This window comes from Dipodomys merriami, unplaced genomic scaffold (genome assembly GCF_024711535.1).
Source record: "Dipodomys merriami isolate MVZ:Mamm:240054 unplaced genomic scaffold, mDipMer1.0.p SCAF_28, whole genome shotgun sequence".
Lineage (NCBI taxonomy): Eukaryota > Metazoa > Chordata > Mammalia > Rodentia > Heteromyidae > Dipodomys > Dipodomys merriami.
Genome location: NW_027204270.1, coordinates 8,857,964 through 8,918,355, shown reverse-complemented (window position 1 = coordinate 8,918,355; position 60,392 = coordinate 8,857,964). Strand labels below are relative to the sequence as shown.

Genomic DNA, 60,392 nt, shown 5'->3' with positions numbered 1-60,392 from the left:
GCTGAGGGACAGCGCCCATGCCCAGAATTCAAGCTCCATGACCAACCAAAAAAAAAAAAAAAAAAAAAAGTTATGGATATTCCTGCCTGAGCTGGCTTTGAACCACAATCCTCAGATCTCAGCTTCCTGAGTAGCTAGGATTACAGGTGTGAGCCACTGGTGCCTGGCAAATGTGTAGTTTAAAAGACATTGATTGTCCTAGGAAAAATAACACAGCTCACAGCCCAGGCAGTCTCCCAGACAGTGATTGTCAACTAGGACAATCACCGGTAGTAACTAGGACAATTGATAATAATAATAATAATTAATGCTATGTCATAGTGAAACTGACCTCAGAAATGTCTCTTTAAGAAAGGTAGAGGGGCTGGGAAGTTGGCTCAGTGGTAGAGCACTTGCCTTGCATGCCTGAGGTCCTGGGTTCGATTCCTCAGCCCCACATAAGCAAAAAGCCGGAAGTGGCGCTGTGGCTCAAGTGGTAGAGTGCTAGCCTTGAGCTGAAGAGCTGAGGGACAGCGCTCAGGCCCAGAGTTCAGGCCCCACGACAGGACCCAAAAAAAAGAAAAAAAAAGAAAGGTAGAGATGCCAGGCAGGTGGCAAATACCTGTAATCCTAGCGAGTCAGGAAGTGGAGATCTGAGGATGGCAGTTCAAAGCTAGCCCAGGCAGGAAAGTCTGTGAGACTCTAATGTCTAATTAACCACCAGAAAACCAAAAGTAGAGCTGTGACCCAAATGGTAGAGTGCTAGCCTTGAGCACAAAAAGCTCAGGACAGGCCCTATATTCAAGCCCCAGGACTGCCCACCTCTCCCCGCCCCCAACAAAGGATTTGTGTTCCAAGGACATGGGTTCAGTGGGAAGATCCTGGCCTTTAAATTGTGACATCGTTTTGGGACCATGGGCTATGTACCTGCTTTCCTGCTTTGCAAAGTTGCTCCTCAAGTACCAGAATTTAAGAAATAGCAACAATAAAACCCAGCTCCTGAACGCAAGGGTACCCAGACCCGACTGAGGGTCAGCTTCCTCAGTTCTGTGTTTGTTGCTGTCCTTTGTTAGCTTGGCTTTCAGGAGTAGAAGTGACATCAACTTAAATACCTTGATTGTTTTTTATTTTCAACCATCTAGCCACAGGTGTCCTGACAGCCATTTTAACTTGATGGTCTCCATTGGGAGCCTTCTCTTCCTGCGAAGGCAGCCCTGTACAGGTGGGGGGAAAGAGCCCCCTTGTGGCCATCTTGGAGAGTTGCACCTAATTTTTGTTAACAGGCTTAAAAAGAAAAGTGTGAAATCACTGTGATGTGTTAGGAGACAGTTAGGAAATTAGATGTGAAGGTCACCTTCAAGATGTTAAGGTCTTTTAAGGTCTGAAGGGTTTTCTGAAATCCCAGACCTTTAGTGCTAAAATCTGGTCCAATGATCCCGAGTTGTCCCCTCTGTTTTCATTCCGTTTTGTGCTGAGGCCTCTCTGAGTGAGATGCGGGGCTGGTGGTTTCTGTGAGATGGATGGAAGACCTTTGCAAGGTGGGCAGGGTGACTCATGCCTGTAATACAGGAGACTGAGATCTGGAGGACTGAGGTTCAAGGCCAGCCCTGGAAAAAAGTTAGGTAGATTCCCATCTCAAGCAATAAGCTGAGAATGGCGGTGTACTTTTGTAATCCTGGCTACAAGGGAAGGTGTAGATTAGGAAGGTGGACATCCAAGAGTTTTTGCTGCAAGCCCTAGTGAAAAGATGAGACCCTATTAGCAAGATAACAAAAATTTTTAAAAGGCATGTAGCTTAAGTGATAGAATCTCTGCCTAGCAGAGATTTGCTATCACCAAAAGGGGGAAAAAAGGATATTTTAAGACAGCTACAAGGTGATTTCTCCATTAAGGATTTGGAAAGCACGCCGCTGTCTCCGGGCAGAGCTGAGCTCAAATCGAGGTTTCTAGGTGCACTGCCGACTTCCACTCTCCAAGCAAATCACAGATCTCAACATTTCCCAGTTCATTCCTAGACGAGACTAATGATGGTTTGGTCAGCATGGAGGCCGGAGAGAGGTGAGGACGGAGGCTTGCACTCACCTGAGCTGGAGGCCAGCCAGGACCACAGTGGCTATTCTTGCCTTTGTCTGTAGGTGTCTTGGTGCCTGTGAAGCCCACCACTTTCCAGCCTGTTTCTCAGTTTCCCCAGTGCCTTTGCCAGGTCCAGCCCGGTGAATTGAAGCCAACAGAAGATGCTCTGGCTCTCCGCCCCACTCTGCCCATGAAGTTTCTCAGGTCATTTCCAGGAGGGGCGGTATCAGCCAGGGGAGAGTCCACACCCCCTGCCCCGCTCCTCTCAGGGATATTTGGCCACGTCTGGGACATTCTGGTTGGCACAAACTTGGTGCGTACTGTGGGCCTCTGATGGCTGAGGGACAGGACGCTGCCCGTGTGGGTTGCTTTTGTGCCACCTTCACCAAATACTGCACATACAATAAAACCCTAAGGAGGGGGGTTTGTTCCACTCATGGTTGCAGAGGTGTGCCCCGTGGTTGCTTGGCCTAGGCACCTGGGCAGAACCTCAAGGTGGCAGGCGCATGTGGTGAGGGAGTCTCTTCGCCTCATGGTGGACAGGAAGTAGGGAGAGTCTGGGGGCCTAGCTCAGGCAGCACACTCGCCAGCATGTGAGATGTGTCAGGGCTTGGGTTCATCTCCAGTACTGCTAGATCAAGAATAGTAAGTACGTATGTCTATGTATGTATATGTGGTTTTCTCCTCCTTCTCTTCCTCCTCTTCCTCCCTCCTCCTTCTCCTCCACATCCTTCCTCCTCCTCCTTCTGCTCCTTCTTTTCCTCCTCCTCCTTCTCCTCCTCCTCCTTCTCATCCTCCTTCTTCCTCTCTTCCTCCTCCTCTTTCTCCTTCTCCTCTTCTTCTTCTTCCTCCTCCTTCTCCTCTCCCTCTTCCTCCCTCTTCCTTCTCCACATTCTCCTCCTCCTTCCCTTTCTCCTTCTCCTCCTCCTTGTCCTTTTCTACCTACTCCTACTATTCTTCTCCTCTTCTTCCTTCTCCTCCCCTCCTCTTCCTCTCCTCCCCTCCTCTTCCTCTCCTCTTTGTCCTTCTCGTCCTCCTCCTCCGCCTTCTCCTCTTCCTCCTCCACCTTCTCTTCTTCCTCCTTCCTCCTCCTCCTCCTCCTCCTCCTCCTCCTCCTCCTCCTCCTCCTCCTCCTCCTCCTCCTCCTCCTCCTCTTCTTCTTCTTCTTCTTCTTCTTCTTCTTCTTCTTCTTCTTCTTCTTCTTCTTCTTCTTCTTCTTCTTCTTCTTCTTCCTCTTCCTCTTCCTCTTCTTCCTCCTCCTTTCTTTCTCTTCTTCTTCCCCTCCCTTTCTTTTCTTTCACCTTCTCCTCTTCCCCTTCTTTATCTTATTCCTCATTCTTGTCTTCATTCTCATTCCCCTCCTCCACCCCTTTTTTCTCCTTCCTCTATACTAGGGATTAAACCAAGGGCTTCCAATAGACTAACAAGCTTAATAACTGGGTGTCAGAAACCCAGCCCTTTTGTTTTGTGGATTTTTTTTTTTTTTGAGATAAGGTCTTACTAACCAGCCTCAGACTCTTGATCTTCCTGCTTCTGCTTCCTAGCAGCTGGGTTCTAAATAACAACAAGTTACACTGTCTTTTTCTGTATCCCTTTTCGAAATATATATATATATATATATATATATATATATATAGATAGATAGATAGATAGATAGATAGATAGATATAGATATAGATATAGATATATAGATATATATCTCCCTAAGAAAGCTATGCAATAAAATAGTCTTCAAGTAAAGGTTTTAGTCTTTGATAATGATCCTTTGAATTTTAACTTTTGTCTTTTCTTTTCTTTTCTTTTTTTTTTTGGTACTGGGGGTCGAACCCAGGACGTTGCACTTGATAGGCAAGTGCTTTGCCACTGAGCTATATCCCAGCCCTTGAATTTTAACTTTTAACTGCAACAAGAAAATTCATATTCCTGACATCCCGGTCTTAAAGGGCGTAACATAGTGGATTTCCTAATTCTTTGCTCGGAGTCATGAATGACAGCCCCTGCTGCTGCTTTGATCCTGCCTGGTGCTCCTGGGGAATGTGTGCTCCGTGGAACTGCGTGGGCTCCTTAGCGTTTCCCAGTGTGAGCCGGGCACGGAGGCGCAGGCCCATCATCCCAGCATTCTGGAGGCTGAGGCAGGGAGATCGCAGGCCCAGGGAGATGCCCAGAAGTGGCTCTGTGCACAGAGCTCCTGGATAGCAGCCCAGGCGGGAGAGGGGGCCGTATGGAGCACAGCTTTGGTCCCTTTCTGTGCCCTCCCCTCCCTCCCCCCAGCCCTGACTCCCAAGGCCTGGATCCCCGCATCACCAGTGGGCTCATTGCATGCAGCCGTCGGCATTTTAAATCACGAGGCCTGATTAATCCAGAGGGTCAAAATTAATGTGTCACTGAAGGCGCCTAAAAATCAACTGGGAAAGTGAGATGTAGGATTCTCTTTTGAAGTTATTTATTTTTTCTGGCAAAAGCTGTCTTTGTTCATTCTTGCCACCAGCTGGCGCTCGAATTCCACGTGGCGAAGGCCTGCTGTGACCTGGAGGAGACTGTCCAAATAAAAATGCTTCCCTTAAATCTGTGCTGATGCACTCCTCCCTAGCAACTGTGCAAGCCAGCCAGGCAGAGCCTTCACCTGACTGGCTACATGCTTTCATTTACAGCATTGTCATATTCATTGCCTGGAGTGTGTTAGTCTTGGGGCTTGAACTCAAGGTTTAGGTGTTTTCTCTGAGCTTTTTCTTTTTTTGTCAGTCATGGGGCTTGAACTCTGGGCCTGGGTGCTGTCCCTCAGCTCTTCAGCACAAGGCGAATGCTCTACCACTTGAGCCATAACACCACTTCCAGTTTTCTGAGTGGTTCATTGGAGGTAAGAGTCTCATGGGCTTTCCTACCTGGGCTGGCTTCGAACTGTGATCTCATATCTCAGCCTCCTGAGTAGCTAGGATTACAGATGCGACGTACTGGCACCCAGCCCTTCTTCTCTAACTACAGAGGTTTGTCAGCATTAAACTTAATTTTAAAAGAGATGTCTTAGAACTGGAGGTGTGGCTCAAGTGGTAGAACACCAGCTTGAACAACAACAACAAAAACCCAAAAAACAAGTGAAGCGAGTGCTGGTGGCTTTTGCCTGTAATCCCAGCTACTCAGGAGGCTGAGACCTGAGGATCACAGTTTGAAGCCAGCCCCGGCAGAGAAGTCCAGGAGATTCTTTTTGGGGGTTGGTCGTGGGGTGCTGTCCCTCAGCTCTTCAGCTCAAGGCGAGCACTCTGCCACTTGAGCCACAGCACCACTTCTGGTTTTCTGAGTGGTTTATTGGAGATAAGAGTCTCATGGACTTTCCTGCCCGAGCTGGCTTTGAACCATGTTCCTCAGATCTCAGCCTCCTGAGTAGCTAGGATGACAGGCGTGAGCCACCAGCACCTGGGTCCAGGAGATTCTTACCTACATTTAACCAGCTTAAAAAAAAAAGCCAGGGGGCTGGGAAGGTGGCTCAGCGGTAGAGCACTTGCCTTGCATGCCTGAGGCCCTGGGTTCGATTCCTCAGCACCACATAAGCAAAAAGAAAAAAGCCGGAAGTGGCGCTGTGGCTCAAGTGGTACAGTGCTAGCCTTGAGCTGAAGAGCTGAGGGACAGCGCCCAGGCCCAGAGTTCAGGCCCCACGACCGGACCCCAAAAAAAAAAAAAAAAGCCAGAAGTAGAGCATGGCTCAAGTGGTAGAGTGCTTGTCTTGAGTGGAAAAGCTCAAGGACAATACAAGTCCTGAGTTCAAGCTCCAGGATGGACGCAAACACAGCAGAACACGTGCAGATAATTCCATTTCTGTTTGAATTTGATGCCTGAGAAGATGTCTGAGAAATCTTCACAAGTCAAGTTTCACTTTATTCCACTATTGTCATTAGAAATCCTTCTTTAAAAAAAACTATTAGACTATACTATTTGCAATGCATTGAATTAATTTATCTGAAGCGTTAGCTATGACATGTCATGTTTGGTGTGTGTGTGTGTGTGTGTGTGTGTGTGTGTGTGTGTGTGTGTGTGTGTGTGTGTGTGTGTGTGTGTGTGTGTGTGCTGGCCTTGGGGCTTAAACTCTGGGCCTGGGCACTGTCACTTAAGGCTAGCACTCCACCACTTGAACCACAGCTCCACTGCTGGCTTTTTGAGGTTAATTAGAGTTAAGTCTCACAGCTTTCCCGCCTGGGCCGGCTTTGAACCATCATTGTCAGAGCTCAGCTTCCTGAATAGCTGGGATTACAGGTTTGAGACGCCTGTGCCTGGCTGACATTTCAGAAGTAACTTAGAAGGGTTTCCCTGGTGGGGCCTAGCACGGAGTGGAGTGTGACCCCCAGGCTCTGTGATACGGGTGAGCAACCGTGTTTCTCAGCAGCAAATGGTGGGCTGTCTTATGCCCCACCATCCTGAGATGGAAGATTGGAGGGCTGGGCATAGTGGTGCATGCCTGTAATCCCAGCTGCTTGCAACAAGGAAACAGGAGGATTGTGGTTCAAAGTAAGCTCAGGCAAAATTAGCAGGAGACCCTGCCCACAAAACAAACTAGGAAGCAAAAGGAGAGGGGCATGCTGGCCTGAGCTGGTCATTCCGGCAGTCAGGACCCTGTGCGCTTGGCTGTCTGATGGCCGTGGGAGGCTGCCATCGCTCTTGGAGAATGCTCAGAGACCCCCAAAAGTGTCTCCAGCCATGGCTCACACCTGTAATCTTCCTACTCAGGAAGCTGATTGGAGAATCACAGGTCAAAGCCAGCCCAGGGCAGGAAAGTCTGTGACACTCTATCTCCAATTAACCAGCATAAAATGCGGAATGCGAGGAGGCGTGGCTCATGTGGTAGAGCACCAGCTGTGAGCAAAACAAAAAAGCCCAGCAAGAATGTGTGGCCCTGAAGTTCAACATCCAGAAGTTTCCCCTTTAGCCAAAGGCCCCAAGGATTGTTTGTTTGTTTGTTTGTTTTAATCAGCAGGCTTTATTAACATCGTGGCCCCTTGTCGCTAGAGGATTTCTCTTATCTGAAGAGGGCTCACTGAGTGGACGTGGGGTTTGATTTTCCTTGTTGCTGAACAAGGAGGGGTTTGGGGGGTTAGTCACCCTGGCAGGTGGTAGAATGGCCCAGTCTGGCCTCCCATTCGATTCCGGTCAACGTTGACCCTGGCTATTTTTCTAGGCCATCTTTCTTTCACCACAGATTCCTCCGACTTGGTGACACATTGGAATGACAGTGGGGAAAGGCCCTGGGAACATCTGTCTGTCACACAGGAAGTGTGATGGCTGCCAATCCATTGTTTGGAAGGATGCAGGGAACGGCTCAAGGTTAGAGGTCGGAGCTGCTTTCCATCTGGCCTGGGCTGGGTGGCAGCGGGCAGCCATCCTGGAATGGTTCAAAGGGTGAATTCGCGGTGACAAATGACAACCAGTTGGGTAGCATCACATGAGGGAAATGTGTTCTTTTACAGCTCTAAAGGCCACAAGGCTTGGAATCCAGGCCCGGACAGGGGCTGGCTCCCTCCAAAGGAGTGAGGGGAGTCTCTGAGCCTCTTCCAGCTCTGGGCTTCCCAGCTGGCCTTGGCTTGTGGCTCCACCCCTCTTCCCTCTACCTGCCTCTGTCATCTCTGTGTTTCTTCTTGTCGGTCTTCTCAACTTCTTGTCTTTGTGTGAGGACACTGCCCTTGGATATAGGATGTTCCTAGCTCACTGATCTCATCTTGAGAAACTCAAGTTACATCACAGAAAGACCTGGACATATTTTTGGGGGCCACTGTTCAGCCCCCTCTTGGTAGTTTGGCTTGTGCTGCTTTCTGACAGTGAGGTGAAAGTGTGAAGAAAGACTCCATTAACAAGTTTATTCCTTTGTTCAAAGAGAAGAAATGCTGAAGGTTTTTTTAATTTTTGATCGGTCGTGGGGCTTGAACTCTGCGCCTGGGCGCTGTCCCTGGGCTCTTTAGCTCAAGGCGAGCGCTTTATTGCTTGAGCCACGTGCCATTTCCGGTTTTCGAGTGGTTTTTTGGAGATGAGAGTCTCACAAACTTTCCTACTTGGGCTGGCTTTGGACCACGATCCTCAGATCTCAGCCTCCTGAGTAGCTAGGATTACAAGCATGAGCCACCAGCGCCTGGCTAAATGCTGAAGTTTTTATGCCTAGGATTTCTTTCTCACTTTGGAGACGTTGTCTATTATGTGCTCTTCCTGGTTTTGACATCACCCCACACATCTGGTCACTCCCATAAGCCAATTTCACATCTTGAAGTGTTTCCTCGACACATTAAGAAAATCTCAAGCTAAGCATGACTTGTTAACCAGTACAGAAGCACATGCTTGTAATCCCAGCATTTGGGAAGCTGAGACTAGATCTTTTCAAGTGTGAGACAGGCCTGGGCTACACAGCGGGACTCGATCTTAAACACAAACAGACAAAACCACAACAAAAACAAGGAAAAGAAAACCTCCTCTATCCTTCGTTAGATAAATCATCTAGAACTTATAATAAATGGTAACCTTAAGTATAAATGGTGACACTTAAAAATAAATGATGACTTTTATTAGAAATAATGAACTAGCTCCAAATGTATCTTTGTGGATGTGTAGATGACACATCTCTATCATTTTGAAGGGAAATAATAAACCTGTGTCATACAAATGTTTTCTTATAGAAAAAAAGAGTCAGGTCAGGTGTTCCCCTGAAGGAAAATAGATAGGAACAAAGGACATGTGTGTGTGTGTGTATGTGTGTGTGTGTGTGTGTGTGTGTGTGTGTGTGTGTGTGTGTGTGAAGCTATTTATAAAAATAACTATTTGAATTAAAATCTAGACCTTCTATGGCCTCAAGCTTATGAAGAAAAAAAGGCTGGAGGTGTGACTTACGTGGTAGAATACTTGCCCCTCAAACCCCCAAAAGGAATTCAGAATTCAAAAATAAAGAGAAGCCAGGTTCTGGTGGCTCACGCCTGTAATCCCAGCGACGCAGGGGGCTGAGATCTGAGGATCATGGTTTGAAGCCAGTCACCGAAGGGAAGTCCCTGTGAGATGCTTATCTCCAATTAACCACTCAAAAGCTGGAAGTGGTGCTGTGGCTGAAGTGGTAGAGAGCTAGCCTTGAGACAGAGAGGCTCAGGGACAGCGCCCAGGCCTTGAGTTCAAGCCCCACAATCCACAAAAAGAATAAAGAGGAAAGTGAAAGGGAGATGAGAGAGAGAGAGAGAGGGAAGGAGGAAAGGAGGGGAGGGAAGGAAGAGAGAGACGAAGGAAGGAAAGAAGGAAGAAAAGAAGAGAGGAGGGAGGAAGGGAGGGAGGAGGCATGTGGTCAGGATGGTGTATTCTCTGGCTGGAGCCCTGGGGCACGGAACTAGAGCTCAGCCACTAAGATGACGGAACCTTTGGTAGCCCTTGGCCTGTGCCAGCCTCTCCATTGTCACCTGGGCCACGGACCACAAATCACACCGTCTTCATCCCAGTGGGGGCCCCCATGCCACCCCAAGATTTCGGGTGGGTTCTGTGCAGTTGTCCAGCAACCCCAGTCCCCCATGGGCACCGCGTGGAATTACAACGCCGCGTCTTCTAAGCGACTGCAAGCGTGAGTGAGGTCAGCACGGGCGGCAGTTGCTCAGCATCCAAGCCCTGCACAGGGACAGGCTCCAGAGCTGAGTCCCGCTGCGTGGTAACGCCCTGCTACACCCCTCTCCACGGGCAAAACACTCCCCAAACTTTTCATCTCCAGCTCTCCATCAGCCCCCATCGGAGCATTTCTCACAAGCACCCGAACACACCCTGACTACCAAATAAATGAGAGCGAAGGAAAGATGGAGCCACAGGAAGATGAATCGCCTATGTGTTCTCATGTGTAGAAAAACTGGGCATGAATGTAAGAGAGCGATTACAGGGTGCGGGGTCGGCGGGGGCGGGGCGGGACAGTGGACAGTGTGAGGGGAGAAGAGAGGACTAGAAGAGAGAATATTCATGCGTACAAGTGTGAAAAGAGCATAAAATCCACTTACAAAACACAGTGTTAGTGGCTCACGCTTGTAATCCTAGCTAATCAGGAGGCTGAGATCTGAGGATCATGGTTCAAAGCCAGCCTGGGCAGGAAAGTCTGTGAGACTCTTCAATTAGCCAGAAAAAAGCTAGAAGTGGAATTGTTGCTCAAGTGGTAAAGTGCTCACCTTGCGTAGCACATACATACATATACACATTCAGGAGACATAAGAAGGGCGAGGGTCAGAGAAGGAGGTATAATAGTGCATTACAATGTATGGAAACATCACTGCAGGACCCTTTCCTACACTGAACAATGAACATACAATAATAAAAAGTGGGAACAATCATAGAGTCAGTGGGTTACGTTCCTCATCCATTTTCTCTTTGTTAGAGCTGGTTCTTAGAAGAGGTGCATGAAATAGGATTAGCCTTCATTTCCACATGGTTCTCTCTGGTTAAAAGAAAAACAAATAGAGGCAAAAAAAACAAGCCTTTATTTTAACTATTAGTATTATTATTTTGTGTGCTGGTACTAGGGCTTGAATTCAGGGCCTTACACTCTCTCTTGGCTTTTTCCAGTCAAGGCTGGCACTCTACTACTCAATCCACACTTCCACTTACGGTCTTTTTGGTTAATTGGAAAGAAGAATCTCATAGGCTTTCCTGCCACAGCTAGATTTGAACCTTGATCCTCAGCTCTCAGTCTCCTAGTTAGCTAAGAAACTAGATATAATCTATATTTTTAGAAAGTTTTTCATTCAAAATTTTCTTTTAGAAGTGGAGCTTTCAAGGAATAGAACATCAGCCTTGGGCAAAAAAAAGCTAAAGGACAACACCCAGCATACACATATGCATGCTCTCTCTGTCTGTCTGTCTGTCTCTCTCTCTCTCACTCTGTCTGTCTGTCTCTCTCTCACACACACACACAGATTCCAATCAGAGGTCTGACTCAGGCTTTGTACATGATCATGTTTTATTGGAAAATGTGTCTGCACTGCTCAGGTGAGACTGCGAATCCACAGCCTGTGCCAGCAGGCTCCAGGTCCAGTGTAGGAGGTGGAAGAGGAAAGAAAGGCTGGGACAGAAGAAACAGATCAATACTCTTCCTAACTCTGGCTCAGGAATCTGGATGACGTCAACGGACCCCCGTCTAGCCCCCGCCCTGGCTGTGAGGACCCACGGATATGGATGCGTTGTTTAGAATAACATCCAGGCACAGCCACGCCAGGCGGGAGGAGGGCCGGGCTTCTGCCAAGTGGGTTATTTTTTCCTGTGTGAGGCCCTTGGTCTAGTTCAGAGGATATCGGGGTATGCAATCGCGGTCGTGACACGGCGTCTGGGCGGTGCAAAAGTTTGACATGGGAAGAACAAACCCAAACCATACCAAACTCCACAGAGGAAGAGTGGCCCGAGCGGGAAGGGACAGAGGCAGACATTTTACTTTGATCTTTTCAACGGGGCCTTATAGGGTAAGGACTGGGAATAGCTTTTATTTTGAAAAGCAGGTCTTCTGTAAATCAGATTGCTTTAAAGGTATTAGTATTGTATAAGATTATTTTAAAACTCTCCCCGTCTGTCCTCCAGAGAGAGCAAGCATTAAAAACACAAAACAAAAGCCAGGAGCTGGTGGCTCACTCCTGTAATCCTAGCTACTGAGATCTGAGGATCATGGTTCAAAGCCAGCCCCGGCAAGAAAGTCCATGAGACTCTTCTTTCCAATAAACCACCAGAAAACCAGAAATGGCACTGTGGCTCAAGGGGCAGAATGCTTGCTTTGAGCTGAAGAGCTGAGGGACAGCGCCTGGGCCCAGAGTTCAAGATGCACGACCGTCAAAAAAACAAAAAAGAAAAACAAAACAAAATAAAACAAAACACAAGTCCCCCCTCACCCCCACCATGTCAGGCGAATTTTAGGGCCTCTTGCTGTGTGGTGCTTGGTTCTAGAACAGTCAAGTCTCTGGCATCATGGGAACACCCATTGGCTTTCGTGTCTGGGACTGAGAGCTTCGCAGGACAAAGCAGCCAATCATTGCCATAAGAGAGAGTGCTTCTGGTCGTCTAGAGCGAGCAGGTGACACCAGCCTTGGTCATCACTGGCCTCATGACTGCTAGGTGATCTTGTGAGGAACAAAGTACCTTCACCCAAGTACCGGCTTGTGGCTGGGAAACCAGATGGATGATTCTGAAGGGATCCATCTGGACCCCCCTCAAAGAAGTTGCTCATCACATAATTGTCCAAGTGCACGTTTTCTCCTTGATTATCTACATCCTATCGGTTTTCCCCAAACGGACCCCACGGGGCTGGAATGTGTAGATCTCAACAGCAACTGGAAACGGTGCCTGAGCTGTCTTCTGACGTCACACCGGCGCCCCAGGACTCCATGAACATAAACAGCTTCAGATTCCTGCACATGTCAACCATAACACAGAATAGCCAAAGGGAAGTGAGACTCTGGTCTCTCTACCATCAGCAGAACCATATTTTCTTAGTTCTAAATCAGTTGACGTAGTTGGGTTTTTATTGATTTATTTTTGGTTGCTGTTGGTTTTCTTTGCTGTTGTTGTTATTTGTTTTGGTGTCAGTACAGGGGCTTGAAGTCTGGGCCTCTAAGGCTTGAGCCTCACCTCCACTACTAGCATTTTGCTGGTCTGTTAGGAATATGAAACTCATGGACTGGACTATTCTGCCTGGTCTGGCTTTGACCTGTGGGCCTCAGATCTCAGCCTCCTGACATAGTTTTGCTCCATTTTCTATGCATCTGGTTGTTTAAGTCAGCTACTACAAAATTTGTTTACATTAAATATAAATATATATATATATATTTTTTTTCCCCCAAAAATCAACTGTTTCGAGGAGCCGAGTCTGGTGAGTTCTCTCCCCTCTGGCTTCTTTTGGCAAAGGCTGGGAGGGAGGCTGGCCAGCAGCCCAGGGTCATCTTCTCTCGCAAGCTGGGGGGTGGGGAGCGGAAGGAGTCAGAAACTGTTCAGATGGGCTCGTCCTTCAGGGCCTGTGGAACCAAGAAGGGAGACGGTGAATAGCTTTGCTGCACAGTGAACCACACAAATCAGTGCTCCTAGGGTCCTCTCCTCTCTGACTTCCAGCTCTGGAACCTGGCGCCCCCCTGCTCTGACTGGCCCGTGTCTCCTCATCAGCCAGGTCAGATGTGCAAACATCTCCAAACCCAGTACCTCGCAGCTGTGTCATGATCCCTGTCCCGGTCCCCAGCCATCTTCTGTCACCTGCCCTTCCCCCTCCACTTCTAGCACAATCCATCTCCCCTAAAGATGAAACAAAGTTTTTTTCCTTGGGTCATGAATTTGAATGCTCTGCTTCTTTTGCTTTTTTTTTTTTTTTTTTTTTTTTTGGCAGTACTGGAGTTTAATTTGGGGACCTTTTACTCCCTAAGCCATGCCTCCAGCCCTCTTTGCTTTAGTTTAATTTTTATATAGGGTCTCCACCCAGCCTGGCCTTGAACTACAATGTTCTAGATGTCCACTTTTCAAAATCCTTCCTTCCTTCCTTCCTTCCTTCCTTCCTTCCTTCCTTCCTTCCTTTCTTTCTTTCCGCCGGTTGTGCAGCTTGAACTCTGGTGTTGGGCACTGTCCCTGCACTCTTCAGCTTGAGGTGAGGGCTCTACCGCTTGAGCCACAGGTTTTCTAGTGGTTTATTGGAGATAAGAGTCTCCTGGACTTTTCTTTCTTTCTTTCTTTCTTTCTTTCTTTCTTTCTTTCTTTCTTTCTTTCTTTCTTTCTTTCCTTTCTTTTTTTTGGGTCCAGTCGTGGGGCCTGAACTCTGGGCCTGGGTGCTGTCCCTCAGCTCTTCAGCTCAAGGCTAGTGCTCTACCACTTGAGCTACAGTGCCATTCTGGTTTTCTAGTGGTTTATTGGAGATAAGAGTCTCATGGACTTTCCTTCCTGGGGTGGCTTTGAAGCATGATCCTCAGATCTCAGCCTCCTGAGTAGCTAGGATTACAGGCATGAGCCACCAGCACCCAGTGAAATTATTTATTTTTTAAAAAAATACTAATTTAAAGCCAGGTACTTTTGGCTCACACCAATAACCCCTAGCTACTCAGGAGGCTGAGATCTGAGGATCATGGTTTGAAGCCAACCCGGGCAGGAAAGTTTGTGAGACTTTACATCTCAACTCCAATAAACCACTAAAAAACAGATTGAAGTTCTATGGCACAAGTGGTAGAGTGCTAACCTTGAGCAAAAGAAACTCAGGGGCAGGGGCTGGGAAGGTAGCTCAGTGGTAGAGTGCTTGCCTTACATGCTTGAGGCCCTGGGTTTGATTCCTCAGTACCACATAAGCAGAAAAAGCCGGAAGTGGCGCTGTGGCTCAAGTGGTAGAGCGCTAACCTTGAGCTGAAGAGCTGAAGGACAGCTCCTAGACCAATAGTTCAGGCCCCAGAACAAAAAACAACAACAACAAAAGCAGCTCAGGGACAGTGCCCAGGTCCTGAATTCAAGCCCCAGGACCAGCAAAACAAATTGCTTATTTATTATATATATATATATATATATTATATAATATTATATAATATATATAATATTATTATGTTTAGTTGCACAAAAGGGTTTCAATTTAACATGTCAGCTTGTGTGTACAATGCATCTTGATCAGTGTCACCTCTTTCGTCATTCTCTATCTCTCCCACACATCCCCTCAATTTTCCTAGTTCCATTTTCACAAGTGTACATTGAATATTACAGTTGCACTCACCCACCCTTCCTCTCTCCATCTGTCTACCCCCCTCCCTTGATCTCACCCCCACACAATACAAATCCCAGCTTCCTGGTTTTCATTTTGTTAAAACTTGTTCAAAATCCCCTACGTATACCATATTTCAGTTTATATGTTTGTGTACAGAGATGAATATAACCATCTATGATTATATATTTACATATTTCTAATTTAGAGCTAAACTTCCACATCTGAGAGAAAACATCAGATATCCATTTCTTAAGTAGCTGAGATTAAAAAAGTGAGCCACCAAACTAGACTGAACACTGAATTCTTAAAGGAAGTTAATAAAGAGAAAGAAGGTCTTCCTATCATCAGTAGTCAATGCTAACAGGACTGGGAAGGTGGCTCAGTGGTAGAGCGCTTGCCTTGCATGCATGAGGCCCTGGGTTCGATTTCTCAGGACCACATAAACAGAAAAAAAAAGCCGGAAGGGGCGCTGTGGCTCAAGTGGTAGAGCGCTAGCCTTGAGCTGAAGAGCTGAGGGACAGCACCCAGGCCCAGAGTTCAGGCCCCGTGACTGACCAAAAAGAAAAAAAAAGTCAATGCTAGGAAGCTAGAAGGACCCAAGGGTAGGGTTTTTTGTTTTTTTGTGGTTTTTTTTTATGAGGGGCAGACATGGAAGTATCTAGATTATAAAGCCCCTCCCATCATTACCTCTGCTCTTGTCAGAATGGGAGCACAGCCTGGTGACAAGCTGTCTTCCAGAAACTTCCCTCCAATAGTGGGAAGCTGGGCAGGTCATGTGGGCGAGATGAGTCGCAAGTTAAAACTTGGTTTGGGTTTTCTTTTGTATTCAGTTAGTTAGAAAATGAAGACAAGAGACTGGATTGGGTCAGATCTCAACTACAGAGGTCACCTTGAGACCCCTCCCAGGCTCTGGCTTTCTGGTTTTAGACATCTAAGCGCACATCTATTCTGGGGGATCCTTGGGTGCAGTTCTTGTGGGTTTCAAGCCTCGCCTTCAAATAGAGATTTCTAATAGGGGAAAGGCTAGCCACCATGCAGGACTGCCTGTGATTTACTTACAGGAATCATTTTCAGGGAGTTTACTTACGAGAACCTTCCAGAAACTTTCCTCATAACCACTACGATGATGCCTCCAATAAAGCCAATGGCTAATAAGACCCCAACAATGATGCCGACCAGGGTCACTGTGTCCAGACCACCTGAAAGGAGCGGAGAAGAGGACGTGAAGACCAGATGAGAGACGGCCCTGCACTGCAGAGAAGGTCAGAGGTCAACAAGGGCACCGTGTCACTGCACACAGCAAATGAAGTTCCACGTCGCCTCCCCCAGACCCAGGCAGAAGGTCGAGCTCCTCTTCCCATGCTGTACATCAACCCCAGGGCCGGAGCCTGCAAGGGAAACGCTCCCTCCAGTAGCTTATCCCCAGCCCCAAGCAAATCCCATTTTATGAATCCATTCATGTGATGAATGCACAGCTCTCAACCACATAGAATACCCCGGCCTCTGTCAATGGGCGTCATCCTGCTGGTCTACTCCACAGGCCTCTCCATTCAGTCCCAGCAACAGCCAACCAATGCCCTGCTCCACAATGGTCATCCATCTATTTGCAATGCTGGGATCCCGTGCTAGGAAAGTGCTTTACCACTGAGCTATGTCCCCAGCTCTGCGTGTGTGTGTGTGTGTGTGTGTGTGTGTGTGTGTGTGTATGTGTATACTAGGGCTTGAACTCAGGGTCTCACACTCTCACTTGACTTTTTTGTCCAAGGATGGTGCTTTACCACTTGAGCCATGCCTTCACTTCCCCCTTTTTTGTTGCTTAATTGAAAGTAAGAGTCACATGGACTTTCCTGCCTAGGTTGGCTTTGAACTTTGATACTTAATTTTCAGCCTCCTGAGGGGCTAGGACTTTATATAGCGAGCCACTGATGCCTAGCTCTGCTTTATTTTATTTTATTTTATTTATTTATTTTTGTCAGTTGTGAATGCTTGAACTCAGTAGTGCGCTACCACTTTGAGCCACAGTGCTACTTTCAGTTTTCTGCTGGTTATTTGGAGATAAGAGTCTCATAGCTGGGTGCCTGTGACTCACACCTGTAATCCTAGCTACTCAGGAGGCTGAGATCTGAGCATCATAGTTCAAAGCCAGCCAGGCAGGAAAGTCTACGAGACTCTTATCTACAAAAAACCACCAGAAAACTGCAAGTGGTGCTGTAGCTCACGTGGTAGAGTGCTCACCTTGAGTTGAAGAGCTGAGGGACAGTGCCTAGGACCAGAGTTCAAGCCCCACAACCAACACCACCACCACCAATAACAAAAGAGTCTCACAGACTTTCTTGCCCAGGCTAGCTTCAAATTGTGATCCTCAAATCTCAGACTCCTGGGGCTGGGAATGTTGCTTAGTGGTAGAGTACTTGCCTAGCATGCATGAAACGCTGGGTTCGATTCCTCAGTATCACATAAATGGTAAAGGCTGGAAGTGGTGTTGTGGCTCAAATGGTAGAGCGCTAGCCTTGAGCAAAAGGAGTTCAGGGACAGTGCCCAGGCCCTGAGTTCAAGCCCCAGGACTGGCAAAAAACAAACAAACACGCGCGCGCGCGCACACGCGCCCACACACACACACACACACACACACACACACACACACACACACACACACACACACACACACTCCTGAGTTGCTAGGATTACAGGTGTTGGCCACTGGTGCCTGGCTTTTTTCTTCTTCTTCAAATATAGGGATTCCCCTTTCTCTCTGAATAAAAAAATTTAAAAAGAAAGAAGCATGAAATCTGTTTTGAGAAGGAATCTTATTCTGTTCCTATTGGCTATAATCCAGAAAAGAATGCAATCTATCTCCCAGATTAAATTCTAAGAAATTGTCCTTTCAATTCCCATAGGACTAGTTAGATAATAAAAAATCTTATTTACCATTCTTGTCTGTTGTCTGTGTCTCTTCAGCCACCTTCTCTGCAAAGAGAAAAATGATGATAAGGAATTAGTAAGATTTAATACCTATATTTGAGCAGCTGGCAAATATATGCAGAAGACAACTTCTTTTTTTTTTTTTTTTTTTTTTGTCGGTCGTGGGGCTTGAACTCTGGGCCTGGGCACTGTCCCTCAGCTCTTCAGCTCAAGGCGAGCGCTCTACCACTTGAGCTACAGCGCCACTTCCGGTTTTCTGGTGATTTATTGGAGATAGGAGTCTCACGGTCTCTCCTGCCCGGGCTGGCTTTGAACCGCGATCCTCAGATCTCAGCCTCCTGAGTAGCTAGGATTACAGGCGTGAGCCACCAGCGCCCGGCTAAGACAACTTCTTAAAGAAACTTCACAGGGGAGTTTTAAGCAAGCTATGACATGACACTACCTTTGTAACTATTATTAGCAAAGGTATAATACTTCATCATGCCTTTGGGTTCATTATATTTATATATCCCCCATTCCAATTTACAAAGCAGAGATGTGGCTGGCCTCTGATGGTACCTGCCTGTAATCCTAGCTACTCATGCGGCTGAGATTTGATGATCACGGTCTGAAGCCATCCTGGGAAGAAAGGTCTATGAGACATTTATCTCCAACTAACAATCAAAAAGTCAGAAATGGTACTGTGGATCAAGTTGTAGAGTGCTAGCCTTGAGTGAAAAAGCAAAGCTAAGGGACAACATCTAGGCCGTGGGTTCAAGCCCTAGAGTCAATGCTCTCTCTCTCTTTCTCTCTCTCTCACTCACACACACACACACACACACACACACACACACACACACACACACACACACACAGAAGAAGAGATGTGACGTATGGTAGTAGAGTACTTAGCTCAAGTGTGACGCCCTGACTTCAAATACCAGTACTTAAAAAAAAAGAAATCAGAGTCAAGTACACTGAAGCACAACTGTGAAATAAATGGTCAAAATGCTTTCATAGATTACAGTAGCAAAAGAACCAGAGCCGTGGATACCCAGCCCACTGTGAATACCATGGAGCACCTACAGCCTGTGGCGAGGTCTGACATGTGCTTGGAGAGTTGTGGGTTGGTTTGGGAATATCAGGGCTGAGTTATCTCCAGTTATCTATTACCTGCTTTGACAGGAAGCTTTCCCCTAATAAAACATTCTCTCTAAGAACTGTTGTTAAGCCAGGCACTGGTGGCTCATGCCTGTAATCTTACCTACTACAGAAGCTGAGATCTGAGGATCACAGTTCAAAGCCAGCCTGGGAATGATCCATGAGACCCTTATCTCCAATAAACCACCAGAAAACCAGAAGTAGCGCTGTGGCTCAAATGGTAGAGCGCTTGCCTTGAGCTGAAGAGGGCAGGGACAGCACCCAGGCCCAGAGTTCAAGCCCCATGACTGACCCCCCCCAAAAAAAAATTGTGGTTAAAATACACATAGCAGGAAATGTATTTAATGAACCATTTTAAGGGTTCAATTCAATGGTGTTAAATATATACATTCACAGTGCTTTCTCTCTCTCTGTTTTTCCAGTGCTAATTATTAAACCCAGGGCCTCATGCATGCTAGGCAAGCACTCTACCACAGAGCTATGTCCCTAAACCACACAATTCTTTCCAGCTGGCAAAATTGAAATGCCATACCCACTGAGCCATAACTCATAACTCATTTGTCCCTTCCCTCAGCCCTTAGTCACTACCAACTTTATCCACTTTCCAACTCTATGATTTTTCGCTGCTTTAGATACCACATAGGAGTGGAATCCTATTGTAAGTGGTAACTTCAAAGGTGAGTTGGCGGGGCCAATCAATTAACTAAAAGCAGGAGAAAAGCCCTCCCCCAATTGGCATCCTTGCTCTCTGATAGGAGCCATTCTCTCCGAAGTCACCTTGGGCTCCAAGAAGGGTAGGATTTACCAGTGATGGCCTCTTGTGGCAGAAGGCAAGCTGCCCCTCCGATGGGCAATGCTAGCTACTCGCTCACATCTTGTCCAAAAGAGAGCGCAGGACAGACCTGCAGCCAGCCAATACTGATGGGCTGCTTCTGTTTCCCATCAGTGGTGAGGTCCTCCAGAGACATCAACCAGGCCACGCCCACCACTACAACTGTTAAAACCAAGCACACCTTTCCCATCTCCTGCCCCCAGTTCTTGTCTTACTTACAGCTATGGCAAATGTCTGTACAGTATTTTTAAAGATGGCTGAAGGTGGCCCCATGGCTGCCATGTAATAAATCTCTTTCTGCCCTGCACCATGATGTCTCTTTATTTAGTATATAAAAGCAACTGGCTAGACCTGACAAGTAAGACTCCTGGAATTTGGGCCTGGAGGGGGTGGGGGAGTTGTCTAAAAATCCAATTTCAGGGCTGGGAAGGTGGCTCAGTGGTAGAGAGCTTGCCTTGCATGCATGAGGCCCTGGGTTCGATTCCTCAGCACCACATAAGCAGAAAAAGTTGAAAGTGGCGCTGTGGCTCAAGTGGTAGAGTGCTAGCCTTGAGCTGAAGAGCTGAGGGACAGGGCCTCAGAGTTCAGGCCCCATAACCAGCGAAAATAAAAATAAATAAAAAATAAAAATCCAGTTTCAATATTGTTCCTTTATGCATACCCTGTGTCACTTTTTGTTGTTTTTATTTTTTTTGCCAGTGTCATGATTTGAGCGTGGAGTCTCACACTCGCTCTACCTGCTGAGCGCTGGTGCTCTACACTTGAGCCACGTCTCCAGCCTGACTAAAGTTTTTCTACCACACTGCAGCAGGGCCCTGCGAAATCACGAACTCCACCCCAAATCCTGGTAAGTCTGGATTAGCTCTGATCCTTGGCCAGCATAATGGAAATGGAAAACAGTGTTGCTGAATCTCTTAAGATGTACATAGACAGGCTGGGCTTCATGCTTTTTAGTGTCAGCAAAGCAACAGAAGGAGCTAATTCATTTACCCTCTCTTTATGAGGACATCATCACTATGATTCCAGACGTTGTTTAGAGACAGAAGGATGTTTCCAGCAGCTCAATAAATTGAATTTGATATAGCTACCTACAAATCAAATTCTGCGCCTATCACACAAAAGCTTGGCTCTGGATTCACTCCTTATATTGTCTTATAGTCAAACCAATATATTGTCTTCTATTAGAACCAGTATGTCCCCTATTGGTTATAATATTATACTTAGAATGCCCACGTTCCACAAAGGTTGACCCACCTCTGTTGGGGTGACCGGTCTTCTTATCTACAGGGTGGTGTGTTGCTGTGAGTAGGGTTGTGGAGCTTTCTTTGTGATCATTAACTGAGCTGCCTGGCGTGGGCAGATCTTCTAGGCCAGCATTGGTTGAGCTCTTTGCCCTGGTTGGCACCTATGAAGAGATGAAAATGAGCCAACCCAGAAAATAAAGCCTCTTGTATTTCCAATATACAGCCTGACAGCAGAAAGATTTCAGGAGGCACAAATACACGAGACATACTCTAGCATAAACTCTAAATGGAAGCAAGAAAACAAACAGAAAGAAACAACAATGGTAGGGCCAAGAATAAAACGAGTCTATCTAGTCCAGAAATGAACCCCAAATGTTTGGCGTGCAGACTTCCTAATCTCTTAATTCTTCTCCCCCTCCCCCAAAATATACTGGATCCATGATTAATTGTTTCTCTCCCTTAAACTTCAATGCTGCTTTTCCCCTTTAACAGTTTTTGGTGCTTATTTGGATCATTTGGTGGGGAGAGGGGATGGTCCTAGAGCTTGAACTCAGGGCCTGGATGCTGGGGTACTCTATCCCTGAGCTTTTTTACTCAAAACTAGCCATAGTTCCACTTCTGGCTTTTTTAGTAGTTAATTGGAGGTAAGAGTCTCACAGACTTTCCTGCCCAGGCTGGCTTCAAACCATGATGCTCAGTTCTCAGCCTCCTGAGTAGCTAGGATGACAGGTGTGAGCCACCAGACCCAGGCTATTTGTAACATTTTTTATTAATGCCAAGCCTCCAAGAGCAGTGGCAGCCAGGCTTCACTGAGAGCTGGCCTCTGCTGGGCCCTTTAAGTGTTTCTCTCCCTTACTCCATTCATAAACCTGTCATTAGTTCATTTATTATTAGTTCATTAGTTCATTATTATTAGTTCATTATTATTAGTTCATTTCTACTAACAAGGTTCAGGGTGTGCCGGTCCTCAGTCACAGCCATTAAGTGAGAGAGCAGGACTTGAAAATGGTCCTGAGTTTCTTTGTTCTTCACACTGGCTCTTTGTTTGGGAAGCATACGTGCGAAGAAGCGCATAGGGCAAAGTTCTGTGGAAGAGGCACACAGGCGCTGTGCCTTGGCATGCCATCCTCCAGGGGCTGCCCAGACACTCTCCAAACCCTGCCTGGAGTTTTTAAGGAGGCTCCGTGGTAGGTGAGTGATGGATTAAGTCATTAATGAAAGGCCATCAACTTGCCCTTCCAGCAGAGGTTCTCAAGGCAGAGGGTGCTGGGTGGGGCTGAGTGTCCCAGCCTTCTGATTAAGCAACGTCTGTCTTAGACGTCTGGAAGCTACCAGCAATTAGTGGACTCATTAGCGTAGAAAAAGACCCTTAGGACTTTGAAGCTTCCACAGAAGTGGTTCTGTGACCTGCAAGTGTAGGCCAATGGAGCATTTAACTAACAAATGAATAGGATCACAGCAAACAAGAACTCCTGTGCACCAAAGGATATAACCCAAAGTAAGATGGCAGCTGGGGTGGGAGAAAGCACGTATATCTGTGTTTAAACAAGCCAGTGGTAGAGAGTAGAAACTATGTTGAAAATGAACTGCAAACTTGTGGGCATTGATGGGAGGGAAAAAACCAAAACAACTGGGAGAGCAAGGGAAAGGGTGACAGTGTCCAAAACAGAAATGTATTCTTTACCTGACTCACAAAACAGTAACCTCTCTGTACATCAACTTTGTAATAACAATGAAATAAATTAATTTCTCCAAGGAGGGCTGGGTGTGGTGATGCATACATGTAATCCCAGCACTTGGGAGGCTGAGACAGAAGGACCAAGTTCAAAGCCAGCCTGTGCTATCTAGCAAGACCCTGTCTCAAAAAAGCAAACAAAAGGTCTGGGAGGTGGCTCAGTGGCTCAGAGTGTTTGCCTCGCATGCATGAGGCCCTGGGTTTGGTTCCTCAGCCCCACATAAGCAGAAAAAGCTGGAAGTGGCTCTGTGACTCTAGTGGTAGAGTGCTAGCCTTGAGCTGAAGAGCTGAAGGACAGCACCCAGGCCCAGAGTTCAGGCCCCACAATCAGAAAAAAAAAAAAAAGAAAGAAAGAAAGAGAAAAAAAAGAAAAAAAGAAAAACGTTATAACTTAACAAGTAAATGATACAACTCAGTTAAATTAGATACAACTCAGTTAAAAACCAGGTGATGGATTTGAACAGACATTTCTCCAAAGATGATATTCAAGTGATAGTAGGTAAAAAGACAATCAGTGTCAATGGTCAGAAATACAAACCAAAACCACAACAAGATATTGATTTTAAGCCAGCTAGCTATTCAGGAGGCAGAAAGTCCACAGACTCTTATCCCTAATTAACCACCAAAAAGCTGGAGTAAAGTTGTGGCTCAAGTGGTTGAGCACCAACCTTGAGCAGAAACAACAAACTGAAAGCAGAAGGTATTGAGTTTAAACCCCCTGTAGTCACACACACACACACACACACACACACACACACACACACACACACAAAGACAGGAGTCAATTAGAATTCATCAGGTGAGGAAATGTTTGTGCTGAGATTCCACACGATTAGTGTCGTCTGTGTCTGGTTCCAGTGGTGCTCCTTACCCATCAATAGTCAGATAAGAATGAGACTACGTATTTTGGAACTTAGAGCATCAAAGTTATCACCACATGCCCAAAGATCTTGTGAGTTTTACCACCTGGCTTCTTCATTAGTTTGAAAAGGCCTCATTTATGACACTTGAGTTACTCACAACTGACTCACCAGCTACCTCCTCCCTGGTGAACTGGGAAGTAGATTTTTGTGGTTCCCTGGTGTCTGCCCATGCTAGTTTTACGCTTTTTTACACGTCGTGTCCTCGCGCACCTGCTCCTGTCCTGCGGAAGCCTCCCCTCCCCTGGGATTACTTGCCTGCGGCCCCTCGGTAGGGCCTGAGGTTACCGGGCTGTCTTCTGCACCCAGCGTAGGCATGCTGTCTTCGGCGCCAGTAGTCACAGCATCATCTTCCAGGTGACCCATGACAGCTGAAGAAGGAGAATGAGTCAGAGCTGAAGATGGAATGCCACCAGCCACCAGCCCATCTTAGTTATCACAAAACACCCAAGACTGTGTGGTTTATATAGAGTGTAGAGGCTCATGGTCTAGAGGCTGGGAAGTTTCTGGGCATGGTGCTGGCCTCTGGTGCGGGCCTTCAGGTTATGTTAGAACAATGCCCAGCATAAGGACATTATCCCTGAGGTTCCCCCCCCACCCAAGACCTCAAGTCCAGCTGGCCATCTCCAATCAGCATCAAACTGGGATCCTCAGATCTCAGCCTCCTGAGGAGCTAGGATTACAGGCGTGAGCCACCAGCACCTGGTGTGATTTAACTTTTTGTTTTACAGTTGTGGTTTCTGTCCTCAGGAAGGGCAGTGATATAGTTAAGGGTGACAGGATAACAGTAGGCAGCCAAGAACAGTGGCTCAGGCCTTTAATCCCAGCGAAATGGAAGGATAGTAATCCAAGTCAGCCATAGACACACATATAAGTCCCTATTTAAAAAGAAAATCAGGGCTGGGAAGGTAGCTCAATGATAGAGCGCTTGCCTTGCAAGCCTGAGGCCCTGGGTTCGATTCCTCAGCACCATATAAGCAAAAAGAAAAAAGCCAGAAGTGGCGCTGTGGCTCAAGTGGTAGAGCGCTCGCCTTGAGCTGAAGAGCTGAGGGACAGCGCCCAGGCCCAGAGTTCAGGCCCCACAACCGGAAATAATAAAAACTAAATAAATAAATAAAAAGAAAATCACTAAAGGGCTGGGATGTAGCTCAGTGGCAAAGCGCTTGCCTAGCAAGTGCAACGTCCTAGGTTCGATCCCCAGTACCAAAAAAGAAAAGACAAAAAAAAATACAGTTCAAAAAAGAAAATCACTAAAGTAAACCAGACATAACGGCTCAAGCTTATATTCCTAGCATTTTGGGAGACAGAGTTTGGAGGATTGCCACTCAAGGGCACCCTGGGCATAAAAGTTAGAGTGCACCTCAGTCAGTAGTTGAGTGTGGTGGCGTGACTCACCCCAGCTGAAGGGAAGCACTCATGGCCTGTGCTTGGTGGCCTGTGCCCTGTCATCCCTTGCTATCGGGCAAGCCTGATAGTGGGTGTGGCTGCCCACATCTGTAATCCCAGTGAAATAGGAGGACCACAGTCCAGGTCAGCCCAGACACAAAGCACTACTCTATCGTGAAAATAACCAACGCCAAGAGGGGAAGGCAAATAAGAGATAAGTGAGGCAAATAACTTGCACACAGTGTGCAAGTTCCTGAGTTCAAGCCCCAGTACCACCACAAAGAAAAGGGGACAGGAGGGGAAAAGGGGAGGTTGAATTCCATGATAGCAGAGTGCTAAAGTCCCAGATCTTATGGGATACCTAATCCCCAAATTGACATGTAATGTAATATACATGTACACGTAATGTAATGGCATTTGAATGGCAGGGCTTGGTGGTCAAGATGAAGCCCTCATGATGGGACTTAGTGAGGGGAAGGAGGTCTCGCCCTGTCTCACCATGCAATGTCCCCCAAGAAGCTGTGACACAAGTCAAGAAGAGTCGCACCGGATGCCACACCAGGCTCTTGGATTTCCCACTTCCCAGACCATGAGCCACACAAACCTCCATTCGTCATAAGTGTTGTGGTCTAGGGTATTTTGTTACAGCTACTGAAAATGGATGGATTACAATCAGGCCGGCTGAGTGTGCTTGTGCTCTTCCCGCCTCTGTCGTAACTAGGCCTGGCTGTGTTGTCATCAGCTCCACCCTTTCCATGAGTTAAAAATCTGAGTCACTGGTCCTGGACTTCCACCCCAGACTGGAGCAGTTCTGGAAAATCCGTGACTTCATACAGTTGGGGATGAGGCAGCAGAGGGCTCTCAGGAGCCGGAGGAGGGGAGGTGGGAGGCCTTTCTGAGTAACTGAAGTACGGATGTTTATCCTACCTGGATGCTTGCTCAGAATCACAAGCCATTCCTTGCCTTGGATCCCCGCTGCTAGAGCTCAGCCGCAGGCACTGCTGGTTAATACTTAATCACTGCTTCTCCTAGACGCCTGGAAGAGGAGGCCTCTCCCGGAAACCCAGTGGGCCATCTGTGGTTTTGGATGGGCCACAAACACGCAATTTTTCTTCTCCTTCTTTTTAGTGACAGTATTGGGGCTGGAATTTGGAGCCTTGCCCTTTCCCTTAGCTTTTTTGCTCAAGGCTGGTACTCTAGCATTTGAGCCACTCCTCCATTTCTGGCCTTTTGGTTGTTAACTGAAAATGAGTCTCACATATTTTTGTCTCTAAACTGTGATCCTCAGATCTCAGCCTCCTGAGGAGCTGGGATTACAGACATGAGCCACTGGCATCAGATTAGCATTTTTTGTTTGCTTGTTTGTTTTTGTTGGTCGTGGTGCCTGAACTCTGGGCCTGGGCACTGTCCCTTAGCTCTTCAGCTCAAGGCTAGCACTCTACCACTTGAACCACAGCGCCACTTCTGGTTTTCTGGTGCTTTATTGGAGATAAGAGTTTCATGGACTCTCCTGCCCCAGCTGGCTTTGAACTTCGATCCTCAGATCTCAGCCTCCTGAGTAGGTAAGATTACAGACTTGAGCCACTGGTGCCTGGCTTCATTATTATTATTTTAATCTTGGGGGAAGGGAGAAGCCTGTAAACTGGTAACTCAAAGCAAGCCAATGGTTTGCGGCTCTTGCTGGCCACTTGCTGGGGAGGGCGGGGGCTGGGGGCAGAGCTGGGCTGGCTCCAGGGGATTTGTGATTGTCCAGTATGCAAATATTTAATATTTGTTGAGCTTAAAGGAAAAAATATTCTTCTGCCAGGCAAGCAGTCCTCATTATAAAGCACCTGATTTTTCCTTTGTCCCCCTGGTTTGGGATCAGTTCACAAATCACTAATTTGAAAATCACTCACTTCAGGGCATCTCTAACTTACAAAGTATTTCATGAACCAGGCGCCGGTGGATCACGCCTGTCATCCCAGCTACTCAGAAGGCTGAGATCTAAGATTCGGCTCAAAGCCAGCCCAGGCAGCAAAATCTAAGAAACTCTGATATCCAATTAGCCAGCAGAAAGCTGGAAGTAAAGTGCGGCTCAAGTGGTAAGAGCACCAGCTTTGAACAAAAAGTTCACCAATAGCACAAAGCCCTGAGTTCAAACCCCGGTATGGGCATAAAAAGTAACACTTAAAAAGATATTGAATGGAATTGGCTTGTGTTCTTTCCTAGAAAGCTGGGTTCACAGAAAGCAGAACGGGATGAAAATCCATTTTGTTCCCTTCTACACTTGGCCTACACATCCAAGTACTAAACTGGCTATGAATGGACAAAGGGCGCTTTATAAATGACGGCAGAGTTGGAACTAAGATGTGATGTGTGTGTCGCCGTCCTGGCATCCTCTTGGCTCCGTGACTGCCATTGGCCAGAGGCTGTGCTGGATAAAGGCTTCCAGAACCGAATGTCCTTTCCCAGAACTGTGACGCCCAAATCAGGACCTGGTGGATGGCCTTACACTCAGGGGTCCCCTGGGATGCCTGGCAAACACGAGACGATCCACACACCTGCTTATGTGAATGCAGTGAAGGAAGCACTTCCAGTCTACAGCGTCCCCCCCCCCCAATGTGGGTACCTGAGACCCCTTTCCTGCCACGCCCAGCCTTTGCTGGAGCTAGGGCTGCTGGGATTAATGCGGGGGGGGGGGGATTCCTAATAAGCAGGAATCTGACTTTTTTCTGTTGTGGTTCATGCCTACAATCCAAGCTACTCAGGAGGCTGAGATCTGAGGATCGCAGTTTGAAGCCAGCCCAAGCAGGAAGGTCTGTGAGACTCTTTTATCTACACTGAATCAGTAAAAAGCCAAAAGTGGAGCTATGGCTCAAGTGGTAGAGTGCTAGCCTTGAGCAAAAAAGCTCAGGGACAGTGCCCAGGCCTTGAGTTCAAGCCTCAGGATGGGCACCAAAAAATAAATAAATAAAAGAGAAAAAGAAAAGTTTATCACATGCAGTTAGTTGAAGTCCATACCATAGTACTTGAGAAGAAATAACTGAGCTACTGCTGTTTGTGTTTACTATTTTGTTTGTTTTTGCAGTACTGGGGATTAAACTCAGCGCTCTACCACATGAACCATGCCTCCAGCTCCTTTTGCGTGTTTGTTTTTCAGAGGGGACTGGGCTTGGACCACAATCTTCCTATGTCTGCCTCTCAGAGTAGCCAGAATTATAGCTGCACCAACACCCCTAGCTGTTTGTTGAGATGGAAATCTTGCTATTTAAAAAAAACTTTTTTTGGTCATGGGCTTGAACTCAGGGTCTGGGTGCTGTCCCTGACCTCTTTTGCTCAAGGCTAGCCTTCTACCACTTTGAGTTCTAGCTACACTTTCAAACTTTTTTTGTTTTTTTGTTTTGCCTAGGCTGGCTTGTGAACTTTGATCCTCCTTATCTCTTCCCAAGTAGCTGGGATTATAGGCATATACTACCCCATTGGTCAGTGTTTGCTGTCTCTTGATTACAAGATGATGTCATACAGTGAGCACAGATGGTCTATGTACATTACACTCATGCAAAAACAAAATCACCAAGCAACAGATTTATCAGAACATGTCTTGTGGCTAAGAGGCACATAATTTGATTCCCCCCCACCAAAAAATCCCACCTCAAGTCCCCTTATGATAAATCCTCTGTTCTCCCTTGCATCAAAGCAAGATCTCATTCTGATATTGTTCTTCCAAAGACTGTCACAACCATGTAAAGAACTTGGCTGCTGATATACAGGCTTCTGCTGCATAGGCTCCAGAACCCATTCTGTGAGTGTGTATGTGTGTGTGTGTGTGCGTGCGTGCGTGCGTGCGTGCGTGTATGCGCACACCCGAGTCCTAGGGCTTGAACTTGGGGCCTTGATCTCAGGTTCTCTTCCAAAACCACCATGTGTGTTTCTTCAGGGAAAAGGGGTCGGCAGCAAGAAAGGTTGTAAGATCTGGTCATCAGGTGGAAAGGTAAGCAAGCATCTTCAGTCCAAATTCATTTTCCAGCAGAGGCCACCTTCCTGAGACCCCCTTCCTTGGTTCCTTCAAAGAAAACCTATGATGTCAATCAGCAAAGTTCAGTCATCTTTATGTGTTTTTGAGGACTCTGGGCGCCTCCCGTATCTCAATGCACAAATATGTTTTTGAAGACCAGTAGCTAAGTGGCCTTAGAATGATTTTTATGACCATTGAGAAAAGCACATTAAAAAAAAATCCTAGGAAATCTTTATAGGAGAAAGGGCAGGGCAACTAATAAATTCTAGCCTTCCAGTAATATTTTAGATAGAGTAATGCCTTTGAAGAGAGAGCCAAATATCTATTTTGAGCCGGGTGTGGCAGCAGACAGCTGTAATGCCGGTAGTTGGGAGGTAGAGGTGGGAAGATTGCAAGATGGAGGCCAGCCTGGGGCTGCACAGTGAGACCCTCACTCAGAAAAACACAAAACAAGACAAAATTCTATCTGGAAACCAACAACAACTTTGTATTTTTCTTTCTATCACGTCCTAACTCCTTGGGAAGTTGAAATCTGAGGATCAGAGTTTTTGTTTTGTTTTTTGTGTCAGTCCTGGGGCCTGAACTCTGGGCCTGGGCACTGTCCCTCAGCTCTTCAGCTCAAGGCTAGCAACTAGCACTCTTCCACTTGAGCCCCAGCGTCACTTCCGGCTTTTTCTGCTTATGTGGTGCTGAGGAATCAAACTCAGGACCTCAAGCATGTGAGGCGAGCGCTCTACCACTGAGCCACCTTCCCAGCCAGGATCAGAGTTGGAAGCTAGCTTAGGTAGACAAATACAAAAGAACTCAGTACACACCTCAGACCACAGCCAGGGAAGAACTGCCAACTTTTTCCAGCCCTCGGCTGCCCCCCAGCATGTCTGAGGAACTGGAAGTTCCTCAGTTTCCCTGAGCCCTATCTCAGGCTGGACTTGAGGTAGGTCAGCAGCCAGCCAGGTAGAAGGGGTTAGAACTCTGCCTCACAATTTTGGGGGTTCCCCTGGCACCCCAGGGGTTAGCACGGCTTCTGACCATGTAACACATTAAAAAGCCTCCTTCACAATATTCATGCGGCCAGGAACCTTTGAAGTCCCAAGTTCCTCTGAAAAGCCACTTCTGAATTCAGAGCCCAGTGCCCTCAACTCTGGGCAGTCCCTGAGTGAGGCCAACATCAGCCCAGATGTGGCCAGTGGGTCTGTTCACCCCTCACTGCTGCCAAACATCTCTCTCCGTCTGGTAGATAAAAAAAATTCAGCCCTGAAAAAAACTCCAAGCAACTCTTCTCTCTCCCACTGTCTGTTTGTTTTTTTGAGCCAGGATCTGACTATATGTCCCGGGCTGACCTCAAAAACTCTCCCCAAATGCTGGGCTTACACGCACATGTGATGGAGACACTTTTTATGAATCTAGGCAGCTTCTACAGCATTTAGCCCTGTCACCTTAGACGCCCATAGCAATGTGTTCACTTCCTACAGAAATGCCTGATGCTGGCGAACGTCCACATACCCTGTGCTGACAGAGTCTCCCGCCATGTCAGGTGTTTGGGCACGGCTTGGCTGAGTGACTGTGTAAGAAATTTACTGCCCCACAGCCTCTCTCTCTCTTTCTTTCTTGCTCTTTCTTTCTTTCTCTCTTTCTTTCTTTCTTTCTTCTTTCTCTTTCTCTTTCTTTCCTCGCTCTCTCTCTTTCTTGCTGGTCCTAGGGCCTGAACTCTGGGCATGGGCACTGTCCCTCAGCTGTTCAGCTCAAGGCAAGTGCTCTACCACTTGAGCCACAGCGCCACTTCCAGTTTTCTGGTGGTTAGTTTGAGATAAGAGTCTTATGGGCTTTCCTGCCCGGGCTGGCTTTGAACCGTGATCCTCAGATCTCAGCCTCTTGTGTAGCTGGGATTACAGGCGTGAGCCACCGGCGCCCCGGCTCTGAGCTCCTTTTGAGCAAGGCATGTGCTCTACCACTTGATCCACTTCCGGCTTTTTCTGTGATTAATTGGAGATGACTTTCCTGCTGGGCTGGCTTTGAATCCTTTGCAATCCTCAGATCTCAGCCTCTGGTGTAGCTAGGATTATAGGCATGAGCCACCGGCACCCTGCTGACTGTTCTGATCTGGATTCTAAGCACAATGTTCTCTGGCAAAGAGGAAATTAGTTCACAAGGTTGTTTTTTTTTTTTTTTTTTTTTTTTTTACCCTCCTTGCTGGAATCCCACCTCTGTAATAACTTTTTCTAGAATTCAGCAAGCACACAGGAACTCAGGCCTCACCTTCAGGAAGTCAGCAGGAGCCACCTTTGGGGGAGGCTTGTTTAGTACTGACGACAAACATCAATTTTCGAGGCGTCATTCTCTTACCCTCACCCCAACTCCCCCAGCAGAATGGCAGCGGGACAGTGGGGAAGTCCTTGTCATCCTGGCGGAAACTGACTGGGCATCTGAGCTCTGATTCCCGCAGGGCCATCTGCCCAGTCAACCCTGCTGGAGCCAGGAGCCGCCTTGGGTCTGACCTCAGGCCCAGCTGTGCACAGGAGGGCGAGGCCCGCAGGAATGTGCAGATTCTAGCTCTTTCCACTGGCTGCCCTTGGCCTTCATCCTAAGCCTGGTTTGGGAGATCTCAATAGATTTGTATTTTGTGTCATGGCTGTCTTTGGTGTTGCAGTGCTGGGAATCAAACCCAGGGCTTTGTGTGTGTGCTAGGCAAGCACTCTGAGCAGTGAGCTACAGCCCAGCCCCGGGTAGATTTTTCTTTTTATAGTTTCTTTTTTAATTGTTATTATAAAGGCGATGTAGAGAATGGTTACAGTTACAGAAGTCACGTAAAGAGTGGACATTGTAACATTGGACATTGTAACCCCATCCCACCTCCCCTCCTAGTTCTTGATATATATTTGTTATTGTCCAAAGGGTCTCTGATGGCCTTCCCTGTCCCCCTCTCCTCGCTCCTTCCCACCTCCTTCCCATCTCCAGGGCTGACCTCAGATGCCCGTTCAGGGGACCATCTTCCCATGTACTCATGAGGCTTATGCAACTGGATGTCTTCCGATTCCTCCAGACTCACTGTGTGCATGAAAGCCTGCCCCGTGTTCCTACGTTGGTTCTTCATCTGTCATCCAATCTACTCAATCTGAGGACATTTTTCTATCCTCTGCCTTCCTGTCCTTCCTACTGAAAGTCCTTGATAATATCAGTTCTGTCCCGTCTTCATGCCAAATTGTGACCATGGTGTGTCCAGATGTTGTGTTACTCAGGGCCTATGCATGCCAGGTACACATTCTCCCATTGACCTATCTATGCCCTCGCTCCTCCTCTGTTTGTGTGTGTGTGTGTGTGCATGCGTGTGTGCACATGCATACACACAGTCCTGGGGCTTGAACTCAGGACCTGGGTGCTGAACTTTTTTGCTCAAGGCTAACACTCTACCACTTGAACCACAGCTCAACTTCTGGCTTTTTGCTGGTTAATTGGAGGTAAGAGTCTATAGACTTTCTTGCTCAGGCTGGCTTTGAACCTTGATGCTCAGATCTCAGCCTCCTGAGTAGCTAGGATTACAGGTGTGAGCCACTGATGCATGTATCAAACCCAGCAGACCTGGGTTTGATCCATCAAACTGGGGTAGAAGAAAAACTGGGCTACATAGCATTAGCTTACAGATGGGCATACGGATCCACAGGACAGAGCTGAGAGCCCAGCAATAGACTTATGAGCCATTAATTTTTGAGACGGTACCAAGATAGTTCAGTGGGGAAAAAAATGGCTTTAAAACAGATGGGGCAGGACAAAGGGACATGCAAAGGGATGGAGTGGGTCCAACTTCTAGAACTCTAGGTGGACTAAAGACTGTCAGAGCTAGAAATATATAACCTAAGACTAAATCTTTCAAACTTGGTTAAGCAATGACTTCCTCAATATGGCAGAAAATAAAGTAAGATGTACTAGAGTTCAAGGCTTTAACACAGACTGCATAGGCCAGGTGCTGGTGGCTCATGCCTGTAATCCTAGCTACTCAGGAGGCTGAGATCTGAGGATCATGGTTCAAAGCCAGCCCAGGCAGGAAAGTCCGTGAGTCTCTTATCTCCAATTAATCACCAGAAAACCGGAAGTGGCACTGTGGCTCAAGTGGTAGAGTGCTAGCCTTGAGCTGAAGGGCTGAGGTACAGCTCCCAGCCCAGTTTCAAGCCCTATGACTGACCAAAAAAAACCCCCCAAAACTAAACCAAAAAACAAACTGTATAAACAATTGAAAAGAGCCAGGAGCCTATTGGTGCTCACACCTGAAATCCTAGCTACTCAGAGGGCTGAGATCTGAGAATCACAGTTCAAAGTCAGCCCAGGCATGAAAGTCTGTAAGACTCCAATCCCCCAATTAACTACCAAACAGCCAGCAGTAGAACTGTGGCTCAAGTGGTAGAGCACTAGTCTTGAATAAAAGCTGCACCCAAGCCCTGAGTTTAGGCTCCAGGACCAGTGCATGTACACACACACACACACACACACACACACACACACACACACACACACACACAGTTCTATAATTATTCAGTGGTGATAGTTGCACAACTCTGACTTTATTAGGAGACTGCTGATTTCCTCTAAAAGATTTATTTTATGGCATGTATATTATCTATCAATAAAAAAATTTAATATGGGAATGAATGTTGTAAGAGCTGGAAAAAAGTTGAAGCTGGGCACTGGTGGCTCATGTCTGTAATCCTAGCTACTCAGGAGGCTGAGATCACAGTTGGAAACCAGCCTGTACTGGAAAGTCCAATTAACCATAAAAAAGCCAAAAGTGGAGTGGTATGTGGTTCTAGTGGTAGAATATCAACCTTGAGTGTAAAAGCTGAAGACTAGCATACAGGCCCTAAATTCAACTCCTAGTACCAACACACACACACACACACACACACACACACACACACACACACACACACACACACACACACACACAAACAGGAAACAGTTTTCTGGTATTACACGTATTTGCTATCTAAGACATACCTGTCTCAGGTGAAGGATACATTTCTGAGATGCTGTTTGATCTACAAAATCTAAGAAGGCCCCTACTGGATGGAACATGCTGAGACACCCATGGAACAGAGACCCCAATTTCCATGGAACCACTCCGATTGGGGTCAGGAAACCCACAGCTCCCAGATGCACATCTCTGCACCTGTCTAAGCAGGGCTTATGGCAACTTGGCTCCTAATGACAGACCATACAACAGCTACTCGATAAATACTTGTTAAATAAATGAACTCCTTGGACAGGGCAGCTTTAATACCAACAAATTAATCCCATCCTTTCCTCTCCTTTTCTAGGGACTGTAGGTGAATGAACTCCTTCTGCTTTGGGCAGGATGCTACCCATTGGCTCTCAGCCTGTCTTCAATCCACAGTGCTTCGTTCTTACAGATGAGACACGCTCATGTTGATGAATGATGGGAAATACCATGACCTCATCCGAAATGTTTACCAATCCTCTAGCACCTCTTCTCTATTTTTCATTTATACTTTGTGAGGTGGTAGCCCATTTGTTAGGTTTTAGATTTAGTCTTGGTGCTGGAACTCAGGGCCTTTGCTCTGTCCCTTAGCTTTTTCACTCAAGCTAGCTCTCTACCAATGAAGCCACAGTTCCAATCTGGCTTTTGGCTGGCTACTTGGAGGAAAGAGTCTGACTCTTTTGCTTGGGTTGGCTTTGAACCATGATCCTCAGATCTCAGCCTCCTGAAGATCTGGGATTACCAGCATCAGGCTGGTTTGTTTTTTGAAAATGGTATCACATTTTGTATCTCCCTTCAATCCCTGTTTTCTGCCTTTTTTTTTTTTTTTTTTTTTTTTTTTTTGCCAGTCCTGGAGCTTGAACTCAAGGCCTAAGCACTGTCCCTGAGCAGAGTGTTAACTCTACCACTTGAGCCACAGCATTGCTTCTAGTTTTTCTGTGTATGTGGTACTGAGGAATCAAACCTAGGGCTTCATGCCTGCGAGGCAAGCACTCTACCACTAAGCCACCTTCCCAGCCCAGTTTTCTGCTTCTTGAACAACTGAGTGAACACTGGGCCTGGGTCACAGCCTCTCCCTGGATTTAGCATCTTTGCCTTCAAGGACAAACCCATCTTCTCTCCGAAAAAAGACCTGGGCACAACACCTATGAAAGCAAGTTGGGCTGCCTGTCTGTGGAAGGTCAAGAGAGCCTGCCAGCAACCTGCCAGCAGTGGACAGGCTGGGAAATGGGCCTGGGGTGGGCACATGGAGGAGGCAGCCATCTTGATTTCCTGCCTCAGATGAATTTGGCAGGGTTCCAGTTCCTCGTAGCCTGGCTCTATCTCACAGGCTTGGGATGAAATATCTAATCACCTTCCATTCCTAAAAAAGTTTCAAAAAATCAGTGGCAAGGATTCGAATTTCTAATCAAATGGAATTTAATTTCTTGCCCACCCCACGAAACACCAAGGCGAATCTCAGAGACTGCACACTTGATTTGAGAAGGGACGGGAGTACCCCAACTTCTCTGATTATATGAATCTCTTCCAACCAAAGTTCATACAGGCCAAGTACCTGTGGCTCATGTCTGTAATCTTAGCTACCCACAAGACTAACATTTGAGGATCACAGTTCAAAGCCAGCCTGGGTAATAAAGTTCATGAGACTCTTAATCTCCAATTAACCATCAAAAAAATCAGTAGTGAAGCTGTGGCTCAAGTGGTAGAGTGTTAGCTGTGAGGAAAAAAGCTCAGGGACAGTTCCTAGGCCCTGAGTTCAAGCCCCAGGACCAGCATGAATGCAAGCATGCACGCATGCATACATGAACAGAAGTTCACATGGGACACTTCCATAAGAGAACTCTTCTTTTTACTCTCCTTTTTCCTCTTCCCCTCCCTCTAAAATACTTCTGCAAGTTCTAACCTGGCATGCCCGCTCTCTGAAGGCAGAAGTATGACAAATATTCAGATAAGCCAGTGGAATTTAGAGCATAGGTTTGTTCTTTGTTGGCAAGGATTCCGAAGAGTGCCCCACACAGTGAAGTGTGTGTCTCTCCAAAGTGTAGAATGAATCAAGGAACTTTTTTTTCTTCTTTGATGCCAGTACTGGGACTCAGGTCTAGTGCTCTCAGCTTTTTCTGCTCAAGGATGGCTCTCTGCCATTGGAACTTTTTACTGGTTAATTGGAAATAAGAATATCAGGGACTTTTCTTCCCAAACTGGCTTTAAATCAAGGTCCTCAGATCTCAGCCTTCTGAGTAGTTAGGATTACAGGCTAACTGCTTATTCTTTTTTTAAATTTAAATTTTAATTGTTATTATAATGGTACAGAGAGCTTACAGTTATATGAGTCAAGAGCTGAAAGTGAGGCTAACCTTTAGTTTTGCGTGCAAACTTTGTTTTCTGTCTTACTTTGTTTTTAGTACAGGGTAGTATAGTAGAAAGAGCTTGAGGTTTGGCATTAAACCTGTATTTGAATCCTAGGCCTGGCATATTCTGGGATAACTGTGTAATTTACAGATGTGGTAACAGATATAAAGTCACTTCTGCTCTAATCCTTTCAGAAAAGCAGAGTGGAGGAGGAGTTTGGTCCTGTTGATCGTGTCTAGACGCAGCCGTTTCCTGCCTGGACACCTTTTGAATGTCTGTAGTGAATTCTCTCTGGGATGTTAGACCTTAGGCCTCCCTCACAAAACCCTCCAACATACCCGAACTGTTTTCAGTGCCTTAACCAAACACAATCAGCAACTCTGAAGATCCCAGAACTGGCAAGCATTTCAGGGAAATCACAAGAGAAATGTATTCATCTTATGATTAATCCTGGGTGGCTTGCTCCGGGAAGAGCACACAAAGATTAGCTGCAAGTTAGCAGTGTACAGAATTTCACAAACACACTGTGATGAGGACAGGCCCAGTTCTTTTTTTTCTTTCTTTTCTTTTTTTACAAAAACCATTTTATAAAAATGGAACCAGATTAGCGCGCTCACTGGGTGTGGGGAACTGGAAGGGCTCAGACTCTGAGAGGAGGTTGCTGACATTCTTCCATTCATAGTGATGTGGGGAGGGGAGGGGGAGGACGACAGCCCTGCTCCTCTCCCCTCCCCCATCACAGCCAACAATAGCTCAGCTCAGTGAAGTCATTCATTCATATTCAAGTCCTCTCACGCTTTATACTCAAGACAAAACCCCTGCAGGGCCTCAGCTCTTTGTGAGCAGAGCAGCTCCCCCCCCCCCCCACCTTAAAGCTCCCCCTCCATCCCTCCTCCTCAGTTGGCTTCTTTTCTCAGCACTGGGGTTTCCAGGATCAAGGGAGGCTGGTTTTCCAGACAAGACTGGACACAGCCTGTCAAGAGTACCTTTGACATTCAAGAACTATCTTAAATGCCAGGGCCGATGGTTCACTGCAGTAATCTCAGCCACTCAGGAGGCTGAGATCTGAAGATCACTGTTGAAAGCCAGCACGAGGAGTCCAGTACACACATTAAAAAAAATATCAGCCGGGCATTGGTGGCCCACACCTGTCATCCTGGTTATTCAGGAGGCTGAGATCTGAGGATCCTTGCTTGAAAGTCTTTGAGTTGCTTATATACAATGAACCACCAAAAAGCCAGAAGTGAAGCCTCGGTTCCAGTGCTAGAGCGCTAGCCTTGAGCACCAAGCTCAAGCTCCAGGGCCAGCACACTCGCGCACACGCACACACACCATACACACACACCACACATACATACACACACGTATACACACGTATACACACACCATACACACACACGCACACACACCATACACACACACACACCATACACTCATGCACATGCACACACACGCACGCACACATGCACACACACGCACACACGTACGCAGACACACATACACACACACACACATTAAAATAAAATGAAATAAATCCAAGAACTGCCCTAAGAATTGCAGTCATTCCCTGCTTAGGTAACAAAGGAAGTAACTCAGTTCATTTTTTCTGGGGTTTGGCTCAGGTAGGAGCCTCCCTCAGCTTACACGTGGGGAGCACAAAATCACGTCAGTGGTGCACGCTCCTGCCAAAATGGAAATGGAAGGGACTGGTGCACAATATTCCACTGGAAAGAGAAGTTCCAAAGATGGGCCTGCCCCAGCCCCCTTCGTGCTACCCTCCCCCAGGGAGAGTGGCTTCAGTCCCTTTGAAGCAGACGTGGGCTGGGAAGGTGACTCTAGAAAGCTGGCGCACACACTCTGTGTACTTTCTCCAAGGTGAGGGATTTTCTGGGCAGAATTATGGAAGCCTCGCCTGGGCCCACCTTCCAGCAGACTGGTCCCTCTCCAGAAAAGATTCCCACCAGAATCAACTCAGGAAAACAGAAGAGAGATGGACTTGTGTGAAAAAGCTGACACAGGGCCCAGATCTTGAATTTAAGCCCCAATGCCAAAAGGAAGAAGAAAAAGGAGGAGGAGGAGGAGGAGGAGGAGGAGGAGGAGGAGGAGGAGGAGGAGGAGGAGGAGGAGGGGAAGAAGAAGCAACAACAAAAGAAAGTAAAGTTAAAAGATTCAACAGCCACCATCCCTGAGGAATACTTTCTCTCTCCTAATTCCTCCAGTGATATTTAGTGAACAACTACTATTGCAAGTTTTGTGTTTTTAACCTGGGGGGGTGGGTATTCAAGGCTGCTGTGTCTCCTTTTGAGCTTATATTATCAGGAAAGTAGACATCAGTAAAATCCAAGATCACAAAGAAAATATAGGCAGATGTTCTCAGGGGCCACCCTCACAGCATGGGGGCAGAGGTGTGTGTGTGCGCGCAGACACACACACACACACACGTACACGCACACACACACACACACACACAATGACCCTGCCATCAGATCAAGTCCATTAACGACACAAGTTAAGGATATTATTGGCCAACTTCAGCCCTAACCCACAACCCCAAACCCACTTAAACCTCAAGGCGCACGAGCAATTCCCCAGGGCTGAGAGTTCAGCTCTGTGACAGACAGCTTGCCTGGTATGCACAAGGCCCTGGGCTCCATCCTCAGCCACAGGGGAGAAAAAGAAAGTAGAAAGCCAGCAATCCAGGAGAGCATAAGGGTGCATGCCTGCAATTCCGGCCCTAGGATCACAGTGGCAGCAACAGCTGGAGACCAGCCTGGGCTCACTTAGGAGTCTCAGCCCAGTCTGAAGAACATAGCGAGACCCTGTCTCAAGAAAACAAAACAAAGAACAATCTCTCTCTCTCTCTCTCTCTCTCTCTCTCTCTCTCTCTCTCTCTCTCTCTCTCTCTCTCTCTCTCTCTCTCTCTCTCTCACACACACACACACACACACACACACACACCTCCCTAAAGAGGTTAAGGCTGGCCTCTTAGCTGAGGTCCTGAGTGTGTCCAAGCTAGCACGGCACATAGAGAGACCAGCGCCCAGCCCTCCTGCACACTGCACAAGCTCCTGCATAAGCTCCTGGGACCCTGGACATTGCTCCTGCACACCGACACACAGCCAGCCTGTGTGTCAGGGAAGACGGGCCCTCTCTGCTTCCACCCTTGCTGCCTGTGGTTAGTGAAGATCCTCCTGCTACCTACCCTGTGTCCTTGGGACTCAGCCTCTCCTCTCCTCCCCTCTCCTCCTTTCCCCTCTTCTCCTTCTTCTCTGCCCCCCAGGCTCAGGTCTCCAGCAAGTTCCAGCCGCTGGTAGCCAGTGGCCCAGGGCGGGCAGGCAGCCCAGCGGACACTCACCTCCCTTTGCTGGGACACAGAGCCAGGCGCTCCCCAAAATCCACAGCAGCACTGGCTTCCTCCACATCTTCCCGGGGGATCTGCTCTGAGTGCTGCACGGGGTGGGTGGGGGAGGGTCAGAGGCGCAGGAGCCAGCACCCAGGCGCCCCGGGACACCCTGGCTGCGGGTACCAGGAGAACAAACTTGGCAGCTGACAACTGGGCAAGCCAGCGGGCCACATTTATCCCTCCAGAGGAGGAGGGGGGAGCGAGGGGGGGCATCAGGTGGTCCCAGCCCTCCCCCAGCCCTAGGACCGCCCCCCTGCTCTGTTTGGCCAGCTCCAAAGCAGAGAGCTCAGACTAGGTTTAGAATTACATGGCCACAACTGGGCTGTGGGTGGGTGGGGAAGTGGGGGGGGGGGGTGGGGGAGGGGGAGCACAGCTCCCCCTAAATGAGTTTTTAATGCCGTTCAACCATCAGAGGAGAAAAGAGGCACGGGCAATGAACGGCTCGCTTTCGTTATTTTCTTATACTATACTGATGATGACTGTGTTATTTATTGATTTATTTTTTTTAAAGTGGGGAGCACCAGCGAGCATTTTTCTCGTTGCGGGATGAAGGGAGCGGCAAAGCTCCAGGGCTGTTGTCCATGCCAAGCATACGATTGTTCCTGTGGAAATACCGAATTTGATGGCTTACAAAAAAACAGTCGGTGTGAAGGAGACTGAGCTGGGTGGGCTTGGGGTGGGGGTGGGGGGAGTTTAGGGGGGTTTGCCACCAGGCTGGGGATGGGGAACTTGGCCAGCTGTGGGGGGTTTGGCAAGTGTTGAGCAAAGGCTGAACTCCCTGTGATTCAAGATGTGGGTGCCAGCAAGTCAGGTCAGGTGCTGACCTGTATCTGCTCACAGCTGAACTCATCCCATTTAATCCGGAAGTTTAGACCTACCGCTTCCACTCTACTGCTGCTTGGGCCATCTGAATCTGATCTCAGAAAGTGTGTACTGGCAGCAAAAGAACTTACATTTGTACTTTTGTACAAATGTACAAACTTATATTTGTACATTCTTCCCCAACTGTTGGGATTTTTAAAAAAATTAGTTGATCCAGCATCTTTGACTGACCACAGTAAAAACGTGTGTGTGTGCGTGCATGTGTGTGCACATATGTGTGCGTGTGCACATGTGTGTGTGTGTGTGCTGGTACTGGAGCTTGAACTCAGGGTCTCTTACTCTCACTTGGCTTTTTTCTACTCAAGGCTGGTGCCTTACCATTTGAGCCATACCTCCACTTCTAGCTTTTTGGTGGTCAGATGGGGATGGGGAATCTCATGGACTTTCTTTCCTGAGCTGGCTTCAAACATGGATCCTCAAATCTCAACCTCCTGAGTCGCTGGGATTGCCAGGTGTGAGCCACTGGTGCCAGGCCCACAGAAAAAGACTTTGTCACACTACCTGAATTTTCCAACCTTTTCATTTGGTTCATTTATCTACTTTCATGACAATTTTCAGTATGGTCTGAATTACTCTGGCTTCATAAGAAACCATGTTATCCTGTAATATAAGAATTTGTGGGGGAAAAAAAAAAGAATTTGTGGGACTGGAAAGGTGGCTCAGTGGTAGAGCACTTGCCTTGCATGCATGAGGCCCTGGGTTCGATTCCTCAGTACCACATAAGCAGAAAAAGCAGGAAGTGGGGCTGACACTCAAGTGGTAGAGCGCTAGCCTTGATCTGAACAGCTGAGGGACAGCGCCCAGGCCCAGAGGCCCAGAGTTCAGGCCCCACGACTGACCAAAAAAAAAAAAGAATTTGTAAGCCAGGTACTGGTGGCTCATGCCTGTAATCCTAGTTACTCAGGAGGCTGAGATCTAAGAATCACAGTTTGAAGCCAGCCTGGACCGAAAAGCTTGTGAGACTCTTATCTCCAATGAACTACCCAGAAAAAGACTGAACTGGTGCTGTGGCTCAAGTCGTGGAGTGTAAGCCTTGAGCACAAAGAAGCTCAAGAATAGCACCCACGCTATTAGCACCCTGAGTTCACCCTGAGTTCAAGTCCTGGGACCAGAAAAAAAAATGTGCACAATCTCAGTTGTTTCTAAATGACCTTTGATCCAGGAAGGTCTTCAGGAGACCTGGCTTCAAGCTGACTCACTCAGGGTTTTCCTAGATTACTGAGTTAAGACACAGATCACTGGGGCCCAGTTGTAACATTCTCATTCATTATGTTGGGGATGGGCGTGTGGGGAATCTACATTTCTGGCAAGTTCTGAAGTTGTGAGCCCTCTGCCATAGATGAAGATGGTAACTTGTCTGTAACCTTGTGCCTGTTGGAGGATTCACTAGAGGATGTTTATAAAGTGTGTTCAGGGAGCAGGCGGACCTTAAAGCGTTAATGGGAAAGCTGAGCTAGAGAATTGGGTATGGGACCCTCTATGCTGGGGGTCGGAGGGAGTGATGCTGGAGATTGAGGTTGGGGTCTCTGGTCCTGCCTGTGTTCTTTACGGCCTCTACACAGTCCAGAAAGCATGGCTGAACAGCTGTCTGTGACTGCAGAATGAGTTGTATGTCTAGGCCTGGGGCTGGGACCAAAATGCATTTGGCAAGACCAATGAGGCTGTGGGTGGTGGTTGTACTGACACGGAGGGGTGTGTGTGTGTGTGTGTGTGTGTGTGTGTGTGTGTGTGTGTGTGTGTGTGTGTGTGTGTGTGTGTGTGTGTGTGTGTGAATGACAATCACAGCACTCTGACTGCCTGGTAGCTGGGCCACAGGAGCACTGGGCTTCCTTGAAATGGAAGCATCAATTCTGCATTGAAGGGCTTGAAGCACAGCCAAGACTCCTCCAATCCCTGGATGGTTTGTCCACTAGGCCCTGAGTGCTCTTCAGCTTCTGAGTATTTTTGTTTTATGCTTCTCTTCCTTCCTTCCTTCCTTCCTTCCTTCCTTCCTTCCTTCCTTCCTTCCTTCCTTCCTTCCTTCCTTTCTTCTTTCCTTCCTTCCTTCCTTTCTTCCTTCCTTCCTTCCTTCCTTCCTTCCTTCTTTTGTGATATTAGTGTGTGAACTCTGGGTCTCAGAGCTCAAGCTTGCTGTTATGTGCTCTGTCTCGAGACATGTCTCAGTCTTTTTGTTGAGATTTTGCCTTAGAGGCTGGACTCACACCACGATCCTCCCACCTACAGGAAATCTGTGTGCATTGGCCAGCCAAAGACCCCCAGCCCTGTCCCTGTGCTGAGCTCAATCTCCTCCAGCTTTACCACTGCCCAACTCCAGCGTGGGGTCCTCAAAGGACTGAGCTTGGACAGGTACGTGACTCATACTTGTAATCTCAGCTATTTGGGAGACAGAGATAAGAGGATCATGGTGCTGAGGTCAGGTTGGGTAAAAAACAAAGGGACCTATTGGAAAAATAGCTCTAGCAAAAAGGGCTGGGGCATGGCCCAAGTGTTGGTACTCCTGCCTAGCAAATTCAGGGGCTCTGATATCAAGTCTCAGTGTTGCTTCCCTAAAGTGGGGGTCCCAAAATGTTTCTGCCTCTGTGGTGTTCCTCTAGGACCTTTGAGGATTCCACAGGCTCCCTGAAGTCAGGAGCTTGGCTTATTATGTACTCACGTTTCTATCACTTTCTTTTTTTGTTGTTTGTTGTTTTTTGTTCGGTCGTGGGGCTTGAACTCTGGGCTTGGGCGCTGTCCCTCAGCTCTTCAGCTCAAGGCGAGTGCTCTATTGAGCCACAGCACCACTTCCGGTTTTCTAGTGGTTAATTGGAGCTAAGAGTCTCATGGACTTTCCTGCCCAGGCTGGCTTTGAACCACGATCCTCAGATCTTAGCCTCCTGAGTAGCTAGGATTGCAGGCGTGAGCCACTGGTGCCCGGCTCTATCACTTTCAAATACATATTATATATAATCTATCAGCATCTGGCCCTGTTCCATAATTTGGTGTTGTGATTTCTGCCAGTGCTTCAGACAATCTTCACCCATAGATCAACCCCAATCCAGCTTGAAACTCAAAAGTTGGGTCCACGGTATATGACATAGAGTCAGTCAGCTTGACCAGGCAAAAGTGGAAGCTGCAAGTGACATCTATGGTTTCTGGGATGCTGAGAAAGTCCACCAGCACCTCTCCCCCCTGAGCATGCTTCCCTTTCTTCCAAAAACCTGGATGATTCCACGGTGGCTTGTTCCTCAGCTAAAACCCTACCCCCTTCTCACTGCAAAAATTCCTAGAAAGGGTAGCTAGCCCTGGCACAGCCCATCTTGCAGACTTTGATAGAGATGGGGTCTTCGTCTGTTTTGGGTTACTTCAATGGAGTATCTGAAACTGGGTACTTTATAAAGAAAAGGAAGATCTACGTTTTCACATTCCTAAAAGCTAGGAAGCCCACGATCAAGGGCCCAAATCTGGTGAGGGTCTTTTCACTGTGTCCTAACACAGTAAGAGGTATCACATGGCCACAAGGTACTTTCTGCAAGCAAACTCCAGCCTTGTCTGGTGGTGTTTATCTAAAACACCAGCTACTTGGGAAGCAGCAGTAGGAAGATCACAGTCTAAGGCAGGGCCAGACAAAAAGCAAGAGATCTTATTAAAGATGAATGAATGGGTGGGAATGTGGCTTAGTGGTAGAGCGCTTACCTAGCATGCTCGAAGCCCTGGGTTCCATTCCTTAGCACCACATAAACAGAAAAAGCTAGAAGTGGCGCTGTGGCTCAAGTGGTAGAGTGCTAGCCTTGAGCAAAAGGAGCTCAGGGACAGCACCCAGGCCCTGAGTTTAAGCCCCAGGACTAGGAAAACAAAAAAGAGAACTAAACATCAAGGGGAGGGAGGGCATGGCTAAAGCATGAAGCCCTGTGTTCAATTCCAGTTATTGCCAAATAAAATAAAAAGTGGTTTGTGAGACTGTAAAGGAAAAAAGGGGGGCACTAATTCCATCTGGAAGCCCCACCCCCAGGACCTCATCTAACTTTAATTGCTTTCCAAAGACACCATCTCCACATACCATTAACATAGGAGTTTCCAACACATGATGAATTCCAGTCAAGTGGTATCTGAGTATGGCTCTGGTTTCCTAGAGTAGGTTCTAATAGAGGATGCAAGGTACTGTGTTCGTGGGCTGCCAAGAAGGAGGTGTGCGAAATAGGAAGCCTGGAGAACTGAAGGAGTGTTTATTAACTTGGCCTTGCTGTGTGTTGGCTATGGCATCCACCAGGTTTGGCATGAGCAGACCAGCCTCTGGCCCTCCTCTCTCTGGGACAGGCCACACCCCACTCTACCCCTCACTCTGGCAGGGGTAGTTAAGTCTTTACCAACTATGTATTTATTAGCCAAGGTGAGGCCCTGTGGCTGTCCCAGGACAAGAAACAAGGGGTCCTGTTTAACTTTTCACTGGTCTATTCAGAGCACCTGGCTTTTGCCTGCAGAAAACAAAACAACAACAACAACAAAAAAAAAACAGGGAAAAAGAAAACCAAAACACTGAACTCTGGATCAACAAGCATCTGTGTCTTTTATCCTCTGGGGAAACCCTTGGCCATCAAGGCTGGATGTGGTCACCTGGCTTTCAGATGCTCCAAGAGGACAGAGAGAGCTGCTCTGGCCAGTAGAATGAGCATGACCTTTGAGGGGAGGGTGAACACTCCATCTTAGCTCATCCTTATCCAAAACTGGTCCACATCGTCCCACAGAGATGCAGCTGTTCCCTCAGGTAGATGGTAAAATGACTCACAACAACTGCTTAGTTACACACCACCCAGCCAAAAGGCACAGTTGTCTGAACCAGGATTTGAATTCAGGGTCTCTGATGGTTTGAATGAAAAGGGTCACTAATTGCTTTAGGGGTCTGGGAACATGGACTCAGGTTGGTTTTTATCATATTTATTTTCACATAATTCTGAAGTCCCTTCCCTTTCTGTTCCATTTTCCCAGGCAGAGCCTTGCTATGTAGCCCGGGCTGGTCTAGAACTTGATATTATCCAACTGCTCTGGCCTTAGCTTCCTGAATTCTGGGATTGGAGGATGACCTTCCATGCCTGGCTAATATTGAGTTTTAATGGACAGACAAACAGTCCTGGGGCTTGAACTCAGGGCTAGGGTGTGTCCTGTAGGGCTAGCACTCTATCACAAGAGCCACAACTCCACTTCTGGCTTTTTTGGTAGTTTAGTAGGGATAAGAGTCTTACAGACTTTCTTGCCCAGGCTGGCTTTGAACCGCATCCTCAGATCTCAGTCTCCTGAGTGGCTAGGATTACAGGAGTGGACCACCAGCACCTGTCTATATATATATATATATATATATATATATATATATATATATATATAGAGAGAGAGAGAGAGAGAGAGAGAGAGAGAGAGAGGTTTTTGAGTTTTTGTTTTGTTTTGTTTTGTCAGACGTGGAGCTTGAACTCTAGGCCTGGGCTCTGTCCCTCAACTCTTCAGCTGAAGAGTGCTCTCCACTTGAGCCACAGCGCCACTTCTGGTTTTCTGGTGGTTAATTGGGAGTAAGAGTCTCCCAGACTTTCCTGCCTGGGCTGGCTTTGAACCACAATCCTCAGATTTTAGCCCCCTAAGTAGCTAAGATTACAGGCGTGAGCCATGGGTGCCCAGCTTTTGTGTTTTGTTTTGTTTTTTAACCATTCACACAATACCCACAGAAAGCTCCTTTCCCAGTGTGTACTGGGATTCCCTAAGTGTGAAGATTGCACATCGCTCGGAAGGCAAATGAAATGCGTGTGGCTCAGTGCGGGAGGCTGGAAAGCCGGGCAGGGCTGGGCTAGCGGGCAGGCGGCAGGGTCAGGGGGTCTACCTTGCTGTTCCCTGGAAGGGCAGGGCCTTGATGACATATCAACCCTAGCTTTTTGTCTGTTTCCCTAGGCAAAAACTTGACTTATAAAAGAAGACGGTGCTACTATGTACCTATGACCATATAAGATGATGCTAAGCGAAATGAACCCCAAGATAAGGACGCAAGAAGTTTTTTCTTTGTCACTGTTGTTTTTTAATTTACTGTGTGGGTTTTTTTTTGTTTCTTTTGTTTGTTCTTCCCCCATGATATAACCCCTGCTGTCACTGTCTTTGATTCCATGCTCTGCATCTTGTATATATATATTTCTAATTCGGGGAGGGAAGGGAAATAACAAAATGCTGAAACAAGGATACAGGTTGACCCAGTGTAACAATGAGATGTACAAGACACTATGTTGAAAACAAACTTTACAACTTGGGAGGAGGAGGAGTTGGGGATGTGGGGAGGGAAGGGATGGTCAGGGAAAATCAAAGGAGGGAGTAACAATGCTCGATAGGAAATGTATTCATTACTCATGTAACTGTAACCCCTCTGTACAGTATCTTTACAATAAAAAGTATTAAAAAAGAAGAAGAAGATGGGGTTAGGTGTGGCTGGGAAGGTGGCTCAGTGGTAGAGTGCTTGCCTTGCATGCATGAGGCCCTGGTTTTGATTCCTCAGCACCACATACGCAGAAAAAGCCAGAAGTGGTGCTGTGGGGCTCAAGTGGTAGAGTGCTAGCCTTGAGCTGAAGAGCTGGACAGTGCCCAGGCCCAGAGTTCAAGCCCACGACCGACCAAAAAAAAAAAAAAAAAAGAAAGAAGACAGGGCGAAGGACCCAAGGACTCAGCCTAGAAGGTTCCCCCATGTACTGAGGACACCCACTCATTATCCTGCCAGTTCCTGCCCACATGCTTGGGCACCATGACAGCAAACCACCAGTGCCACAGACCTCCGGCCTGCCAGCCCTGAAGACCTTTCCAGAGACGAGGCCTCAGGCCCTCAGGTGAGGGGCGCAGTGGCTTTGGAACAGCCTAGACCTCGCTTGTATTTTAGAAGCTCTTTTGTTTGAGGCCTCAAATCTGTTTTAATCAGCTCTCAGGAATCTAATTCAAATACTCAAGACAAGCAGCTGCCAGGAGGTGGGTTTGGCCCTGATAGGAAAACAGGGAAAAGCTTAAAAGTTAATAAAGCTAGAAGAAAACAGCTTGTGTGTTAGCAGTCCAACTTCCAGAGCTCCCTGGCTGCCTTTAGGTTGTGGATGGGGACAAGACTCTCTTTGAATTGCAGAAGCCTAAGTTTTATAGAGAAAACAGCAAAAGGCACCAGGGGGTTCCTGTGAGATGCTGGAGTGGCTGACTCAGGGATGGGTCACGTGCTTGTTACGTGCTTGTCACGTGCACTAGGGTAGGAAGGTCATTGTGCACATTATTGAGTCTCTGAACAACTATCGAGTCTGTGCCAGGCAGTGTCCTAGGCTCCAGGAACCAGGCAAGGACAAAGTCTGTTTCTGAGCCTCTTATATTCCAAAAGATGATGGGAGCAGAAATAAAACAGATGAGTGGAGCTTGTACGAAGTGTCCCCCCAAAAAACAAAAGGCATTAAGCTGAGAAGCAATCGTCTACCTGGGGCAGCCCTGGTCAAGGCTGGTGCTTTACCACTTGAGCCACACCCTCACTTCTTTATCTTTGATAAAGTCAGTTCAGAGAAGAGAGATAAAACTCCCTCCATTCCAACAGTCTTTTTTTTTTTTTTTCCTGCAGCACTGGGAATAGAATGTTTGGCCTCTGTATGTACACATGTGTATACATACAAATGCATCATTTCATTTCTCTCTGTGTCTGTGTTTCTTTTCTGTGAACATTTTATACTTCATAGTTCTTATCTCTAACATTTCAACGTAAGAAATTTGTGTGATCTTAAGTGTGTGTTTTGTTCATTTTTATGGCTTCTGCAATGAAGGTTGCTTTCTCAAGTATTAAGGCATTTTTTTTTCCACTGTGAACTTCTATGGGCTGCACACAATCTGTTGAGATCCTGGAGGCCCAGATGATCAGTAATGCTTTCTTCCAGGAAGGATTTCTGTTTTTCTTTTCTCAGGAGCCACAGTCAGAACATGTGAGCTCCCTTCAAAGTGTGAGGATTTAGAGGCGGTGGCTCTGAGTCAGTTTCCTGTCTCAGAGAGCTCTGGGCTTGGTACTGAGTCCCAGGGCCCATCTTCCTTCATATCCCACTCCACAGTTAATTCAGTATTCTCCTTCCATCCCTCACTGACCTTGGACGTTGTTCTTATTCCTGTAACTTTCCTAAGACCTAGTTATATCACGGCCATGTACCTGGAAGAGGAATTCAATGCGTTTTGTTCTTTGTATTATATCAAGGTGAAAGTCTAAGTAATTTTTTTTCAGTCCTAGGGGATGAAACCCAAGACCTTGTGCATGCTAAACAAGTGTCTACCACTGTCTAGAACCCTGGTCTTATTTTTTTTATTTTATTATCTCTGCCAGTACTTAGCTTGAACTCAGGGCCTCACACTTTGTGTGTGTGTGTGTGTGTGTCAGTCATGGGGCTTGAACTCAGGGCCTGGGCGCTGTCCCTGGGCTCTTTCACTCAAGGATAGTGCTCTACCACTTGGGAGCCTCAGCGCCATTCCCTGTTTTCTAGTGGTTAACTGGAGGTAAGAGTCTCACAGACTTTCCTGCCTGGGGTTGGCTTTGAACAGTGATCCTCAGATCTCAGCCTCCTGAGTAGCTAGGATGACAGGCGTGAGCCACCAGCACCCGGCAACCTCACACTCTTTCTTGGCTTTTTTACTCAAGGCTGGGGCTATTCCACTTGAGCCACACCTCCACTTCCTGTTTTTGTTTGTTAGTTGCTTTTCTGCCCATCTTGGGACCTGAATTCAGGCTCTGGGTTCCCCCCTCCCCCCTCTCCCTCCAGGTTCTCACACGCCCATCTTGGCGACTCCTCTTATCAGGTCACTCACTCCATCAATCACGGTGCCTCCCTCATTGATGTGGCTCCATCTCATCTCTGATAAAGACTCCGCCCATCGCGGCGGCCCCGCCCATCGCGGCGGCCCCGCCCATCTTCCTAGTGGCTAAGGAGGTGAATGGAAGAAAGCGCGCCCAGCCTTTGGAACCAAATTGTTGGCAGGTTGTTGCTCGTCTTTCATGCTGTTTATTTTGAGCGCCTGGATAAAGCACGGTGGAGGTGAGCTCATTTCCAGAACCTGCTGTGGTCCAATAACTACCTATTGAGCTTTTCTCTCCTTTTTTAAAGTCAACAGTTATTTTTATTTTGTGTATTTCAACAAACATTTAGTGAACAGCCTCTGTGTGGGCTTAAGAAGGATGTGACTGACTGGCTCCCCTCCCACGGTCTCCCCTCCCTTCCCTCCCTCCCCCCCTCCCCTCTCGTGCCAGGATGGGGGCTTGAACTTGGGCACATCTGTGGGGTGTGTGTGTGTGTGTGTGTGTGTGTGTGTGTGTGTGTGTGTGGCTAAGTGGAGATAAGAGTCTCTTGGAATCTTCTGCACAGGCTGGCTTTGAACCATGATCCTCAGATCTCAGACTCCTAAGCTAGAATTACAGGTGTGAGCCATGGGCACCTAGCTTCCACATCCCTCTTCTGCATCTGCTGTGTGACCCTGGGTGCGGTAAGGTGGCCAAGGCTGACCTGCATAGCCGTGAAGGGATCGCAAAGGTGCCTGGCACAGAGGGTTCTACTGATCAAATGTGAGCTCATCTTTGGAGGAATTGGCACATTGCTCAGGCCACGTTAGGCAAGTTGGAGGAAGAAGAGGAGGGTGGTATGGGCATGTGTCATGTACCATCGACTACTTCTGGAGACACCAGTCAGCTATGGCATGAAGTAATGGAACAGAGGGTTGACCGGAGCAAGCATAGTAGAATTAGATCTGTCCCCTGGCATATGTTCAAGTGAGGGCAAAGTCTGCGTGCAGAAGGGGCAAGAAGGATGACCTGGGCTGGGCAGTTGGGGACATTGCTCAGCCTGCCCAAGGCAGAAGGTCTTGCCTTCACATGCCTTCTCCTATCATCGCGTATTATTCCCCCAGCCCCATTGTGACAGGTGACTACGTTGTCTACTTCACAGAAGTCCATGAGACTCTTATCTCCAATAAAACAATCAGAAAACTAGAAGTGGCACCGTGGCTCAAGTGGTAGAGTGCTAGCCTTGAGCCGAAGAGCTGAGGGACAGTGCCAGGCCCAGAGTTCAAGCCCCACAACTAACAACGACAACAAAAAGTAACCAGTCCCAAGGCTGGGAATGTGGCTTAGTGGTAAAGTACTTATCTAGCCGGCATGAAGCTCTAAGTTCCAGTCCTCAGTACCACATAAACAGAAAAAGCCGGAAGTGGTGCTGTGGCTCAAGTGGTAGAGTGCCAGCCTTGAGCATAATAAGGCTCAGGGACAGTGCCCAGGCCCTGAGTTCAAGTCCTAAGGCTGACAATAATAATAACCATTGAGTTCAAACCCCTAGTACTGTAATAAATTGTACCATGTGACCATGCAATTTGTGCCAAATCATTCCATACTTCAATTTCTTTTAAAGCTTTAAAACTATGCTTTTGTTCTTTTTTAAACTTTTCTAGCATGGTGTATGCAGCTTCCAATGTGGCACCCAGAAATCCTTGTCTGATGTCTTTGAGGGCATATTTTGTGTGTGTGTGGTTGACATTGTTGTTAGATGGGAACACAGATGATAAGGTCCTTTCTGAGTTCTCTCTGTCTCTGTCTCTCTCAGAAGCAAATTCCAGGCAGGCTAACAATTGGAGTGTATGCAGTTGACCTCCTTGGAGCTCTCGGCGGACCACACCTCTGGTTGGCTCCTAATCCATACCATCTTGACATCATACTTCCTTGTCTCCCAGCGAGTCCCTCTCCCCAGTTCCCAGTCCTCAGAGTCTGTAAGATGAATAACATGTATTGTTGCTGTGGAAGCTCAGTTTGAATCCTGGCCCCCAACATTCCTTCTCCTAGTTCAGTGGTAACGAAGTCATTCTCCCTCCATCCTGCCTCTCGAAGCCAGGGCCCCTTCCTTTAGATAATGTCTGCTTTGTAAAGCTGCAAGGAGTAAATGAAATAAAACATGTAAAGAAAACAGGCCAAATATCCCATCATGCACCAGCTACGATGTGAGTTTACCCCATCCTTATAATGAGTTTGTGCTGAAGGAGCTGGGTATGGTGGTGCATGCCTGTAATCTCAGTACTCTGGAGGTGGAGATAGGATGATCAAGGTCTGAGGCTGGCCCAAGCAGAAGCTGAAAAAAAAACAAACACAACTAAAAGCAGGGGCACAGCACAAGTGGCACAGTGCTTGCCTAGAGAACAGGAAGCCATGAGTTCAATCCTCAGGACTTCCAAAATTGCAAATTTGTAATTGTCCTTTGAAAATCAGACCACAAAGTAGGCCCATAGGTGAGCTTGTCAGTGCACACAGAAGCTTGTGACTTCATTGGAGGACATTTGGGACAACTTGTTCCTTTGCAGAGAGAGTCCTTTGTCTTTAATTCCTAGGAAGGATGGAGTCTGATTATTTTATCGAGTCCTCCCTAAGGGCTGTCTGTCTGACAGACATTCGGGCACTTGAACGCAAGCATAATGCCCCAGTGTGAAGTTTACTTGGCTAATTTTAAATCTCTGGGCATCCATCATGTATTTAGCTCCAAATTATATGTTAGATCTGGATTTTACTTAGGCCTCATCCCAAGCAGTCGGTAAACAGAACAGTCCTGTGAAGGGACCACCAGACAGGCTGGTAAAGGTTCAGTGTCTATACTTCCTCGGCCCATCTAGGACAGCTTGTCTTCCAGCTACTGTGCAATTTGGCAGACAAGCTAGGATAGAAACAGACAGAGTTCGGGGAAGCCACCAGCCCCAGAAGTCTGCCCTGTGGCTGGCCCATTCTTGAAGTTAAATCATTCATTGTCAAAACCAGCCTGTTCTTTCTTGAATCCTAGGAAATTAATGGCTTTGGGAGGGGTGGGTGACTTGTTACATTCATCTCTTGGCCACGAGGGGGCAGCAGAAGAACATTTGGCCCCGGGCTGGGACCATGGAGGAGGATAGGAAAGGTTTGGCATCTTTCTTCCTGTCCTCTCTCCTCTCCCCTCCCCTCTCCGCCCTCTCCCCCCCTCCCTCCAGGATGACACCCAGAGACAGGACAAATATAGCGTAAACAATACTCAGAGCCTGCAATTTAGGTGCCACCATCTCAGATGTCAGCGTCTTCTCTTTCTTTCTGTGACTTCTTTTTAAAGACATCTAATGAGAGGGAAAGGCTCCGAGTGTTTAGAAATAGACATGTCTTACTTTTCTTTTCAGGTCAAGGTCTAGGCTCAGATTTACCCAGTTGGAATTGGGCTGGTTTTTTATTTTTTTAATTTTTTTCCTAACGTGAATTAATAAGTGTAATGTATTCATGCAACTCTGGCAAAAATTAATAAGTATATTCATGCATTTGATGAGAATGATTAAACACATAAAACCAGGTGTCACTGACTCCATGGGCACCAGGGAGGACTAAGAATTATCAGTGGAACTGGGGAGGTGGGTGCAGGTGAACTGCAGGGGCAGGGGTAGGTAAGAGCTCCGGGGGTTAAGACAGAGTCTAGCTATGTAGCCCAGGCTGGCTTGGTACTCTTGATCTTCCTGTCTCAGCCTCCAGAGTGCTGGGATTACAGGTAGGCACTACCATGCCTGGCTGGAGCTAGAAAATGAGACTAAATCTGGGAGACAAATGTCCCAGATGCAAAGCCACCTGCCCTTGGCTATGTTCACATTCAGCTGAGCTGACTGCCCTCTGGCGCTAGAGCCTTTGAGTTGAGCACAGGAGCTTGGGACTGGAGGACAGTGGGAGATTCTGACGGGGAAGAGCTGTGCTCCTCTGGGTCCTGGAGTCGCTGAGGGCTTTCCACTGCTGCTTCTATCCCCACTGCAGTCCACAGCCTTTTGTTTTTGTCCCTAGCAGGGCCCTGTTGATTCTCAGCAGGGCTGGTTCTGAAATCTGCAAACAGGCCATTTTGCATGTTTAATTCTAATCAATGAATTTGCCTGCATGGAGATTTAAGCTCAGGACCCTGTGCTAGCTGGGCAAGCACCCCCAGCCTGAAATAGCATAGGTCTCATGGGTGCTACACCACCCTGCTTGGCATCTGAAGGGTTTTGCTCTCAGGACAGGTGATTGCCATTGCTAGAACACATGGCTGCCAGTGTTTGTTTGGTCGGTTGTGGGACTTGAACTCTGGGCCTGGGTGCTGACCCTCAGCTCTTCAGCTCAAGGCAAGCACTCTACCACTTGAGCCACTGCACCACTTCCGGTTTTCTGGTGGTTAATTGGAGGTAAGAGTCTCACGGACTTTCCTGCTCAGGCTGGCTTTGAACTGTGGTCCTCAGATCTCAGCCTCCTGAGTAGCTAGGATTACAGGTATGTGCCACTGGTGCCAGACATGCCAGCGGTTTTGAGACCAGTGCATGCCAGTGTGTGGTAGTGAGTGAGGAGGAGGCAAAAAGCTCCATTCTCCAAACCATACCACAAGGCCTTAGCGGCTGCTCAGTTTCCCAGCTTGGGGGCGGGCTTTGATGGTTAGAGCTTCTTTAGGACCATACGACTGGGCATTTTTCTTTCGCTGTTCCTTTGCTTTGCTTTTCCTTTCTTCTTCTCTTCCTCCTTCCCTCTCTCTTCCTTCTTCTTCTCTCTTTATCTGTCCCTCTCTAACTCTCATTACAATGTTTGTGTGTGTGTGCGTGCACACCAGTCCTGGGGCTTGAACTCAGGGTCTGGGCGTTGTCCCTGAGCTTTTGTGCTCAAGCCCAATGCTCTATCACTTGAGCCACAGCTTTACTTCTGTGGCTTTTTTGTGGTTAATTGGAGGTAGAGTCTCTTGGATAGTTCCTGCCCTCCCGTGGCCTCTCCTCCCAAGTCTCCCCTCTTCCCTTTCTCCTCCTTCCCCTCCTCCTCTCTTTCTCTTGCCCCTGGAGTAGCTAAACAGGCCGGACTCTAACCTCCATTAATCTTGCTCAGCACCCGTGTGCGGGTCCATGCAGGACAGCCCTCCTCCCGTGCCAGCTCTGTCTGTGGGTCCTGGTATAGGGCACAGGCCTTCCTGGCAGATGAGCAGTGAAATTCTAGACCAGAACCAGTGGGAACGAATTCCTCTCTGACGTCAGCAATGGATCCCAACCAGAGTCCCGAGGCCAGGAAGAAACAGGTGGAAATTTCTCTCCCTGTCAGAAGTGCAGTCCTAGAGACTGCAGTTCCCAAGGACTGTCCATCTGTCCATCTGTCCATCCATCCACCCACCCACCCACCCATCCATCCACCCCTCCATCCACCCATCCATCCATTCAGGAAGGGCTTCTAGTAGCATGATTGAGTGAAGCCAGGCTCCTGGCGGGCAGCATCCTGGACGGAGCCCTGGAAGGGTATCTGGAACACATCTGCTGGGCTGGGCTGTGTGTTGCAGTGGATGAAGTTTCTTCTGACATTTATCCACGGTGGAAATCTTAATTAAGGCTATGGTTTCTGAAACAAATGGCTCAAATTGTATCACGCTGGGGAGTTCAGTTTAAATTATGATGTTTTTGGTGTTCATGGTGCTTGTTCTCCATTTATAGAGACCCAGAAGCCAGAACTGACCCCAGGAGGGCAAGGCAGCCTCTTATCAGATTAACTCAAGAAATCTCTACTGAGCTAGGTGCTGATGGCTCATGGCTGTAATCCTAGTTATGCAGGAGGCTGAGATCCAGAAGATGGCTGTTCAAAGCCAGCACAGGCAGAAAAGTCCGTGAGACTCTTATCACAATTAATCAGCTGAAAGCTGAGCTGGGGGTGAGGCTCAAGTGGTAGAGCATCAGCCTTGAGCAAATCAGGTGAGCAAGAGTGTGAAGCCCTGAGTTCAAGCACAAGTACCAGCACAAAATTAAAAGAAGGAAGGAAGAAAGGAGAAAGGAAGGAAGGAAGAAAGAAGGAAAGAAAGGAAGATCGTTACTGACTGACCATTCACTTGGTAACAAATTGAATCTGAGGTTCACTCAGCAGGACTGATGGAAGAGTAAGTGCTGTTGTTTAGGCTCAGACGTTGAGCTAAGTACAGTTTGTGTGAGCTCACTGTGTCCACCCCACCCCACAGAAGTATTGTTATCATTCCTGTTTGATCGTGGATGTGTCTGATTCCTAGACACAAGCCAAGGTACATGCTCCATCACCTAGTACTATGTTCTGCCCACCAACGGTGCAGGTGTTTTTGGCTTGGTCCATGGTGGTATTGGTAGGAACTCTCCAGACATAGGGACTAAGGGCTGTGCATGTGGCTTAGTGGTAGAGCACTTGTCTAGCATACATGAGGTCCTAGGTGCCATCTCTGGCACTGTGAAAAAGCAACCATCCGCTCACAAAGCAACCAAATGAATTCAAGTGTGGTAATGTATGCCTGTAATCCCAGCATTTAGAAGACAGAGCCAGAAGGACGGCGAGTTTGAGGTTAGCTGGGCTTCATAGGGAGAACAAGTCTCTAAAAGCAAATACAAAGGAGGGGGGAGGGGGAGATGGGAGAGCGGGAATGGGAAGGGGAAACAAAGGAGGAGGCCACAATGCTTGATAAGAAATGTACTCATTACCTTGCTCATGTCATTGTAACCCCTCTGTATTTTCACAATAGAAAAACTTAATAATAATAATAATAATAAAAAAGCAAACACAAAAAGAAGCAGAGCCTAATGAGAGGTCTTTATGTCTTTGGGGTCTATATCCTTGGAAAGAACTTGTGGGTTTTATAGGACTCCTGAATTTGTCCCTTTAAAAAATTTTTTATTTTATTGTAAAGATGCTATACAGAGGGTTACAGTTACATGAGTAAGGCAACAAGGACATTTCTTGTCGAGCATTGTTACTCCTTCCCTTGTTGTTCTCCCATTATCCCTTCCCTCCCCCTCATCCTTTTATTTTATTTTTTTAATTTTGTCAGTCCTGGGTCTTGAACTCAGGGCCTGGGTACTGTCCCTGAGCCTCTTTTTGTTCAAGGCTAGCATTCTACCACTTTAGCTATAGCACCACTTCCGGCCTTTTCTGAGTAGTTTATTGGAGATAAAAGTCTTACAGACTTTCCTGCCAGGCTGGCTTTGAACCGGGATCCTCAGATCTCAGCCTCCTGAGTAGCTAGGATGACAGGTGTGAGCCACCGGCGCCCCGTGACAGTGAGCTTCTTATCTTCCATAAACCTAAAAAAAAAAAAAAAGCCAGAAGTAGAGCAGTGGCTCAAGTGGTAGAGTGCTGCTAGCCTTAGGCAAAAGAAGCTCAGAGACAGCACCCAGGCCCTGAGTTCAAGTCCCAGGACTGGCAGAAAGAAAAAGAGAAAAAGGAGCGGTTCATTTTGGCTCATGGCCTCAAGTTTGTCTGTGGTTGCTTGGCCCCACCATCTTTAGGTAGCACAAAGGAAGATGTCTGAAACACAAGGAGAGACAGGAAAGGAGCTCTGGTCCCAGGATCCCTTGCAAAGACACGCCTCCAATGGCCTAACTTCCTCCCACTAGGCCCTGCCCCTTAACGGTTCCATGACCTCCCAGTAGTGCTAGGGTGAGAACTACAGCTGTAAGCCATGGCTCTTCAGGGGCCATTCCAGAGGCAAGCAATAGCAAGGCCTGACTCATAACATCACTGCAGTGAGCAGTAAGGGCTTACCACAAAGAGCAGGCAGAGCCGTGCCCACGGTGGAAGCTGCAGCCTTCATCTAAGCTAACATCAGAAGGAACATAGTGCTAGGTCACAGGGACAGAGCAGGACAAGGTGGGAGGGAACACCACGGTGGAGAAACTAGGAGTGAGGCTCAGCAGGGCCGGTCTTGGAGGCTGGTGCCACAGACAGCCCTGTGGGAGCAATAGCACCCTTAGGAAATTAAGATTCAAAGCCAGAGCCTGGACCCACCACCTTGGCTTTCTAGATCCTTCAGGCTTCTTAGGGGTTTTTGACAGTTGAGCTCTGCCATGCAGCCTGGGCTCCATGGCTGTCTTCCTATCTCGCTCTCTCTTGCCCAGTTGGGTTCTGAGTGTCTGAGCCTTTGTCCTGACCTCCATTCAATCTCTCCAAACTTACAAAACGTGACACGTTTCATCCTCAGGACCCAAGGCCTGAACACCGGAATGTGCGATGCTTTCTTTTGGGAAAGGAACCTTCTAGAAATTGGACCTTTGCTGTCTTTCACTTACTTATGGTTGTGCTTATGGTAAGCTTGGTTTCTTTTGTTAAATGTTCAAACCAGACAACGATGGGGGAGAGGAAAATAGATCAAGTTCAGAGCCACTCAGAGCTGAGTGTGAATTCTCCCAGTGCCATTTCTTGTTCATGAGTATGGGAAAGTTACTTATTTCCCTAACCTTGGTTATTGCATTTAAAAAAAAAAAAGATGAGGTGATAGCTCACAGATTGTGCTGAAAGCTAAAGTAGATGCCATTTGAAAATATCTAGCCCAGCTCCCCCAAACTAAAAGCTACCCTGCTCGTGGTCATTAACAGAGAAACAATTGTACCAACAGAGAGATGACCAGTCACTTATTTTATGGGTTTTTTTTTTTAGCTTTTTTCAGAATTTTTTTAATATTACAAAATGGTCGATTGCAGCTCTGAAAGTGATCATATTTAAATGATTACTGCTTCTGTAATAGTTCTTTTTATTACATCCTGAAGTCTGGGCATGTCCCTAGTACCCATTTTTGCAAAGGAAATAATGAGGGGAAAAAATGATCCAGACTATAAAAATTCCAATCCACAGTTTACTTCTCAGGGACTCATCTTGTCCCTGTAGCGAAGGGCAGGTGCATCTTAGGTACATCTGCTCCATTCTGCCCAGGCAATTGATATCATGCGTCAAAGAGAGCTGCCTGGGTATAGCTATAGTCTGTTAGAAACAATCTCCTCCACATTTCGGGGATTTTCATCTGCAAGATGGTATTCATTAGAGATACATCTTGTTTTCAAGGCAGCCGCTCTCTTTTCTTTCTCCCTCACCCCTTTCTAATGTGCATTGTCATTCCGAGCAGAGGACTTCCTGCCTAACTTCTACACTTCAGAATATTGAAAGTCACCGCAACTCTAGGCAAGTGTCACCCATGGACTGAATAACTAATCAGGAGAGGGAAATGGAATATCTCAATGCAGAACTCATTTTCTGCTCCAGCAGGGCTGGTGATTATGCTAAAGGAAAAGCTCTGATTCACTCTATGTGTATGTGTGTGTGTTTTGCATTTGGGGGTAGAAGGTAGACCAGATGTCCAGAAGGATCCTACCATTAAAGCCCAAGAACAAGAGGGGTAATGGACAATTAGGTGTCACTTTCCGTGAATCATCCCTCCACCTCTACATCCTTTCAGGTGGTAGAATCTACCTTCTACTGGGGTTATTTGCTCCCTAAAGAACCACACAGCTTGGGCCTGGTCCTGATCACTCATGCCTGTAATCCTAGCTACTCAGGAGGCTGAGATCTGAGAATTGAGGTTCGATGCCAGCCCGGGCAGGAAAATCCATGAGACTCTCATCTCTAATGGACCACCAGAAAACCAGAAGTAGCGCTGTGGCTCAAAGTTGTACAGTGCTCGCCTTTGAGCAAAAGAGCTCAGGGACAGTGCCTAGTTCCTGAGTTCAAGCCCCACAACTGACAAAGAAAGAAAGAAAGATCCATACAGCTGCTGACCTCCTTTTAGACACAGGAGATTTTCTAATTTCAGCCTCTCTAAGCTGATTCAAGTGGTCCAGCCTAAATGCATTCCCTCTTAAAGCATTGCTGATTAAGAGCAGTTGTGTGATGAGCCAGCCTTGTGAAGGGGAGAATTTAGGAACCAAGGATTTCTGCCCACGCCTGCTTCTAGCCTGGTCCGAGACCTTGTGTGCTCATAGCCAGCGCTCCGTACTGACTAGCGTGTACAAAAGGAGCTCCCGTTGCCTAATCCTTGTCTTCCCTTGGATGATTTTAGGTTTGCTTGCATCATCTCCCCTTTCCTTTCTGCCACCAGGTCCTGTCTGCAGCTGTCTCCACTTTCCCACCCTTGGTCCCCTTCTGTGCACAGACAGGGCTTCTCTTGCTCTTTCCACCTTCTAGCAGGGGAGAGGACCCTTCCTATCTGCAGGCCCTTGCACATCAGAACCGTAAGGCATAAACCTCTGTTCTTTATAAATTACCCCAGCCTTGGGTCCTCTCACACAGCAGCATAGAATGGACGAAAGCAGCGCTCAGCTCCGAGCTCCTGTCCAGTGGGGTGGGTGGGGTTTATTTCATTGGTTGACCCAGTATGACTACTTATTGGAGAGACTATTCACCAGGAAGGGACCTCAGGCCCCATCCAGCCCAAGAGCCTCATTTTAGAGATGAGAATGAAGACTGAGAGGTGACCGATTCGCTCAACATGACAAAACATGTTAGAGGCAGCCCGGGCTCTACAGCACAGATCTGCTGGCTCAGAGTTCAGGGTTTGGTCATCTGCCCGGGGCAGGGAGATGCTGACAGGCGGTTCAGGACAGAACCTGCTCCTCACAGCCAATCACAAAACGTCCAGGAATTCTGCAAGTCAACTGGCAAACACAATCATCAAAAGTTAAATCAGGTAGGCTTGCAATCAAATAAGAGCTATTAAAATGAAGGTAGCTGGCCCCAGTGGCTCACGCCTGTAATCCTAGTTACTCAGGAGGCTGAGAGCCAAGGATTGCAGTTTGAAGCCAGCTCAGTCAGGAAAGTCACTGAGGTTCTTTTTTTTTTTTTTTTTCTTTTCGGTTGGACGTGGGGCTTGAACTCTTGGCCTGGGCGCTGTCCCTCAGCTCTTCAGCTCAAGGCAAGTGCTCTACCACTTGAGCCACAGCACCACTTCTAGTTTTCTAGTGGTTTATTGGAGATAAGAGTCTCATGGAGGAGGGGGGGAAGGGGGGGGAAGGCGAAGGATTGGGATTGGGGGGGAGGGGGGAGGCTGGGAAGGGATGTGAAGGGTAAACAAAGGAGGAGGCTGCAATGCTTGGTAAGAAATGTACGCATTAT

At 47.4% G+C, this 60,392-nt stretch overlaps 1 protein-coding gene and 1 long non-coding RNA gene across 2 annotated transcripts; one reads left to right on the top strand and one right to left on the bottom strand.

The window, feature by feature from the left end:
* Positions 1–10,986: 10,986 nt before the first annotated feature.
* On the bottom strand, positions 10,987–39,781 carry LOC138838195 (podoplanin-like). The gene is made up of 6 exons (XM_070037414.1): positions 39,605–39,781; positions 23,789–23,901; positions 20,886–21,036; positions 17,666–17,704; positions 15,825–15,936; positions 10,987–13,028 (listed from the first exon to the last, which is right to left on the bottom strand). Exons 1-6 carry the CDS (start codon positions 39,669–39,671, stop codon positions 13,022–13,024), a joined length of 489 nt encoding a protein of 162 aa, XP_069893515.1. The 5' UTR covers positions 39,672–39,781; the 3' UTR covers positions 10,987–13,021.
* LOC138838196 (uncharacterized) lies at positions 39,366–46,747 on the top strand. Its single transcript, XR_011375571.1, has 3 exons — positions 39,366–39,424; positions 42,758–42,880; positions 46,442–46,747. It is a non-coding gene; the product is annotated as an uncharacterized lncRNA (long non-coding RNA).
* Positions 46,748–60,392: the final 13,645 nt, after the last annotated feature.

Excerpts from the sequence above, each read along its gene's own strand:
- LOC138838195 (XM_070037414.1), bottom strand. The coding sequence starts at position 39,671 with ATGTGGAGGAAGCCAGTGCTGCTGTGGATTTTGGGGAGCGCCTGGCTC. Across the intron at positions 23,902-39,604 it reads CTGTGTCCCAGCAAAGGGAG|CTGTCATGGGTCACCTGGAA; the intron begins GTGAGTGTCCGC and ends CTCCTTCTTCAG. Across the intron at positions 17,705-20,885 it reads GACCGGTCACCCCAACAGAG|AGAAGGTGGCTGAAGAGACA; the intron begins GTGGGTCAACCT and ends TTCTCTTTGCAG.